The 61,549-nt window shown below is 41.9% G+C and overlaps 1 protein-coding gene and 1 long non-coding RNA gene across 3 annotated transcripts; one reads left to right on the top strand and one right to left on the bottom strand.

Annotated features, from left to right (window-relative positions):
• The first annotated feature begins 3,491 nt into the window (after positions 1–3,491).
• On the top strand, positions 3,492–13,619 carry LOC113980744. The gene is made up of 3 exons (XR_003538212.1): positions 3,492–3,505; positions 8,343–8,919; positions 9,378–13,619. It is a non-coding gene; the product is annotated as an uncharacterized LOC113980744 (long non-coding RNA).
• A 113-nt stretch (positions 13,620–13,732) lies between these two features.
• On the bottom strand, positions 13,733–42,891 carry PCSK1 (proprotein convertase subtilisin/kexin type 1). 2 transcript variants are annotated; one of them, XM_027707944.1, is made up of 14 exons: positions 42,571–42,891; positions 41,059–41,163; positions 37,554–37,664; positions 35,577–35,723; positions 35,060–35,136; positions 32,892–32,980; positions 28,738–28,910; positions 26,395–26,607; positions 25,160–25,260; positions 23,647–23,880; positions 22,114–22,271; positions 20,557–20,690; positions 18,593–18,754; positions 13,733–16,507 (listed from the first exon to the last, which is right to left on the bottom strand). In XM_027707944.1, the coding sequence occupies exons 1-14, from the start codon at positions 42,751–42,753 to the stop codon at positions 16,145–16,147; spliced, it is 2,250 nt and encodes a 749-aa protein (XP_027563745.1). In that variant the 5' UTR covers positions 42,754–42,891; the 3' UTR covers positions 13,733–16,144. The 2 variants fall into 2 exon arrangements, with proteins under 2 accessions (XP_027563745.1, XP_027563746.1); XM_027707945.1 differs by lacking the exon at positions 42,571–42,891 and adding an exon at positions 41,792–41,892.
• Between the last annotated feature and the right edge of the window lie 18,658 nt (positions 42,892–61,549).

Below are 61,549 nucleotides of genomic sequence, written 5' to 3'. Positions count from 1 at the left end.
TAAGGTGATTTGGTAAATAGAAAGAACAAGAGATTTTCATACTAGTGATACTTTATCATTGATTATTTGAAGCTTTTATCAAGTAGTGATAATCAACCTTTATTTGATTGATAAATTCTTACCCTGAAGTGTTGAGTTTATCAAAATTACCTTCTTGATAAAAGGTGTAATTTTCCGTTGGTAAAATGAAGGATGTTCTCAGTACCGGTAATTGTCAAATTATTTGGGTACAGTGTTTTTGTTTTAACAAGCTTAGTGAATTTCAAGGCAGCCTGAGTGCCCTGCATGGTATGTCAGCATGCTAAATAGGAAGGTACCTCTCAGTGTTTTAATTATACATGGTCTTCTTGCTAACTAGGAGAATAAGACCTGCCTTGCTGACTGTGAAAAACATATCACATTTTCTCACACCAGAACACAAACCAAACATTATTCAATTCTCTTTCCACTTCAAAACCCTTGTTATTTATTAATGCCTACCAGAGCAAAAATGATGCCCAGTTAAAAAAAGCTCTGCATCATTCAGCAGGGACAGCTATCACCAAAAATATGATGAGTCTGGATGCAACACTAAATCTGGTACCACTGATACAGATGTCTATCCACAAATACAGACTCTGCTGATGGAGACACCGACCCTTGGGAAGTAGTTTATGCTTAAGAAACAATACTCTGTACCTGATAATTGTACCAGATGAGCTTTGTCGCTGGAAAGATTGGCTGGGTCTTAGCACAGAAGTGCAAGACAGATTACAGAGCTGGCCAAAACCTCCAGAGCAGCAAGCAACAAGTGTTGCCTGATGATATTACTGGCATTCTCATTCTGAAAGAATCCAAACCAAAAAAGCACTGGAGGACAAAGTTGCAAGAGAGCAAAACCAACCAGATTTGGACTGCAGTGAAATACTTGACACAGTAATGGAATGTCTCTCTGATAAATTAATGTAAATCAGGCTTGGAAGGAACACTCTCATTTCAAAGTTGGCTGAAGGACTGGACCAAAATGATAGGTGACAATATAGCAAACTGAGGAGTGTTTGTATGATACGATGGCACAGGGATAGGTGTCAGGAGGTGTTCTCTTTAACATCCTCATTAATGATTCAGAAGAAGAAACAAGCAGAGTGTAATGAGATTTGATACTTGGGAGGATTAGTTAGGACTGGTGAGAGATGCAATTTAATGCAAAGCAACAGGCACCAGGATCAAGGGTAGAGAACAACAAAAGACACAAAGCACATGGGTGAAAAGCAAAGTTTAATAAAAAGAAACCTGAGGAAATTGCAACCAGAAGAAACATCAATTCAGCAAGAGGAGACCTAGGAAGTGGTGACATGGAAAGCAATTTCATCAGGAGAGCAGACAAGTTATGTGCTGGGTTGTGCTGAGAAGGTGCTCCAGCCTAAGCAGGGCACTTCACCACCTCTGGGTCTTGGCACTACACCGGAGAGCACACCTGTGCTCAGCTGCTCTGTCCTGTACATCTCTGCTGCTGACAGAATGCAGAAAAGAGCAATAAAAGTGGTGGGAAAGGACCTGGGTGGCTCAGTCTCCAGGAAAAGCCCGGAAGTGCTGGAGCTGTGCTGCAGTAGCACAGCTTGGCAAAGACATGGCTTAGGAAAAGCGGCAGGAAGGCACATCCATCACCTGCATTGGAGGGGGCGTAGGAAAGCAAAGGGCAGCTGAGAACACTGAAACCACAGCTTTGTCTCTCAAGCAAGGAAGATGGGATCCTTTCCAAAGTATTTGGGCCATAGTGTTTATGGAAATTCCCACAATTCAGAATATAAGAGCAATCTGAGTAAATTCTAAGAAAACTTACAAAATCTTACATAATTAGCAAGACTACAGTCATGTCATGGCTAGGCTTCGCGAACGAAGATTTGGGAAGGGCTCTACCCATTTTTCATGCAAGCGCGTTGGTGGCTAAAAAGGCCAATACGAGAAAGGCAAGTCCGGTTGCAAAAGACACAGCAGAAAGACTCCTTAGATGGTATATTCTGCAAGGTTCGATTCTTTCTGCGTTGTCTTTTCTCCTCAAGAGTGATCCTGCGTGCTTTCTCAAAAGCATCAGCAGCGTTATAAATGGTCTGTCTCCAGGCCTCCCGATTAGAGGCCAGAGTGGACCAGTTATGGTGATCAATATGCCCGAGGCTGAGTTGTTGCTTCAGGGAGTCCTTGTATCTTTTCTTTGGAGCTCCTCTCTTGCGGCAGCCAGTGGCAAGTTCACCATAGAGCAGGATCTTAGGGAGGCGGTGGTCCTTCATCCTAGAGACGTGCCCTGCCCAACGCAGTTGCGTTCTCAGTAACATGGCCTCAATACTCGTAATTGCTGCCTGTTCGAGAACAGATGTATTGGTCACATAGTCTGACCAATGGATGTTAAGGATTGTACGGAGGCAGCGTTGATGGAAGCGTTCTAGGAGACGCAGGTGGTGGCGGTAGATGACCCATGATTCGGAACCATATAAAAGAGTAGACAGCACTATGGCTCTGTAAACACTGATCTTGGTGCTTTTCTTCAAGTGTTTATTACGCCATACTCGTTTATGGAGTTTTCCAAAAGCACTGTATGCCTTCGCTAACCTATTGTCTATCTCCCCATCAATCTTACCATCTGAGGAGATGAGGCTGCCTAGGTAATTAAACTGTTGGACTGAATTGAGTTCTGACTGGCCGATGGTGATGTGGGGACGGTGGGGGACTTCCTGAGGTGCAGGCTGATGGAGAACTTCTGTCTTCTTTAAGCTGACTTCCAGCCCAAAGAGCTCAGCAGCCTCTGCAAAGCAGGATGTTAAATGCTGCAGAGCTGCTTCTGTGTGGGCAACAAGGGCGGCGTCATCAGCATAGAGCAGCTCCCGGACAAGATGGTTTAGGGTCTTAGTATGGGCCTTCAGTCGCCTTAGGTTGAATAGGCTTCCATCAGTACGGTATCGAATGTAGATACCGTCCTGATCATCGAGGTCTGCCGAGGCCCTTTGGAGCATCATACTGAAAAAGACTGTGAATAGGGTAGGAGCGAGAACGCAGCCTTGCTTCACACCATTCTTTATTAGAAAGGGCTCAGAAAGCGTGTTGCCATATCTGACTTGGCCGTGCTGGTCCTCATGAAGTGAGATGATCATTTTAAGGAACTTGGGGGGACAACCTAAACGTTCCAAAATCTGCCAAAGACCTTTTCTGCTCACAGTATCGAAAGCCTTGGTGAGGTCGACAAAGGTTACATAGAGACCTTTGTTCTGTTCCCTACACTTCTCTTGCAGTTGTCTGAGAACAAATATCATGTCTGTGGTGCTCCTGTTGGCTCTGAAGCCACGCTGACTTTCAGGTAGAATTTCTTCTGCTATAGCGGGTATTAGTCTGTTCAGGAGTATTCTTGCCAAGATTTTGCCAGCAATGGAGAGCAGAGTAATACCACGGTAATTTGAGCAGTCCGATTTAGTACCTTTCTTCTTATACAAAGTGATGATGACTGCATCAAGAAGGTCTGATGGTAGTTCGCCTAGTTCCCAACAGCGCACCACAAGCTCATGAAATTTAGCATGGAGTGCAAGGCCCCCATGTTTCCAGACTTCAGGTGGGATTCCATCAACCCCAGCTGCCTTGCCGATTTTCACCTGCTGTATGGCCTTAGGGGTTTCTCCTAGAGTGGGGGCAGTATCCAATTCGTATTTCACCGGTTGTTGTGTGATGGACTGAATTGCTGAGTCTTGTACTACACGGTTGGTACTGAAAAGAGTCTGAAAGTGTTCAGACCATCTATTCAGAATGGAGGTTTGATCTGTCAGAAGCGTTTGACCATCTGCACTGAGTAGTGGGCTTTGGACTTGGTATGTAGGCCCGTATGCTGTTTTCAGGGCCTCATAGAATCCTTTGTGATCCCCTGTATCTGCACATAGTTGAGTTTTTGCGGCTAGATCGGTCCACCATTTGTTCTGGATGTCACGGAGTTTCTGTTGGAGCTTGCTGCAAGCAAGACGAAAGGCTGTTTTTCTAGCGTGACAGGATGGCAGTGCAAGGTGTGCTTGGTGGGCGGTTCTCTTCTTCCTCAACAATTCCTGGATTTCTTGATTATTTTCATCAAACCAGTCCTTGTAGCAAGACTACAGTGATGCAACATTAATAGCTGCCTGAAAAAAAAAAAAAAAATCAGCCTTGTATTATTTGAGTTGCATTAGAAATATTGTTTCCATGCTGTTGCTTTTCCTTTCTGAGCTCAGAGATGTCAGAAGCCTTATTTCTAAGCAGTTAAAGGTCATGACAGACTCTTACAATACAGCTCAAATAATACAAGAGGCATAGCAAATACCTTTAGAAGTCTTGGAGGCAGACTGCAGTCCCCCACCACACCGGATAGGCATCTTTTCTTTAGCCAGCATATGCTGAATCCCCTGGAAAATGGCTGCCACAACACTGATGCTGTCCTTCAGCTTTCCTTCCACCACCTCTTGAAGGGTCAGACCATACCTATTGCAGATGATGGCATCCCTCTTACCCATTGCACATGTTGTCACATGGCTAGCACAGCAGCAGGGCTTTAACCAGCAGTAAAAGGAGGGGCATTAGGGGATCCAAAACCTCATGGACATTTTGATTTGAGCTGCAGTAGGAATTGAGTGTTCCTTTCCCATTTTATTAGCATCACTCCATTCTTAAAAACTTTAAAAAATATTCCTGGACTTCAATATCTTCTTCCTGACAGCACTGTCAGATAATTCAGATTGTACCACAAATTTATTTCCAGCATGCCCACCTCTACTTACCTTGTTTTGATCTTCAGCGATACAGCAGCATGAAGGAAGTGTCTCTCCCAGCACCTCACATGTCCATGCAGCTGCAACAAAACTTTCTAAATTCTTAAAAAGGCAGAAAAGATGACAAAAAGATCACCAGACTTTTTTTTTATCTCAGTGGACACATATATGATGGAAATTAAAGCCCACAAGGAGTAATCCATTCAAGTTCACAGGAAAAAACAGGTAGTAAAAAATACTTATTCCTCCACATAATATGGTCAAGGATAAATCCTCCATGCTATCATATTCTTTTTCCTCAGTTTGCTCTCTCTGCTAGACATCCTGGAATCCCTCTAACCACAGTGGGTGCTGCACAGTATTAGTAAGAAGGTCATCAGAAAACTGTAGCTGTTCTCACATGTCATTTTTTGGAAAATCTCTGGATAGAAAGAAGAGACTCAGGCAGACCTACCAGGGGAGGGACCTGTCTGTTCAAAACTGCAGATCCTTCCCTTTCAAAGGACTAGCAAAGGAAGTGAAGATTATTCTGTGTCTGGACAGCAGTGGGATGTGGGTTTCTCTACCTGGCCTGAGCAGAAAGCAGAGCTCTGTCAAGGAAGTTGCTGAGCAGCATCCTAGGAGCAGAAGCTCTGAAAGCTGAAAGCTCCCAGCAAAGCTTGTAGCCTTTCTGTTCACAGCAGAAGAAAGCAAGTCATTCACAGAATCACAGAATGTGTCAGGTTGAAAGGGACCACAGTGGGTTATCTTGTCCAACCTCTGTGCTCCAGTAGGGTCACCTCAGAGCACATGGTACAGGATTGTGTCCAGAGAGTTCTAGAATATCTACAGTGAGGGATATTCCACATCCTCTTTGGGCAATCTGTTCAGTGCTCCTCACCCTGACAGAAAAGAAGTTCTTCCTCATGTTCAGGTTGAACTTCCTGTGCATCTCTTTCTGCCTGTTGCCTCTTGTTCTGTTGCTCGGCACCACCAAAAAGATTCTGGTTCATCCTTCGATGCCCTCCCTTTAGATACTTTTGTACATTGATGAGGTCCTCTCTCAGTCATCTTTTCTTGAAGCTGAAGAGGCCCAGCTCCCTCAGCCTTTTCTCATAAGAGAGATGCTCCAGTCCATTAATTATCTTTGTTACCCTTTTCTGGGTCTGCTCCAGGAGCTCCATGTCTGTCCTGAGGAGCCCAGAACCGGACACAGCACTCCAGATGTGCCTTACCAGGGCTGAGTAGAGGGGTAGGATCCCCTCTCTGACCTGCTGGCAATGCTCTCCCTAATTCACCCCTGAATTCCACTGGCCTTCTTTGCCCCCAGGACACACTGCTGGCTCAGGGACAGCTTGTTGTCCACCAGGACATCCAGGTCCTTCTCCACAAACCTGCTTTCCAGAAGGTTGGCCCCCAGTCTGTCCTGTGCCCTGAGTTATTCCTCCCCACACGCAGGACCCTGTTGAATTTCAGACCCTTGTTGAATTTCAGACAGTTCTCAACATCCTTGGTCAGATTTAATTCAAGTCATGCCTTGGCCTTCCTTGTCTCATTTCTATTCACTCTAACAACCTCTTTATATTCATTCCAAGTGGCCTGACCATGTTTCCGTCTCCTCCATATTTCCTACTTATGCTTAAGTAATGGCAAGAGGACCAAACACAAATGCCATAACCACAGGTGTGGTCTTTGCCACTCCAAATTGTAAGAACAGCTGTTGGGTAACTGGACAGTGACAATGAGTGGTAATCACTGGACTGGCTGGATCTATATGCACAGAGAAATCTCTGACAAACACCCCTTTGTTGTCTTACACCCATACCCCACCTTCACCCTTCTTCTTTCTTCATTCTCCAGTCTGCTCAGAGGAAGAACTGTCCCACACATCCCATCTACCAGCACAGCTTCATCTTGCTCAGGCTATGTTTATCAGGATAAAGCCAGAGTACTATCAAACAGAGAAAAGCATATGTGGAATCATATATTACCTGAATCTAAAAATGTCATAAATAACATTTTAATCTGGCTGAGGGGCTTCCAAGCAACCTATTTGTCAGCAGTAGTACTTAGGGTGTGCCAAGAATAACCCTGGATCGAAAGGCTTTTGAGCAGCAGTCACATAGATGGCACAGCAAGCCATTAAACATGAGATGTATCTGAACATGACTCAGCCTTCCCTCCTCCAGGGTAAACAAAAGGTGATCTTACTCCTCCTATGTTACTTTTCCGGTGAGCTGAAGTGCTGATGTTCATCTAAAAAGAGATTTTCAAATATATTAATGGCAAAAGGCAATGTAGAAATAACATCAGCCCATTACAGGATGAAGATGGTCACCTCACAAACAGGGACAGAGACAAGACAGAGGTGTTTCATTCATTTGGACAACACTCTCAGGCACATGGTGTGACTCTTGGGGGGTCCTGTGCAAGGCCAAGAATTAGTCTTGATAATCCCTTCCAACTCACTATATTCTATGATTCTATGATCTTTATCCTGGCCACTTGTGGGCTGGGAAAAAACTGAAAACCAGGAGATGTGCTGGAACAAGGGGGCTGTGGCACCCTATTCTCAAGCTGTCTACAAACAAGTGTGAAGCATAGTCATTGCAGGAAAACTAATGCTACCCAAAGGAGGAGTTAGTGATGCTTACCTCTGTAAGGTTTACACTGATTTATATAGAGATACACCCATGTGTATATTATGTGTAATTCTAGAGGATAATGACCACGACCTTCAGTCTGGTTAGTTCTGTTTCACATCTCACAGCTATTGGCTGATTTACAGCTTTCTAGTCCTGAGGATGTCTTTTTTGTCCAGGTTGGTTACGGTCTGGAGTCTTCTTTGGTACCTATGGGAGAACCAGTATATTCCCACATGATACAGGACCTGCAAGGCTTACAAATATTGTGCAGATCCTAGTGATGGTAATGAGAATTAAATGCATGAGACACTGTGTTTTGTCATTAATTTCACTGCAACAAAAATGCACAGGGATACAAAACACAATGTGTCTACTTAAATGTAAAAGAGGTAAGAAATATTTGGATTGCTAGAACGTTTTGGTGAAAATGTATACCAGGAAAACAAGTGCTTTTCTGATATAATTTATGTTGGAGAATTAATGAGCTACATTGACAGCATCACTGTTTCATTGACAATAAGTGCACCTGCACAAGCCATACCAGAAAACACTTCTGAGCAGCCATGAAATCTTTGCTGACTGTAGGTAGGGTGGAGATCAGCAGGGAGAAATCACTTCTTGTTTGGGCATTTTGGCAGGACACTTTAGGCTGGGAAGAATAAAATACCACCCTGCTTCTGCCAATACTGCAAGAATTACTCAGTGTTTCACAGGTTATTTCAGCTTTCCCAGGTTAGGGAAAAAGAAACGCTTTTGCTAAGTTCTTGTACATCGTGTGATCACTTCCACAGGGGTAGTCTTTAAAGGAAACATGCCTTCAACCATTCACTGAGAGTTGAGGGCAAAGAGGATGCCTCCATGTAGCAAAAAGCTCATTCTTTTTACATGTATAATTCCTATGAGGTTGTTCACTGGTTATTTCTGAGTGACAGCAGTACTGATGGATGAAATAGAAGAGCCTAAGCAGATCAGCTCCACTGGTGTGACTCAGAAGAGGAGGCAATGATCAGGCCCTGCACGGAGCCAGGGTGATCTAGACATGAGGTGCAATGCTGCATGCAGTGCAGTAAATCAAATCTCTTCCTCTTCCACTGTTACTCACACACACACACACACACAGAAACTATGACTCCACACACTGCAGATGCAAACAGAAGGCATTTGGAGGCTGGGCCTCAGCTTTGAGCTGACAGAAGATGATGACACTCAGTTTAGTGCATAATCCCCTAATCACACTTGACAATCCACGCAGGGATATTTTGTTACAGAGATACAATATGGACTGGGTTTTGAAAAGAATCCAATGCCATTGAAAGGTCCTCAGATGCCATTGAAAGGTGAAGGAAGTTGGGCCCCTCCTTCTCTTTTTCCTTCAAAAGTTTCATCAAAGGCAGATTCTTCCATCAACCCACCTTCACAAGAATGTGTGCACCTATCATGCTTCTGATAGGTTTGTAGGGTTTTTGAACAGTGCAACAAGCTGAGCTGACATAATTACCATTAGCTTTTCTGAGAAAAGTAAATTCTAAGCATCTCTAAAGGTAAGTGCATGTTTATGACTGTTACTAAAAACGGATAATGGTTTAGGCTCCCAGTTAGTATAAAATTACAGGGGTGAAGTCAAGGAACTGAGATCATTAACACAAACTGCAGAGCTGATGAATCTTGAATAGCTGGAAATGCAGGGCTTTGGATTTTATAATTAGAATTCTGATAGGAAAGAGAGACATGAGAGATCAAGAAAGCAATTAATTCTGTCACAAAGCAAACCATATCTGACTCTTCATCATGAGCAGCAGAAAGATCTCTAAAATTTGTCCTTTGAAGCCAGGATACTGTACTGAGAACTACTTGAATAAAGAGAATGGAAAAGCACAAAATGCACTCTTTCTTGCCTGGGTCTGTTTCTAATCTGTCATTTTTTTTCTTTTCTCTTCCTTTCCTCTACCCCACGGAATAATACCCAACTCACATTACTTTTATTTATTTTTTTTCTGAGGTACATGAGGGCATTTGGAGTGAGCACGGAGGAGTTACTCAAAATTTATGACAAAGCACATGTCTTCAGACTGTTCTTCAATCCTGATGCATCTGTACAGCCCCATAATATGAAACTGAATTAATTATTATAATATACTAAGGTCTAGCTTCTTATAAATGGAGACCTATTCCCTGAACTTCATAAGAAGAGTAAGGTTACACGGGCTCAAAATGTCTGAACATCTGATGTGTAGTAAGAACATGTAAGGTCTCCAAATGCACGAGGCTTGCCTGGGGCTCTGCAAGTGTTGTTTCCCTGATAAAGAAGGTTTTGCATGCACTCCCTGGAGGGAACGTGATTCACCATACCAGGTTGAGACCCAGTACACTGCAGTGTAAGCTACTCATGAAACTTGGTGGCACACTGTATGCAAATCCAGGCATGACTCACGCACTTAATATAGAATTGCAAGTAGATATTTGCAATAACTGAGCAGAACTTTGACATCATATCCCCCTTTTCTGTGCAGAAGTACCACGCAGGAGCAATCCTTTGGTTTTCAGCCAAGTGCTCAGTCAGGTACTTCATCCCATACGCATGCTTAAAGCAGGACAGGAGAGTGATTTAAGCAAGCAAATAATTTTAAGCACAAGTTTAAGGTTTTACATAACCTGTAGTACATGCTTAGATGACTTGCTAAAGTGAAGAATGCCTTTTGTTTTCTGAGTTGGTTTTCCTCCAGCCTGGGGCATCACAGGTGGTCTTTGCAGAGAACAATCTTGGACAGAAACGGGAGAGCCCTGTAAATTTTCTGTAGCCACCACTAGACTAGAGAGCCCCATTGTCTGAACGCTTCAGGAGTGCTCAGCACGGCTCAGCACCAGTCTGGGAGCAAGAGAGGGGAAGAGACGAGGGCAACATTCTCACTCCCTAACTTTAGACACATAAATTCAGTGCCTGAATTAGGAGTGTGATTCCCAGCTGAGCAGCCATGTACACTGGGAGACAGACAGGCTCCTCCACAGTGTGACTCAGAATAACCTTTGAATCCTATAGGTGCTCTGAAGGAGACCACAGCTATTAATTTTAAGGGTAACATAAATAAATATTCAGAGTACTATAATTATCCTTCCTTGAAGAGTTCCAAATTTGATGCTCAAAGCCACAAAGGAATCTTTACCGTGGTGTTTTCACTAGAGACCCCAGATCCTGCATTTACCGAGCCCCATACACACTTTCCTGTTGTGTTACAAAGCCAGCATTACTTACCTGTCTAGACTGTTCTAAGCTCCCTACAGAGTTATGGCTATCTTTTGCATAATAAGAGTAGCGTTATTTTTCCATTATCGCAACTGCAGAAACATATAATTCTTTAGCAAAATGTACCCCAGCTGTTAAACGGATTAGCAAATCAACAAATCTCCCTTCCTCCTCTATCCCTCTCCAAAACAACCTGCAGTACCAATACTACTGTGATAAAAAATCCAAGCTGAAATTTAGCTTTAACGTCTCTTCTAGCAAATTAGTGCTGCAGCTTCTTCCTTCTTGATGCTCCTGCTAAGAGTTGCTATGTTCTGCCATCAAAGAGACTTTACATGGAGTCATGTAAACATGTATGCATATTTTTTCTATGTAAAAGTGAAAGCAATGAATTACACTATCTTCACACAGTCTGATGCCTGAAACTACTGCTTAAGCAGTGTTTTTAATATCTAGAGGTATTTTCAGAAAAGTTTCATTCAAGTATGGTGCACCACTTTGAGGCAGGGTAGAAGAAATACAGTGCAAAAGAGGAGAAACTCATAGCTACAACTTCTTCCCAAATCCTCAGTTTTCAGTATATAACTCACAAATTATCATGAAGGCAGCTGAGCTCCCTGTTGAACTGTGGAACTGAACTTCGCTTTGCCTTCCCAGGTGTTTGTGATGCTCTGCATCCCACCACCAACATTATGAAGTGGAGCAGTAATTTGCCAGGTCTGATGGAGCTGGCATATGGCTCTCCTCTTTGCCTAACCTTTATAGATCCGTTTCACATGAGAACTTTGTGCATCAGCATATGCAAAGCTGCCTGCCCTCAGTTCTAAGCACATTTCCTTATCAGAATATATGGCACTGCATTATGATGCATGTTTATGGTTTGAAACATTGACTTGATAATGTGGCTGCAGTCAAACAAAATGCTACATGTAACAGCAGCCAATTCATTTGTTTTAGGGAAAGAATATGACATCAGAAAGAAAGAGATATATGCTTAGCTACATTTGATTGGAGGTAGTCAAATGGCTGAAATGATATAACCATTAAGATATATTTTCCTGATAAACACCTATTTTCACATATTATCTATTTATTTTTGTCTGGTATCTTAATGGAACTTGGAACATGTTAGACCTGTCTTTTTTCCAGCAGGCATTTACTGCTTTACTGGAAGCAAAATTCCTGGTTCTTTCTGGTTACATTATCCTCACAAACTGCAATAAGAGAAGAGATATTTTTAATGAGCACTTGACTAATTAAATAGAACAATATTTACAAAAATTATCTCTATTAGTGCCTAGTGGGGTTGGAGTTTGAACTTTTTCTGTTTGCAGTTAGAAATGTTAGCTAGCCAAGCAATTGATTCAGAGCAAAATACACATTTCTAGAGTTTTCTCTTTCTAAAACGCTGTTGTGAATGGCATGTCTCCTTGGAGCACTGGAACTGGACTTCCTGAAAGGAAAGACTAGATCAAACAGAAAGGTTTTAGGCTCTGGAGGTATTCTGCATAAAAACTAAGGTGGTGTTGCATAAAAACAACTGGGTTTTTTCACTGTAATTTTTCAGCTATGACTATTTTCAGAGCTGAACTAACTCAGAAGACAACTTTTCTTAGGTTTGTAGTGTTTGGAAAATTGCAGTGGCAGAGTCTCTCAGGGACAGCACAGCTCCTCCTGTTGCTCTGATGCTCATGGATTTAGGTGTGGCTGTCACCTCCACAGAGTGCTCTGTACCAAGTTACAGAAGAGCTCAGAAGCTATAATCAGATGTTTCCCCTTCCCATGATTGCGCTCTTTTAATAAACAGACCGTGTCCTTTCCTAATTTCTGACACTAAGATAATGCTGTAATAAATACAATACTAGAGCCAGTATTTTATTTGTAAGTTCCCCTTTTCTCTCTTCAAATAGCTTTCTATTTACTGAAAACACTTGTGGTTGTTTTCAGAGTGAAATGTCTTTGAGAGAGGTAAGAAAACTAAATTTACAAGTTTGGAGCTACAAGACAGGACTTACTAGAAATTCTGCTTGGATAAGTCAAAGCAGGTAAAGCTAGAAAGTTTAAATGCAGCATACTACTTCAAAACCCAGCCAAACTGAAAGAAAAAACATTGTTTAGTGTGGAAGGTAATTTGCTCTAATGTAGATTTAGATTTCTTTTTTTTAATGCTACTTCAGAAATCCATTTTCTATGTACAATTACTAAAAGTATTTCTGTTATAGAAATGTATCTTACTGAAAGCACAGAAAGTGTTGTGATTATCTTTAGGGCATTTGACAAAGCAGATAATGTAATTGAGCAGTGGTTACTTGAGACTTGAGAAGCAAATAAATCTGGGTATGATCTGTAAGTCTCTAAGAAGTTAAAGCTTTAGAAAGCAGAGTCATTCATAGCTGTTTGCTCAAACATGATGTCCTTCCAGGGTAACAGTGTGAGAAGGGGGTTCCATGGAGGTGGCTGCATCTTCCTGATCATATCTGGACATCAGTGTAGGTTGGAGCAGCACAGGGAACACTCCAAATTGTGTGTATGGCTACACAGTGCCTACAGAGTCCATTCCTCAGTATAGACCAGCGAATAGCTCCCCTAAAAAGCAGTTCCCCACAACTATTTCCAGTATATAAGGGTGTGTAAGGTCTTGTTTCTCTACTGACTTGAAATGTGAGTAGTTGTGAAAGGGAACAACATATATTTCAACTGCTTCTGCTTTCATGCAAGGAAGTGGAAGACCTGTGTGTTTAATTTGACCTCCTGAGCCATTCTGCTGTATTGTTATAGTGCTTCTGACACACATCTGTATGTGAAATAGGCAGAATGTGGTAATTTAGAGCCACCAAGTGTGTATTACAGACAGTGCTGGTGTCACTGACGTCCACAGCAGATCTTACTTGGCTGCAGGTGTGAAAAGTAACCATGTGAGTGTTCCCAGTGAAGAAACCTCCTGAAAGTCTTAATCTTCTACACATCACACATTTTTTCCACCCAACCCCTGGCCTGGTTATTTCCTCAAGCCATTGTCTTTCATTCTAAACTCTACTTCCCGGTCCTTTTAAGTCAATAACTTGACTTCATCTTACTGTTTTCTTCACAAATGTTAAGACCACACACTGAGCTCTGCTAACACACTGTATTATGCTACTAGTAGACAAATTTTAACATCACATCACATACATGTTGCAGTTGCTGTTGTAACATGCCTTTTAAAAAATACCTTTATTGGATGAAATTGTCTCTTTCCCAAGAAAAAAATCTGGTTCTTCAATATAATTTATTATGCCTTTTAAAATTCTGTCTGTTCAATAAAATCTTTACTACATTATAAATACCTGTAACGAAAATATAATTTAAAATTCTGAGAGAAAACTTTTTTTTTACTTTTACATTTTTCACAAAACCCACAGAGGCACTAAGGAAAGACTAACAACAAAATTAATTTACTCCTGTACAAGCTGATCTGGGTTGGAAACATTCAACAGAGATTTTAAACGTGTCCTCTGGTGAAACTCTGGTTACAGCATAGGAACTGATCTTAAAACAAAGAAGCATCTTTTGTTTCCCACCCTTTTAAGCAGAAAATGTCTTTCAGGCCTGATGGACTGTTGCTAGTACTTTCCTCACTGAAACATACCTGAATGAGGATTGGCTAAATTAGTTGTTATCTGAGAGAACTAGCCTCTGAGCTCCATGGCACAGGACTAAAAATGGTCCTTACCTCACCACATTGTTATATTCTGAAAATTAAACATTAGTGAAAATAAGTGCTCTCCCTCTGTAATAGCAGCAATTAGAAATTTTCTTGTTTTGCTTGTTCATTATGTATGCATTGCCAGAAAGCTGTTGCATAAAGGACAGCAAAAGAAAGCTTTCTGATTTGGACCACTGCAGGGATTTACCTTTAAATTACAGAATTTATTCTGAAGTTTGAAAAATCTCCATCCAAATTGAATTATGAGCAAAATGTTAAATTCCTGTCTTGGAGACACATCATTTTAAGGAATAGACAGTGAAGAAGAATCAAATAATTCTAGGGAGTCTGTAGAACACACTTAAACAGTAGATGACAGAGGAAGAAAAGTAAAAAGCAGTCAGGACTTTTTTGGATTTTCTTTAGCACTGCAATGAGATAACTATCCCCTGGAAATCTTCATTTCCTTGTTCTAGATCCCCTACAATTTCTGAGCATCCAACATGGCTTTCTTTTTTTTTCTTTGTTTTTAAATTATGAAAAGAAAAAAATATGTCACTCTTGACTCTGGCTTCAAAGAGGTATCTGTGGAAAACTGCTTGTCTGGTGAAATTAGGGAATTAGTCACCCTAGTTGCTTTCTGACAACCACCTGCCTTATCCTCTTCCACTTCCTCCTTCTTTCTATTCCTCTCCCTCCCACTCCACATTCCATGCACACCCTTCACAGGGTATTTTTTTTAGTCTCACACCTCTCCCCATCCATTTTGCCTTGACTTCCTAGATTTTTGGATACAATCTACCACAGATACCCTTTCTGATCCACCTTGGTCGCAGTTCAAGGAAAGGACAAAGCGATCCCAGCTTTGCTGTTCTGAATACTGCAAGGTGTAGCCATCTCAGAAGACAGTTATGTTACTTCAGAAACCTAACTGATGACCCATAGATAGGAGGTTGGTCCCCAAAACTCATAAAATTGACACAAATATATCAGTACTCCATCAGGTAATTCATAACAGGTGTAAAGAAAGCCAAGTGCTCTGAAGTGCTATCTATATAGGAGACTCTGTCCTCATTAATTACACACTGCCTAGAAATTCTAGGCTCATGATTCAGGCACTTCACTTAGGTATTTAAAAGTTAGGTGGAGAAAATGACATCCCATGATCTGGGATGCCTCATTTGGGACTCTTTTATATTAGTGTATGTCTGTCTGTCTGTAGTCTAAATTGTGAATAACTTCATCAGTCTTCACTGATGCCCCAGTCCAACTCCAGCCTCCCAGATGTTCCTTTACAGGAGAACAGAAGGGCAAGTGAGCATTGTTGTTTGGAGGAGGAACAAAGCACCTATGACAGAAGCAGTGCTGTCTGCAAGTATTAAATAGGAATAAATGACAAATATAACAGAGACTGCAATATTCACGACAAATCCACAGATAAGAATATATCCCCATAGCTTTGGCAGTTTGGTTCAAAACTGCTTGGTAATTCAGGTTTTGAATCCTACTGCATGCTTCAGTGAAGAGGGTGGAAGAATAAGTAATGTGAAAACTGTTTAAAATAGAGCACTAGGGTTGTCAGGGGAATAATATTGCATTTCATGCCTGAGGGGGCAATTCTCCTTTGATGGTAATGAAAAAAGGCTTTGAAAAAAGATATTACTAAAAAGTGTCAGTTTCCTGCCTTATCCCCTCACACCTGTTTTTCCCTTCCTTAATATTGGTACTACATATGAAGCAATCAAAGCAGCAATCACAACTAGAGCATACATAGACTTTGGAAAAAAAAACTACAGGTGGGGAAAATGAATATTTCCAACTCAGTGCCATACCCTACAGTTTAGTTTCCTTCATTTATGATATCAACCAAGGCTTGCAGCAGTCTGTCATCTCTATGCTTGTAAGGTTTGGCATTGTAAAAAAGATCAACGTAGTCACTGTACAGACTTTCTTCTGAGCCTCTCAACTGGGAAGGCTTGTTCAATTTTTTGAGGGCTTGATAGAAGTGTTCATATGGAATATTTAACTTCTCACTTGCAGTCTTCTTTGGCAGTTGCTTCTGATTCATCTGTCTGCTAAAAGCACTTTGCAGTAAATGTAGCATAGCCTGTGATGGGATTTTATCTTCTGATTTGTCACTGCTGCTACTGGTATCTTCTGTGACTTCGGGTTTTTCACTCAGGTTCTCCAGTATGGTATGGTCCTAGAACACAGATTAGCATAAACAAAGGTTAGGTGTCGATGGAAAATTGACCAGATTTAGGTTAGGGATCTCCATTTACATGTGAGCAGATGTTATTTTTTCATTCAGGAATCACATGGCATATAGAAAACAACCAGACCATTGTGAACTAAAACAAACTATTGAAAGAACTGTATTGTTTAAAGTATCAAGTCCCACCACAAGATAGGTAGTTACAAATTCAGATTCCTCACTGGCAGGATACAACATGCCATTTTATACCAAAATTTGTCCCAGTCTTTAGAGATATATCTGGTTGTACCATGGGACACAACTCCTCAGCAGTCTAAATTAAGGAAATATATATGGAGTGCTGAGGGCAGCTCTGACTGTGCCACATATCCTTGTGAAAAGGATTGAAGCAGTGCTTCCATACAACCTTCTCTGTAGATTATCTCACTTGAGAAAAAGACAGTGAAGTACAGCTAATGCATGGCCATGACACCTTGGAAACTTTGGAAGACCAATCCCAAATTCAGATGCACAGAGCAGTTGGTGAGAGGCATGATCTTTTTCAACAGGAGTATGTGCCTGTATAGCTTCCTAGTTTACCCTAAGATTGTCTTTCTAACTGAACACTCATTTTAACCTCATTTGTTCTCTACCATGTCCACCCATCTTCTCCTATAGTACTTTCTGGATCCACTTTGAGGAAGTTTGAGCTGGCTTCCCGCCAAGTCTCCAAACGCTCAGTGAAAGCCTTTCTTCCACTTCCCACTTTAGGCAAACAAAAAAAAACTATAGAAACTGAGAGAAATTGAAATCAACCGAATTATACCAAAAATATATATTTACATATATTTACAATTATATATATTATTTGAATATATATATTGTACACACAATAGGGAGCTCCCGAGGGGGAAAAAGGGAAAAGGGAGGGGGAAACAGTGATAAAAACTAAAAACAAATATCCTCCAAATATACCTGTTAATAGAGAGCTAGCGGATAAGTACAAAAAACCCGAATTAAATACTTCCCTGAACGGGACAGTAGAACTGTGCGAGGCAGCAGCCAACTCCCCCACGCCTCTCGGAGAGACCGAAGATAATGGCAGGTCTGAGCAGCAGGCCCTGGCCTATACAAGCAAAGCCCATCTACGGAGAGACCTGTTGCCTTCAGCCACCAGAAGGGAGAAGAGTGAAGGCCTCTTATCTGCACCTTTTATATGTTGTGTTACAGAAAGGGATGATATGGAATACTTCCTTAGATTTCTGACCCTGTTGCTAAGGAAGGCCTAAAAAATCCAAGAAACCAACCCACTACAACTTTTACTTTCTTCCAGTTTATTTTCTTGCCTATGGGTGCCAGACCTGCTGACACTTATGTATTTAAAGACCATAATCATGTCTCCCTCAATCTTCTCTTTCATAACCTGTCTGAAGAAGAGAGTTTAACCAACTTTATGAATATCCTAATTACCTAATGGGGAGACAATCTGATGTGATGGGACTGATAAAGAATTCTGAAGCTCTTGACAAAATTAAGCACTGTGAAAATGTGCAATACTGCCATCCCGTGCATCCTGAAACTCATTGTCACTCTGCCCTCTATGTTTACAGCACTCTGCTGAAAGGGTAAAGAGGGGGTGATCAAGAAGCAGGCAGCAACAGATCCACTGAACCAAACCACCTGAATAAGTGAGTCCCTGACTTTTGACTTTTGTTACAAACTTCCTTCCAAACTCCCTGGAAACAGGCAAAGCTGCTTTTGGATGCAACACTTGTTCTCAGTAGAATTACATAAATTTAGTGTGTCTGTCAAAGGTCTTCCTCCCTCCTTTTACCACTCAACTGCACTAACTATAGATTTCCCTTCTTGAGCAGCAAAATCCTATTACGATCCTAAAACCCTTATGTTTTGGTATATGAAAACAGAGACTAATAAAAATATCAATTTTTAACATGGACAAAATTAAGATACACAACACAAAAGTGGTCAGGGGTTAGACGAAATGAATACAGAATGAATACGTCTTACTAGGAAAAAAAAACATTTTCTTATAAATTGAAAAATGCGTAAGGAAAAAAATTAATGTAACACTACCTCTACAAAGTCTGTCATCTTCTCCACTCCCCTTCTGTCATTTTGCACAGCATTGTAGGATGTATATAAACGTGGCTGCTTCATGTGTTCAGGCTGGGTAGCAGTGCCATGCAAAATCAGTTTCCAATTTACAATCCTTCCTTCGTTTTGTATTCGTCTGGACTAAAAAACAAGCACAGCATTAGAACAGGTTCTCAAGACATAAGAAGATGTAACAAGACACTTGATTTTAAAGTAGACAGAAATTACTAAAGCAAACTATAAGGCTTTCAATATCTAAATTTAGACAATGATTCATAGGCACAAAACCAAGGATATATTAGAGACTATAAATCAGAAAGTGGGATTTAATACAATGGCTTAACCACTCCACATATTCACATTTTGATGTAACATAATTATTAATTAATCATGTAAGCATCAATGGAATTCTGACATAACACACAATGCTAAAAATTACTTAACTGGTATCTTGCATTATTAAAATTTGCTCACTAAGACATTCCTTGGCAATTTCTTTATTAAAGTTACCATTGGAAATGGTAATGTGAAATAACATTCTCCAGTGGTGTGCAACAGCAATCTGAAACACAGTGTGTGGAAGTGAGCAACAAATGCTTATTCACAAATTTTGGCAGCAGTACTTCAAAAGTAGAAAGTGGAAGGGACAAGTACAGAGAACACTGAAAATTAATTTGACCAAAGCTTCTTTCAGAATTTTTGCTCATTCATTTTGTGACTGAAGATGGCTGCTGAAGCTCTTATTTTCTAAGAGAAGTCTAGACTAAAGTTTACCTACACAACCTACATGACAGTTAAAGCTACTCATAACTACAACTTATGAATAACTCTGCATGGGAATCTGTGATGTCAGTAAGGTCATTAACATGAAAGCTTTTTCAGGAATCACAAAATCCTAAAAGTTGAGCAAAGAGTATACTATGCATTGAGGACAAAAATCCTAGTTTATTGTAAGTTTCAGGAAGCTCTCACTTGAAAAGAAAAATAAGAAATATTTACAAATAAAATGCTCTTCTTAACATTTTTCCCCTAAAAAATGCGTTCAAAGAATAGGATATCTGTAACCATGGGGTTATCTATAACCCTGCAGCATTAACACTACACTATTGATAATATTTACTTCTACTTCCTTGTCCACCTGCTCAGCAATTGGCAATAGCCTCCTGTTTACAATTTGAGGCCAGTAGGGGCTGCAGGCTCAGAGTCTAACAAGTAGCATTCAGTTTCTGCTAAGATCCAACCCCTAATGACAAGCTTATGGACAGACAACCTCAGTGAAATGAATGTGTTTGATCACTCTCTCGGAAGGAAATGATTTTTCAGTTGCCTACCAAGCAGCTTTATTCTGGTGTCTCTCTGTTGTAATCCATATCCCCAGGTGGTTTTAATAAACTGATTTATTTCATATCTGTAGACTTCTTGGCTTTAACCCTTAAACATTGTTCAGCAGTAATTACTCTTAGAAAGAAATCAGGGAAAGGTATGCATCAGAATAGCTCACTGAGATCACCAGAAATTGAATCATTCAAAAGGGTTTGAGTTAATGAAAACTGTGCTCATGGATCAAGAGAAGACTAGATCCATGCTGTGTTCCTTTCTGCAGAAAAAAATTTGCAGTTAAACACATGTTAATTTGATTGCATATTTCACTCCATGAATCACAGAAAACTATATTAAGTGATTTCTTCCAGTGACGTATGTCTGAGAAAAACAGACGTGAAATTTTTTTTGACAGGTACATGTCAATGTCAATTGCATTTGAGTAAAGAACAAGAAAATGTGACTCTATTTTTTTACTTTAATCCATACAGATATTTTAAAGAAACTCTCATTAAGATCAGTTAATGAGAAGGCTCATAATTCAACATGCTTTGCAGCAGTTAGTGATGATTTTATTTGTGTTAGCTTCCAAACATAGCTAATTAACACACAGACACACTTACCATATCAGTAATTCTTAAAACCCAGGTTCCTGTTGGGTTTTCTCCCCATGTGTGAACAGACATGAAGTCCCAGTTCTTGAAGCCATTGGGAGATTTATCTCTTTCTCTCTCAGCCAGTAAGACAGTGCTGGTCCCTGTGTGAGTGCAAGATCAACAGTAGGGTTGTTCGTACACGTCTGCTTTTACTTTTCACATTGCTCAGCTTGCACTCTACCTGGAAATGCACTATTTAACAGTGGTTCCCTTAACAGTGGTTCCTTTAATTATTTTCACTGCAGTATTTAAGAGCACACAAACTACTAGGTCACACTAAAAAGGCACATCTTGATCAGTGTTCTATCTCAAACACAAAAAAAGCAGTGAATGCACACAAAGAAGCCTAAGAAGCAGAAGTCAGACACAATTGGTGTTTTCCACTGATGAACAGTTCAATAAACTTTTGAAATGGAAGTTTTGAAGGCAAACCAGCTCGTGTAGTACTGTGAAACAACAGCCTTATCCTGATTCCCTCACTGTATTTTTTTTTTTTGGTGACTGGATGTAAATTGTTACAGCCTGAAATGTTCCTCCAACAGGGTGAAATAGTTATTATTACAATAATGCTGCACTTCACAAAGTATTTCTGCAGAAAAAACGAGATTATACTGCATGGTAGGAAATTCGTTGGGCTTAGTTTGCTTCTAAGGAGAAAGCAAGGGAGCTCTATTTACATAATAAGGAGCAGAGAAGTCCCAAGGAGCCTTGTCATAATTTATAAATATATTTAAACATAACACCATAAATACAGAAAAGGAATGACATATATTTGCTAGTAGTGTTTTGCAGAAAAGTGAAAAACCAGCAAGAAACAAGGGAAAAACAGCTTAGCCATGAAAGCAAAATAATGCTAAAGTGGAGGCAGCAGTACTTGATTATTGCTACCTAGAAACAGAAAAATTAGATCAGCCTAATGTTTAAATTCATATCTGAAAGCTTCTCTTTTTTTTCCTAATAATACCAGTTAATCTAACAGACCTTACTGTCTACAAAGTTGTTTATACTAATTCTTTTTTTTTTTTTTTTCTCCTTATGGTGTTATTTCAGGGTATTGTCAGGACAGCTTGCCGTAGTCTAGCTCATTTAGCATATTTGTACTAAGGTGCCTAACAGAGGCACTGTGTTTTTAAATACACAAATGTGGAGATGCAGTTACATGAAATCTAAGGAGTTATATTTTCTCAGTTTTCCATTAGTCTACTAAATCACAGGAAGTCTGATAAGCATTATTGAACCATAATTTGTTGTCTGCCAGGAACCCTCAGTTTTCACAGGTCCTGTTGCCAGAATGAAAACATACCATGCCTTTATTTTCTAAAGTAGGATTTTCAAATGGGTGAAGGCTGAAGAGGGGTTTCTGTGGTTCCCAGGATGCTTTATCCTCACATTCTCCTCACTGGATTTGTCCAGTGATATATATAGCTCTTTTTAAAACCACCGAAGAACACAGAGGTGTTTTTTAATTAAATAAATGTTACACATTAGAGCAACACAAACAAGGTGTGTCTTTGCCTCCTGTACCTGATGGAGATACCAGTGTGACATGAAGATCACCTCTACGGGAATACTCGATCGTTGCCTCAAGCTGCACATGCTCCAGAGATACAATGGAGTTCTTTTGGCCCTCGCAGGCTTTTGTGGGAATTTCAATGATGACTTCTTCATTTGCTCTTAATAATCTGGTGAAAGTTACAGCAGTTCTTTAATTATTCAGAGGAACCTTTGATTGTGGATCGTGATGTGAGGTGTAAATGACAGATTTAAAATTTTAGAATGTTGAGGAAGAAAGAAGTAAAGACAAATTCTACATTTGATATTCTTTTGAATGCTTTAGTGATACCATGGGAAGTTTTGGAAGCACAGATAGTATTGAAGTAGACTGCAAAAAAAAAATCAGTCTTTGCAGGCAGCTACATCACACAACTGTATCAGACTTAGACTTTGTTGCCTTATTCAAATTTCCAGAAGAGCTGTTATCATGAAGCTAAAATATGACAGCAGCAACCTGTCGTGGTCCTTTGTAATCAATGCCACCTCAAGGAAAAAAAAAGCTAACATCTTCTGTTCGTGCTCTGCACAGACAGCTTCTCTGCACAATTCCCATTACTTCCAAAGAGAATGGGTATCTAAATCTCCACATAAATAATTCTGAACTCAGAATCATGGGATTTTTTTTTATAATGTAACACACAGGACTGCCATAATAATACATAAGCAGCAAGTATTACATACATCAGTACTGTGTCAACATCCTGTGGAAAAGAGAGACCTCATAAAAGCAAATTGATAATAAAATAGCATAAATAATAAGGCTACCGAGCAGTGACTCTCCAAAACACTGCAATATGTTTCTGCAGACAGACTTTTGGTGCATTGACATGGTATAATTTCAGCCTTTGAAATAGATAATTTTTTCTAGACAACAAGTACATAAATGAACAAGTGGAGACAAAACCAGTCCATATATCCTTAACCAACTCAGTGACTAATTATAATTTATTTGCATGTTCAGCTCAGTTTAGGCTCACTATGCTGTGAGCACATGTGAATGTGGCTGGTAAGACTTTTCATGAGACTTTGAGACACTTGTTTTTCATAAGAGAAATGCTACATATATGAGTGAAGCTGAATCTATCACCTTGATTTCAACATATCCCATGCCTGTCACAGGAGAAGAATTGCTAAGACCCATTACAGATATTTTTTTTAAAAATCCCTAGGAGACTTCACTATCTTTTTGTCTATCTTCTGATAGTAGTCTAAACATTCACACCTTAGCTGATTGGGTTCTGCCTTAAAGAATCCATATGCTGTCTGCACAAGCAGATATAACAGTCTTTGTTAAGGCTTCACTCCAGTAATTTCCATCAATCTTACACTAAAAAACCAATAATCAAATGCTCCTTGCCTACCTTCTGAGGAGTACAGTAAGGCAAAACTAAATGAATCAAAAGAAATCCCTTAGCCTGGTTGAGGGTGATCTATGAAGAATATGATCCTTCAGGCTTTACTAAGATAGACATAAGCTTGCTAACTGCTAATGCAAATTCTTACCTTGGTTCAAAGCTCTGATCTTTGACAATACACTCTCTCTTTTCTGGTACACCTTTCCATCTTTTGGGATCAGCTAAATCTACCAATGCATTGGCATTGAGTAGTCCAAACCCAAACCGACTGTTGACCATCAGTCCCGCTCCATTCTTTTTCCATCCTGGGTTTCCAGACAGTGGATCATATTCCGAGGTCCACACTACCAAGTGCTGCATATCTCTCCACGTTAGGTCTGGGCTGTTGAGAAAGTGATCCTGGTTAGTTGTTTTAGGGCACTTTTCTCTCAATTATTAGTCTGCCACAGAACATGGTTTGAAGGTATATGGCATCCCATCCCATTATTTTCAAATACACAGCATGTCACACGCTTATCCTCACAATACTTCTCCAGGTAAACAAGAAAAACAGGTATCTAGCAAGATTATAGTCCAATCTTTCAAAACCATCCTGGCATTTAAAGTTAGCTACCAATACTAGTATTCCCCAGCAGTCTTTATAGAATCTGGACTTTGAAATTTTGCTGGGTATTTGATTCTGTGATTAACTCCACCCTTTAAAACATCTAATAATGGCCAGTCTTCGCGAATGAAGATCTGGGGAAAGGTCTTTTTACCTTTCCAGCCTGCGCAATGGATTTTTTAGGTGAGACACAGCCTGCGCTGAACTGAGCCCACCCTTTAATCCTAAGGTTCATCTGCCGGGGCCAAGCAAGCTTGGACAATGGCAGTGAGGTCCTCAGGACGTAGGTTTGTTTAGAGTGACCTTCTCATAGATGGATGGCCTCACAGGGCTAATGGGTTCCATCTACCCGGGAGACCGAGGAATCGAACCCGGGTTGCAGCAGTGAGAGTCCTGCATGCTAACCACTAGGCCACCAGGGGTCTCAAAACATCTAAGTGTCTTGGCTTATGTCACCAAAGGGGTATGCAATAGAAAATGGAACTGAATCTACACCCTACAAGTACTAAGTCTATGAATTTCTACCTGAAGTATTTTCTGTGGAAAAGCCACTGTCCTATCCCTTCTTACCTTCCCCACATTCTACATCCCACCTGCCCTACAGGATCCAAATCTGGCTGCTCCCTGTGTGCTCTGACAGACCAGTTTGGGTACCTTCCATTTTATGCCTCATCATTGGCAGATAATCTTCTGCAAATTGAATGAAGACCTAATTTAAACTCTTGCAACCTATTGTCTTCAAATTATGTTCTCCTGATCCATGTGCAGCCTCACTTTTAAGTGCATTTGACCCAAAATCAGTAAAAACACTGTTGCCAAAACACAAAATGGACTAATATTCCTCAGTCATTAGGCTTCAATTCCATTGATTCTGCTTTTCTAGGAAGGTGTTGAGGCAGGTAGCTGCTTGTTTTTGTCATCAGGCTGAGCAAGTCTGACTGACAAAAAATGGAGCTATAGCATGAGGTGGTGCCACGTCAAACAGACAACATTTCAGGGAAGATGGTGGGATGGCTGAGGGACAGGGGTTTCAAAAGGTAGTTGTGTGACATCTTACTTTGCTTCCAGTGCTAGAGCAAAAATCCCTGCAGCCAGAGGTGCAGATGCAGAGGTCCCAGTGTGAGTTTCTGTACATTCATTGTGAAGATCAACACTTGTCTGACAGAAAAAAAACCAAACCAAAACAAAAAATTCCCAGATTGTGTGAATAAACAATTGCAAGTACAGTCGTATCCACACTCACAAACATAACTATGTATCCTTTACTTGGTGCGTATTAATACACACCTTAACAGAAGAAACAGTGATAGATGTCTAAATCTGTTCATATTTCAATCCACTCCTTTTACTTCAACTATAATTTTTGTATCAAAACGCTTTGTGTTGGAACAAAATACTCCCACACTGAATATCTTATTTTATTGTAAGATTTCACAATAAGTGTTTCATGGTTACTGGTGAATCATAAAAACAGATCATTGTGTTGGGCCTAGAACATTTAAAATTACTGCTTGCTAGAAAATTACTCATAGGGTTAGTACTGGTGTTCTGCTCCCTCTTCAGCAGAAGAACTATAATTTGCAATGAAATATGTGCTTTATTTGGAAATTAAATACCAAATTCATCATCCTATGTATCTACATCTCAACTATAAAGAGAAGCCACTTAGGAAAGACTAAGCTCCCGGCTAACTTAGAATGACATGGGTTTAATTGCCATCAGTGCAGTGTATTGTAAAATTAGCATCCACCAGGGATGAACAGAAATTACAGGTATTTCAACATTATTTTATCACAGCAATTTTCTTCAGCACAAGGAAGGCACACAAACTGATATGTTTGCTTGCCAAATACCTTTTATAGGTTTGGAAGTAATTATTGTTGCTGTTGCTCTTACACAAGGTGTATCAGAGACCCTTACATCACAGGTTCTTTTTCCTTTTACTCTAAATCTCTTTTCATTTGCCCTTTCTGAAGAATGGTACCATATCAAACCATGCAGAGACCTCTTTCATACACAAAAAGCATTCACAAACAGCAGACAAATTCAGCATGTTGACTTAACTGCATTGACACAACAATTTTCTCTAACCATTGCTTTACAGTAGAAGATGTTTCAGGGATACAATCACACTTTGGATTACAAATCCCTCAAAGTTTCAAGGCAAAAGCACTAAGCATGTCACATATTTCACAAAGCAGGCCCTCGAAGCCAAGCATTTAAGAGGTTTCATTTGTTATTTGCATATGCAATACATTTCTGTTTGTTCTGAAACTGGTAAAAACAACCTACAATTCTTTGGTCAGTATAATCCCCACTGCTGTATGCTGTGGCCAGAGTTGAAGAGCACTTCTCTGCATACCAGGGAGAAAGCCCTTGCTGAGAAGCACTACTAATGGAGATTGTGTAGATACTATCAGTGTAACCATCACAATCACAGTTGTCACCCTGGCGACCTCCATTCCCTGAAGCCCACACGAAAATGGAGCCTTTCCCATTTCGGCCCTAGGGAAAACAGAAGTGAGTGGTTATCAAAGGGATTTCAGACCCTGAGTGGTTATCCCAAAAAACCTAATACACCAAACATTCTCAGATAGAGAAGGACGAATTTCCATAAGCACTGTAGAAGACAGAGACAGAAGAAATCAGCTGTTTGACACATCCTACTTATCACCCTGCAGCACATCTCTTAGTTTGACTGGCCAAAGTTTAGTGTTCCAGGTGTAGCAACTTTCCTTAGAAGAGGTTTTTAGGTGAAAAAGAGCCTGTGTTCAACAGGTAAATTTTCCCTCATGCTGATGTTTTGATCCTGACCATTTCGAGGAAAAATACCCATTTATTTTTAAGACACAGCAAGTTCATCAGAGGTTACTTCATTTGCCTTTCCTGTAATCACAGAGGTACGGGTTAGCAGTACGAATGATGTCCACACTGAAAACCGTCCCTTCCCTCACAGATCTGTCATTCAGAATCACCAGTCTCCAGACACAACCACACTCATTCCCTGCTCTGGTGTCCACAGTGCAATGAGAGAGCAGCAGCCAACACTTGATGCTGGCACCTGACAGCATGTAAACCACCACAGCTATCACCCTAAGCACAAATCACCCTATCCAATCTTCAACTGTGCTAGGCCTCCAGAGGAAAAAAATCTGTTTCACATGACGAGCGAAAGTTCGTATGTTGTTCATTATTAATATATGTTCATTATTACTATATGTACATTCACCAGAAAAAAAAGTTGAAATACAGTTATTTATGCAAGTGCTAAGAAATTCACAGCACTTAAAACATTAAAAGCATGATACTTTTAAAGATATTGTAACTGCTGTCTTGGGATGGACAGGCCGCCTCAACTACTGAGAATGATATAGTATCTTTGAGAATAAAGGTTGCACTTGGAAAAGCACTGGTGTACCTAAACACCTGCTCTGATTTCACTTAGAGTGATACTAACACCTGTTAGATGCTTAAGGCTAAGTCTGTGCTCAGGTGCTTTACCAGCACAGCAATGAAGGATCCAGGGATTAGAGTTGTTGCCAGTCCCCACTTGACTGACTTTAAGCAGAATGGAGACAAGCCAGAGCCTTGCAAAAGGAAGTCTGACAAACAAATGAGTAAGTTTGCTCTCCATGAGAAATAGAACAAACTGTAAAAAAGGATACATTCTTTACCAAAGAAACCTGCTTCTCCAGAGTAAGAGCACTGAACAATTGTTGCCAATTATCACCTAACTATCACCTCCCTCTTCTCTTGCTGCCTACTTAAGGGCTTAGATCTCTGTTACCAGACCACTCTCCCTGGTTTCCGTTCTTCCCTCGGAGTATCTTTGTCAGCTGTCAGACTCTTCATTCTTCTCTCCTTCTCCCTTTCTGTTTGCTAATGTTAACTGCCCTTTATCCAAAATTCTCTCTTTGCTTCTGTCCTTCAAGCTTTTCTCCATTTCTCTCTTCTCCCACCTCTGATTCAGTCTTCCTCTCTATATTAGTACCTTTAGGTATCTTTTCACCTCACTGGTAAGACCAAGAGTAGTTTATTAATAAATACCTAGCAGCTCTCAGTTTGCACCCTGCTTATCATCCAACCAGATCCAAAGAGTGTAACATCAAAAAAAAAAAGTGTAAAAACATTGCTTCCAATACTCTTCATAATGTATTTTTACTATATTCATTTTAACTGGATCATGGTACAAACCAATTTATAAATTAATGCAATTAACACAATACAAGCTCTTCCACACGGTGCTAAAGTGCATCACTATTTCACATAACAGAATATTCACAAAGCAGAATTTTTGTATTAAATTTTATAGGCTTTCAGTGTAGAAATCCAACTACTGTTCAGTGCAAAACAAGTAGTAGAAAAGGGTGGGGGTAGGGTGAGACAAAGGCAGCAAAAGTAAGGATGGAAAAAGAAAGCTTATCTGTGGAGATCTGCAGTTTAAAATCACCTTAGAAAGCCCTAAAAGTTCTGGTCTGGCTGGAAATGTCTCTGACCTGTAATATTAAAATATATCTTGCCCATTTCAAATATGTTTGAGCAAAGACAGCACAAACTATTTCATTTCTTCCCTGCTATCAACCATTTTTAAATTCTGTTCTCTGCCACATTTTACTTTCTCTTTAAGTATCATACCTGGTTTATCCCATTCTCAAAAGCCTTCTGTGCCAGTCTCCCAGGTCCCTCCACAGTTTTGCCATCATCGTTGGGGCCCCAGCTTGCACTATAAATATCCACATGTTCTGGGTTGAAACCAATGGAACTGGCTTCAATAGCATCAGTGACTATTCCATCCAGCATTCGGATACCTTTAACAGAAAAAAAAAAATAGGTAACTTGGATTTACCTTCTGTTCCCTCCTCCTTGTCTTTGTTAACTGTTTTTAAAGTTTCCAGCAAAATTAATCTATAACGATTGTGGCCACAGCCTACTGCTGTTCATGTAAGTAATATTGAGGACAGTCCCTATCAGTGTGAAACAGCTTTATTTGCAAAGCTCAGTGTTCTCTACAAACATTAAAAAAAAAATTAAAACCTTTTTTGCCTCTTATTTATTTCTTTCTCTCCTTCTAGAGAGACCAAAAAAAGTCTTGCTTACTGTTCCTGCTTTTTCTTATTGCATTCTCTTTCCTCCTCCGGCCTCTCTGTTACATCTATAACAAAGACTTCTCAAACTGAAATGCTACTGAAATTAAATAGGTTTTACCAACATTACTTTTAAGAGTTCTAAGAGTTTTAGTTCAAAGATGTAGTTCTGAGTGTTCTGACTAAAACACTTTGCCCTCAAAGTCATTAATGTTCTGCTGTATTGTGATGTTGCTATCTCAGTAGCTCTTCAATCTCCACCACAGAAAAAAAAATCTCACTGTTGTTTTACTGCCATGTTTTTTTCTACTATGAGCAATCCAGAGATATCTAGCCATTAACAATTTATTAGGAATTGCATGACCTAATCTTCTTCAGAGCAAGCCTGATCTCAGTGGTACTTAAAATTCAGTTGCAGACAGCAGTTCATCTACACTTGATCCATCAATCCACACAAAACCACAGCTCTGCAGCAGGACTGCAACCTTTGTCCAGTGCTGGAAGAAGGTAGAAAAAGAAGAAGTTTGGCAAAATTCCCACTGTGGCATGGCTCTCACAGCAACAGCAGCAATCTGAGAGCAACAGCAGTCAGGATTCAGCCCATGTTTACAAGTAATAAAAATGTCTGGGTTCTCTTGAACCTGGCATTTAGTGCTACAGCAGCTGCACCATCACTGGCAGTTGGTGAATTATGAGTACTCATTTTCTGCTATTTTCCACAAAATGGGGATCTTGCCAAAGCACAGCAGGCAAAATGTGGTCATTTGATCAAAACAAACAAACAAACAAAACCGCAACAAAAAACCCCTAACATCACCCTTGCAGTTCAGTCTCTTGTTCTTTTTTTTTAATGCTATCAAGCAGGAAAAGAAAAGATTGCAAGCATAATTCTTTTCTCAAATGGCTAGCCTCTCCATACTCATAATACCCTTGAGATAAAGTTGAGCTTTATTATTTCATATTCACTAGTGGCAAAATCAGAAAAAGGAGTTAATCCGCTCAACTGCTCTGCTATCACTCATAAAGCTGGGAAAAGCATCGAGGTATATCCTGTGCCTCAGGTACAGGCTTAAGCTCATAATGCTTTGATTACTCTTTTTTTTCAGCTGGCTCAGAATTGTGAGATTCTCTCATACCAGCATGCTGTGAGCAAAGATCTGCCTGTGTGAAAGTGACTTCAAGCTCCAGGTGTGAGCTTGCAACATCTAATGAGATACCAGGAATGCAGAGTAGTGCACAGATACTTCACACAGAAAAAGACAAAGCCCACTCTGCAGATAATGTAAAAAAGAAAAAACCCACAAGAATACTGACCACACACTGACAAAAACAGTTCAAGGAAAAAAATTGCTGCCTTGTCTTTGTTATCATCAAAAATCCTGATTGTTCGAGTCAACTCAGGGATTTGACGACTGCAGTGATATTCCCCTAAGCAGATTCCAATTTTGTCCTCTTGCATAAACTCTCTTCTATTCTTGCTCCCATCATCAGTCTCACAAAATCAAAAGCAGACAAAGCCCAAGGTAATTTCAGACACATACATGTATGTGTCTGGCCGAAGGCTATTTTTAGCAACACATCACTGTGCCAGAACTCTCAGCCCAGTCCTTTGTAAAATGGAGCCATTTAATCATTTAATTTCCATGGCAGCACCATGGAAATATCATAGCCCGACACTATTAGGTATGCATGAAAATACACACATCCTGCTTTACTCCAAAGGTGATCGATGCACACAGGTTTCTTAGCTCTGCACAGAACAAGAGGTGAATGTTAAAGGTGTCACTTTTGAAAACCGGCATTAAGAAGTATTTTTTTCACTCAGTGCACTGAAAAGCCTATGGGATTCACAGCCATAAAGTACTGAAGGCACTAATCAAGGTTTCAGAATAGGGCCAGGCCTTGATGTGACTACAGAGAACACTCAGGATTATTAAAGTCATTACTTTAATGGAAAAAAAAAATTTGAATGGAATATTTTGATTTACCCCTCAAGGCAAAGCTAAACCAACCTCTGATGTTGAAGGCTGGAGAATAAGGTGTTCCAGATGTCAGGATTTCTTTCTGTAAAGCAGCTGATGCTGATTATCAGAGGGAAGGCACTGGCTGTACATAGCTGAATTTATTCAGTACGGCAACTGCTACAAGCAAACAGCCACTTAAAGAAGTCATCCAGTACTAATATCAAATAGAAGTGTGCAATGTGTCATTTCATGGATTTAAAAAGAAAAGAAGAAAAACAGCCTCTGAAAAAATTAATCTTATAGAGCTTGTATCATCAAAAAATTCTTCCAGTGTTTAGCCACTCCAAATTTATCTGAATCTTTTGAAGACTTCTCGTATCTTCCACTGTTCTTTGAATATATTTTTGTTACATCCCTATCTTAATCAGTCTGGTCACATCTAACAGCTTACAATTTCTTTCAACTTTTCCATTCTTCCTCCTCCCCCACCCAAGTATAAGCTGCTTTCTTGGTAATGTGGATTGCTGGACTGCTTTTCCTCCTGTTATTTTCTCTTTCTAGATAAATCACCCCACACAGATCTGCAGTTTGCATTTGCAAATGAGTGCAGAGCATATGCAAACAGCTGTGGAAGAACCTCCTCTGTAGATGCAAGAGCCTTAAAATATGGGCACAGCGGGTGTTCAGACGTCTCTGCAGCTTTATCCATTTTGCCCTGCTTTGAAAATTTGACATCTTTGTCTTATGAGTGAGATATTTTATTTAAACAGATCATGACAGCATAATGCATTATGGCAAAGGCAAACTGCAGGCTGACATCTATGACAGCTCAGCAGAGTAACTGGGAACCTACAAACATCAGTCTGAAATGGTGGGAATGACAGTTATGGGTGTCAATTGCCACTCTCATCCCATTATTTAAAAGGAAAAAAAAGGAGTAATGGAAAAATTAGGCCTGTACAAATATCTTCCCCTGAGCTAAATAACCATTTGCAACTGATACTTTTATCATGACTATTTCATAAACCTCTAATGGATTAAACTTTTAGTCACCACTTAAAAAAGCAATATTGATTGATGGGCAAGCAAGAATCTACTTGTTTTCAAATTTAACTTATGGTGACAATAGAGAAGTAAAGTGTTGAAACGAAAACCCACAGCAGTTTGAATATCCTGACTGATGTGACCTTTTGAATGCAATTGTGTAGGTGGAAACAATATGCTGCAAGCCAGGATGGGTATAAATCTATATATTCTTACTTTCAGTCTACTCAATCTCTCTCCTCCCCTATGTTTCCTCCTTCCAGAATAACCAGTTGTAAAAAGTGAGTCCCTTATTGCTTAAAAGATAGTCTTAAGTCTGAGTATAATATAGCTTGTTGCTATTATTATTATTATTATTATTATTAATTATTATTACTGTTAATATTATTATTACTAGTATTATTGCTATTATCATAATCATCACCACCACCTATATTGTCATCCCTGTTGCTAAATATTCTACCTGTATTCTACTCATAATCAAATTCCAGAGTTTGTTCAAGAAATGCTGTCACACAGATGTAACACTGCACTATGGCCAGACAGGATTTCTAGCTCATAACATTCCAAGATTCATGTTTTCTGAGAAAGACCAATCATTCATATTTCAGATTAATGGTATCTGAAAACACTCAGGATCTGTCTCGTTTCATATTTCATATTCATATTCAACATCCAATTATTTTCATTTTCTTACCTCCAACTCTGGAGTTGTAGGCTACTCCGACTCCACATTTTCTGTTGTTGGCTTGCATGGCAATTTCTCCTGCACACCGTGTCCCATGCCTGAGTAAATATAGCAAGAATAAACAACATCTCATAACATCTTTGGTGTAATGTACAGAAAGACTCATCATTGACCTTGATATGGTGGAAGTCCTCCTTTAAATTAATGCAGTGCAGCTGTTGAACAGCTTTTGAGTTGTATCTACATGATACAAAAATAATTGTTTCCCTTAAGCTTCAAGAAACATAATTTTTACCTACTTAATGATCAAAGGAACATTGTTATGAGATGATACTTTACCTAAGTCACACTGAAGTCTGTAGACACATTAGATACCAGTATGTTAGAAAACTGCAAAAGCAGTATAAAATTATGGGGCTAAGAAGCTGTCTGTAGACAGAAATAAGATAAAAGTAATTTTTAATCACACATTTAGATAACCTTTTTTTAACTACTACCTTTATTTAAGAATTCAGAAAATGAGCCTTTAAAGCATTCCCATTGCTAATTTTTTCTTGTAACCAACTATTTTCTAAGCAATTCTTTTTTTTAGCCATAGATGATTGTAATTCCACAATACAGAAAACCTTCATATAAGGATAACTGTAAGATTTGTACTATTATGTAATAGTACAAATTGTTATTCAATGACATGACTGAATGCTTCTGGGCTGAATTCCACTTATTTATTAATAAAGATTAGAGGCAATACAGGTAGATTTAAGAGATACTGTCATTGTAACAAGAGGATAACGGCTTCTTGCCCTTAAATAATGCTGTAACAAAGCAGAAATGCCATTTTTCAAATGTCTTATTCATGGGGCGTTTACCTTTTGATTGATTTTTTTTTTCACCCCATAAACTGATTTATGTAGTGGATGCTGCAGCACTGTCTGATACTCAACAGGGAACCAGTGCATCAGTTTCTTACTATCTGTATTGAGTAGTGGCATCTTAATTTGTCAAAGAAATTGACTTTGCAATTCCAACACACCAGGTTGTAACGAGGTCTGTTCTGTTCTCTTCTTTGTGGAAAAAATCCATTCCTGAACCACAATGGATAGGCCTTGGTGTGACAGACCCACCAAGAGGCTCCACTGAGTATCAAAGAGTTGGCTCCAGAGAGGGCATTAGAGAAAACTCCTCTCTCCTCTGAGATGCACAAGTCCACTACGTGAACTGGTTGGTTGTCTTGTGACCAAGCTTTTTGATACTTTCTCAGTTATTACCTTAAGGACATTTAGGCCAAATCTGGTCTAAATAAATTAGCTCCCACATGCTTCGTAAGAGACAGAAGAACTGTCACAGTAGTGAATGAAACCTCCTCCAGTATTTGCCCATGTGCCACACCCATACGAGGTCACCTGTGGTTGCATGCACTGAAACAGAAGTTCAGTGTTCCAGCTCAGCTCTGTTGATCCAAAAGCTACTGCCACAACTGAAAATGAGTGTCCTTAGCTGCAAGAGCTGACCTGAAGAGATGGGTTTCTTGGTAGGTTCCTCTAAGACACAGCCTCTTCTAGGGGCTTCATAGGAGACTTTTTAGTTTTTTTAAATTCCCAGTGCAAAGCAGAGGACTGAAGTAAAAATCTGCTTATGGAGGTAACGTTCCAGAAACACACATGGTCACATGCACAGATTGTTCCCTTCAGCTTACAGAAACACAACAATACCACACACAATCAAATCCAAGACATCACAGGGAGATTATAGCTATGAAGCTCTTCATTTGCAATTTAATTCTAATGTTTATGCCAATGTTACATGAGAAGGTTTGTGCACAGGAACACAGGACATTCCTTCTGAACATTCAAGAACACTTCTTTACTCTGAGGGTGACCAAGTGCTGGCACAGGTTTCCCAGAGAGGTTGCGGAGTCTCCCTCCTTGGAAATATTCAAAGGCCATCTGGATGCGGTACTGAGCAACCGGCTCTAGGTCTCCCTGCTTGAGCAGGGGGTCAGATCAGATGACCTTCAAAGGTCCCTTCCATGCTCAACCACCATGTGATTCTGTTACACAAATTATTCCTCTTATTGCAAAATTGCCACAGGAGACATACACAGATATTTCTGCATCTAACACACAAATTAATATCATACTGTTTTGCTCTCTTCAAGCAATTGGAAAGCTACTCACTTGTTTTCATTTGTTGGGTCATATCTAGGAAAAGGATCATGATCATTGTCATTGAAATCATAACTTGCATTTGGGTCCTACATGTAAAAAAATAAAAACAGAAAGTCCATTTTTAGAATGTGTAACAAAATGGGTTCTAGAGTCTGTATTCATCTACTTGGTGAGCCTCACACTGGCAGCAATCCAGTGGGGAGAACTTGATGGCGATTAAAAATTTCATAATTTCTTCATGGAGCTTTAATAATTCACTGTAAACCACTGTATACAAACATGCCTCAGAATTAAATCCACTGAAGGAAAAATAAAACAACAAAATACCCACCCCACTACCATTGCTAAGTAACATTCAGCTTCCTGTGGCACAGACCAGGTTCCAAATCATGCCTAAGACAAATATTCCAGTCTCTGTACTGTAGAACCTGACTTACAGAACAGACAGTGAGCTGCAGAAGAGTGTCTGTACATCGAATTTACAACTGGTTAATTTATTCCATAGCATTCTAGTCCTCAAACTTACATAGTTGGCATAGATGTCAGTGTGATTCCACTCCAAGCCATCGTCCAGTACTGTGATAACAACTCCCTTGCCTGTAATCCCTTTTTGCCACACAGGAATAACATGAAGATCCAGCTTGGGCAGGGATGGAGTTATTCTTGTATCTTGCTGGGGGACAGAAAAGATTAAAATATGTCACCATTTTATCCATTTGTAATAAACAGGTCTAAAGTCATATTTTAAAGACACTGTAAACTATCTCATCCTCAACTTGTATATTTTGATCGAATTTTTCAAAGATAAAACAAAAATTAGTTTAATCAAACACTTGTAGCACTGAAGGGTTTACCCCACTACTTGAAGATCCCTGAAGGCCACCTCTGAACAAAGAGCATCTTGTATTTACTGGAGGCAGGCAGCAGAAGAGTGGGAATGGTAGGGATGCGCTGATGGACCTTGGAACGCTAAGTTAATAATCAGACCTGCTAATGCTTGTTCTTCTTATTTGATGAGGAGCCAAGACAGTACCCACAGTACAGTGAGCTGGATTTCCTCCAAATGTGTTTTCTCCTCTGACGTTAAAGTTAGCCAGAGCAAAATAATTAATGGATAAAACAATTAAAGTAGTCATTTGGTTGGGAGCAACTGTGTTGAATCACAACTTTCAGTTTACTACCCTCATTACTGTTCCAGTGGTAAAGCAACTGGAACTATGAATCATATATAGCCTTCTCTTCCACAGCAAGTTCTCTTTTTTTGAAGAGTAGCTCCTACATGGGTCATTTTTTCTCTCTAATACTAAATGTGCAACACATACATCTAATTCAGAAAACTTGCTTACAACCCCTGTAAAAGCAGAGATGCAAAAAGAAGAATTTTCTGTTTCTCTGTGCCTAATTACATTAGTTGATTGCAGGGTTTTTTATGTATTTGTTTACAGAGGAATGTTGCATAAAATAGGAGGCTCAGAAAATGAAATTTTTCATGGGAATGACATTTCTTTCACTTTATGCTGTCTTTTCTGACTGCTGCCATTCAGGAAATTATTTGAGGTTTCATATTTTGTTCTCTCAAATCCATCAAATAAGATTTTCTTCTGGTGATGTGTGAAGGTACAATGAAGGAGGGAGGGAGGAAAGAAGGAAGGGAGGGAGGGAGGAAGGAAAGGAAGGAGGAAGGAAGGAAGGAATTATAGAAGAAAATTAATATATAAGAAATTATACAAGCAGCCTAGAGTTTGGCCTTTTTTCTCTAACCTGAACTGAAAAAAAGTATTTCCAGCCACTCAGGCAACATTTGTGCTTGACCTTTCTTCTTGATTTGTTATACCCACATATAATCGCATTCCTATTCTGAGTGAAAGCAATGAAGCCTAGACTGAAGGAAGAGGTAGAAGCACAAGGGAAACACAGGCTCTTGAAAGAAACTATATAAAACATAAATGATCAACTGTGTTTCTGAGTTGTCACATGCAAGCAGAAACTACAGAGCTCAGGAAATTTATTTTCCCTGAGGTTTTTGAATATGTGAGCTGTAGAGACCCTCTTACACATAAATCCTAGTCCAAGAGGCTCAAGGTGCTTGTCACATGCATGAATATGCTTTTGGTTTAATCTGAACTATGCATTCTGCACTACCAATTTTAATGAAGAAATACATGGCCAGCTTCAGACATGATAATGGATGTCTTACACACCAACAGCAAACATTTTAAAATTATCCTAAATGTAGCTTTCCACTGTTAAAATTTCTTGTATCAACCGTCATCCTAACCAGCAGCCTAAATTGTTTTTTAGAATTTTTGTACAAACAACACTAGAAAGAAAATAGAAGGTTGCCTGAAAATATTATGCACAGAGATCTCTCATTTTTACAGCGTATGCTAATGAAAGGGACTCTTCATTTACTCCCTTCAGTGCAATCGCTTCGTTACCAGCAAAATAATGCAGCACAACCAAAATCCATCATCCTCAGTTCCACAATGCAACAAATTCTTACCAGATACCACTGCTGATTCCACATAGGATCATTGAAAAGACTTTCTGCAGTGTGTCTCACAGTGGCACGCTTAGTTCGCTTCTTTTCATATTGTTGCTCTGCCCATGACACCTACAATTATTTGTAAAAATATGATAAGTGAACCTCCTTGGTTTAGGACTCAAGAGCATAAGGGTTTTTCTCACATGGAGAAATTTTGATGCCTAAAGCAAAATGAGCAATACTTGATACAAAGAGAAGGATTGTTTATGCTGTGGTACAGCATGATTTGGGGAAGAGGGCTTGGTGAGATCATGATCCTGTAGAATCAATTCATAGAAAAACATGAAGTACAAGTTAACAGTAGAACTCCTGTGAGTGACATAATGCAGGCTTTTATGTCAAATAAAACCATGTGGTATGGCTAGAAGGTCATCTAAGCACTGGTGGTTATCAAAACAAGGAAAACCATGGCCTGCTTCTTTCCCCTATCTACCTTTTATTCACACTCTATTTCTATGGGGAGTTAGAAGGAAAGAAGAAGGATTATCTCTGGCTTTAGTCTAGCAATCATAATGATGCTGTTACTCATAGACCAGCTAGACCTTCAAGTATCCTTCTGAGTGGTGTTTTGAACTGTGATCAATTAGTAAGATATGAATATTGGACTACCTTCATCACCAGCTTGATTCCACTTAAGGCAACTTAAAGCCAAAATGCTTCCACATGTTTTTCTAAAGTACCAATACAATGAATTTCATAGCATTTGTGCACAGAAACAGCAACCTCTAAGTCACTTGGTGGTATTTTAAACGTATATCCCACTCAGCTCCCTTGAAAGTATTACTGAGCCCAGTTCAAATTAAATCCTGACTATGATACCTCTCTCTGTGCTGTATGCTACTTTTGGAAATGGGAATAAAACATTATTCATAGTTTGTACCTGTACAGTCACTCTGACACAGATAAGGTTGGTACTTTTCATCCCAATTTCTGAATAACCAAGGCAAACTCAGGTTCAGTGGATTGCCAGGATCCTGTGACAAGCCTCACATGCTGAGTGCCTTGGATCTAACCTTTTGCTTTCAACCTCTGAATAGATTTCATTCCTTTTATGTGCTGTGATAGAACGGCTTTATGATCCTTACATTTATCGCCATACATGAAACAACAATGACTCAGAAATTATAATGACAAAAAAAGTATTCATTAGATTAGAATACAATTTTGTAGTGAAAGCCTAATGAAAATTCACTACCAGGACACAAATCCTTTAAAATGGTAGCTACACTAGGCATGTTTACTATTCTTTCTGCTATATATTTAGTCCTAAAACCCGTACAAACCTTAGTCAGTTATAGAAGATGAATATACCCATGCAAGTGTATTTTAAACTGCCCTGTTGATATCTAACACTATACATACTTGTGCACGCGTTAGAGCAATTACATTTGTCTCTCTTCTCTGCCCACAGCAAAGCCTGACCTCTTCATCACCCAACAGTAATTAACAATTGACGACTTCCATGTTTGGGGTTTTTTTTCACTGTGGACAAGTGCAGCAAGGAAATGAGCTGAAACTCCCGAGCGCATATGTCAGACAAACAAGCCAAGTGTTTGTCACTCAGCAGCTGGGTGAGGTTCTAACCATCCACCTACAGCAAAAGGTGAAGGCTCTGTGCCAAATCTCCAGCCCCTGATATATCAATTAGTAAAAACAATCTCGATTCAAATCTACTTGCAAGAAAAGCAGATTTGGAAAGTAGTGCAAACACCAGAAGAAGTTATGGAACTGGATAATTATATCCCTTCAATGTATTCACAGCCTTTATCAGTTTTACAACAAACATCATAGGAAGCAGATAAATATTCAGATTAGAGCCAAGTTTTACCACAGCTTTCACACTTAAAATACCGTAAAATTCATGGAGGCGTTACACAAACAAAAAACAGGATTCTTTTTTCTTTCCCTTTTTAAAGGCTGAATTTAAATTTTTTTTAAATAGGCTGTTGCTGAACAAGAACAGCTCTTTAGAGCAAAGGTCTGCGTGTAACTACACATTACATGATTGCTTTGTGTTTATACACTTACATAATGCATAATTACATCTCATTCATTCACAGAGTTAATTTGGATACTAGATGGTAAATAAAAGGGAAATTGGAGTAAATTTAGCAAATCACCTGCAGCACTTTGAAGCCCTGTTTCTGGATCTAAGTATGCAAGTGTGCAGTAATGTCTGGTGGCAATGTGAGTAACACAACCACTTCTATCTTGCTGCAATTTTAGAATATGATGTATTGAGCACTGTCATTCTTCCCTGTGTAAGAGATGTATTCGATGTATTAAGTCCAAAAAAGGGGGAAACTGCAACAAAAATTCTGTTCCTGAACATGATGATGACATTGGTAATCTGATCATATGTATCGGCATAAATTAGAACACTAGTTTACACTGAAGCTGTGGGTTTGAAGTTAGAATTATTTCAACTTTAACTGTTAAATCAATGTTTGCAAGGACACAGATTGAGAGTATATGGTTTTAAAAGACAATAGGCAAAACAAACGCCCTGTCTCACCACATATAGAATATTTCCTCCTAGTTGACATTTGTATCTAAAACCTCCAGATAGGAAATTACTCATTCTCAAATGATTTGTTCTTATATTGTAAATTGTCTGTTGACAATGATTAGGTTACTTCATGTTTTGGACTGCTTATATTGTCATAATGATTGCTGCAATAATGCTAACCTGTAAATCAAATTTTCTTGTTCTGAAATTTGACAGAAAACAGTTTTTGAGAGAGGCTGACAGCATTCTGGTCTGCTCCTCAAATTTGTCATGAACCTCAGTTTTTCAGTATGCTACCAAACAGAAATGCTTCTCTCTTAAATAGAGGTCAGATAAATTGGGAGTCTTATTCACCAGTGGATCATGCTTGAGATCCCTGGCTCTCCAGTGTGGCTGTTCTCTGACTGCAGTGGGATCCCAGTGTAAGAAAAGACTGCAAGCCTGGAATGTGTGATGGATCCTTTGAGAAGGGGCTTTAGTTTGCCATGGAAGCCAATCAGGCAAAATCTCAGCCCTTTTTCCCTACTTTGTTTTTTTACTTAATATTCAGCCACTTTAAATCAAACCTAATTCACATAGTAATTGCACAGACATGGCCTAATTAAACTTAGTGCATGTATGGATTTTTACTTTGAATCGAGCCCTGTGGATCCCCGTTCACATTTTTATCAGTGACACATCAATATCTGAAATTAAGAGTGCTGCATATCTTAGATCTTAATTTGGAAAGTTCTTGTAAAATATATGGTAAGGGAGGGTCAGATTCTGCCTGTTAATGACAGAATAGTTAAGTATTATTCACCATGAGTACAGTTGGCTGAATATATTAGACTTGCAAAACGAGGAAAGCCTGTCTGTGACCTCATTATGAATCCAGCAATAAGGCAACAGAAAAAAACCCAGACAAAAACAGAAAAAAAAAAGAGATAAAAAAAGATTAAATTTAACACTCACCCGCTTATCATCAGAAAGTCTCTTAGTTATATGAATGGCACTTCTTCGGGATCGTCTGGGATGGCTTTTATGTCTGAATAGGTAGTGGTTTTTAAGTGATCCAATCTGTAAGACACAGGCATACTTTAACTGCCGAGAGGAATTTCCCCACAGCCAGCAAGTAACAACAATCAGAACCTGACCAAATTCATTCCGCTCAAAAGACAAAGGAGCAAGAAACTCGCTTTTAGATATTTTAATCTGAACTAGAAAAGACTCTTCAAGGAAGGAGTGCTCATCACTGTGGTAAGTAACAAGTGCTTATCACAGAGTGCTGTTGGAAGAAACTGGGGGAATATCTTCATTTAGGCTAGTCAAGTGCAGTCATGACTACTACAGTACTCGGTAAGGTATCACCTTTAGCAGTGACCTTTACACTCATGGACACACCTTGATAGGGCCACATTTCAAAGGGCAAGTGGTGTGGTCACACCCCAGTTTTATTTGCTCTTCCTGGGGTTCAGCTGGACAGGTGTAAAAAGCTTTGGGAGGCTGCAAAGCTTTGTGGGGCTGGTCTGTAAGGGCACCCACTGCAGTGGCATTTTCCCTTGCACAGTAGCTGGTCACTGGGAGAGCTGGGGTGGCTTTAAACACCCGCCTTCCCCACGGACGGGCTGTTGAAAATCGGTGGTGGCAAAATGCACCGACTACAAAGGCAGAACGAGCAAAGCCACGAAGCTGGGGTCACACGTACGTGTGAGGGTTGAGAGTCCGGAGAAAATGACCGTGCCCGGACGTGGGGCTGGAGAGGGAGCTAGAAGGGGCTCGGATTAGGGCTGACCCCCACCCCGGCCACCCACTGCTCCGGACGGGGCGCGGACGGACGCGGTGCCCGGCACAGGACCCTCGCCAGGAGGTGAGACAAGACTGTTTCCTCACGGCGGTTACTCATCCCTGACAACGCTGACGTCACGGCATCCCAAAAAAGCGCCCGAGGGATGGCTGGAGGAGAAGCCCCGCGATGGCGATGGAGCCGCCGGGGCGGGGGCGGCGCGGGGCTGGAGGAGGGACTGCCCGCGCCCTCCTCCTGCCCAGACTGCTCGGGGAGAGCCAGGGAGCCCTGGGACGCTCTGGGACAGCGGGGCGCCCGGTCAGTCTCCTCAGGAGAGAGAGGGGTGCCCTTCCTGACTCTGTCCGGTCTCCTCGGGCAGAGCCAAGTGCTCTGCCTGGAGCCCTTCAGGGAGAACTGTACCCTCCACCCGAGCCTGCCCAGTCCTCTCAAGGAGAGCGGGAGGTCCCCGCCCGGTCCCTGACTGGTCCCCTGAGGAAGGGCCGAATCACGCTGCTCCGTCCCCTCTGGAAGCGCCGTCCCCGTCCAGGCGCCAGATGCGGACCCGGACCCAGACCCGGGCCCGCTGGGGGAGAGGGCGCTCCAAACTCCCCGAAGACCCGCGAGCGGCAGTTGGGCACAAGTTTGAGGGAGGGGAGAAGGCAAGGAGCTCCGTGGTGGAGCCGCCCCCTGCCCGGCCGTACCTGCCCCACGAGGTCGTAGTCCAGCTCCTCCGCGATGGCTCTGGCCGCGTCGGGGCCGGCAGGGATCTCCGCCGCCCACTCATTGAGGAAGAGCCTCTCGGCGCTGCCTCCTCGGGGCAGGCTCCAGGCTGCCAAAAGCACGGCCAGGGCCGCGCACGGGCCGGCCCAGCGCCGCCCGGCCATGGCCGCGGGGCGCGGGAGGGATGAGGGATGCGGGATGCGGGCGGGCTGCGGCGCCGCGTTGCTACGCGATGGCGGGGAGCGGATCCCTGTCTGCCTGCCTGCCTGCCTGCCTGCCGGCGCGGCTGCCTGAGGCTCCCAGACCCTCCGGAGCCGGAATGGAAATGAGTGTTTACACGTCAAAACGACGACAGCCATCCTGACGTCAAGTGTACCTGGCCCCCAAGCCGGGGGGGTGATTCCCCGGGGGGGGGCGCGGAAACCAGCGGGAGGGGGCGGGAGGGACGGGGGCGAAGCCTGGCGAGTCCCGGGGGACGGGGGCGGAGGAGGATGAAGGGGGCGGGGGCGGAGGAGGATGGAGGGGGCGGGGGCGGAGGAGGATGGAGGGGGCGGCGGCGGTTCGGCTGGACGGGCGTCTGGTCTCCGCGGGGAGGAGGGCGGCTTCCCGAAGGCAGGGGCTGGGGCTCGGTGCCGGTGTAGGATCGTTTCCATTACTGTTAGGTAATGGGTAGGACCGACCACCAGCCGAAGGTGAGGCAGAAGCGCGGCCCCTGCCCGCCTCTCGCACCCATCCCGTCGCGGGTTGGTGTTCTCCCCTCAGCCCCGCGTCGCCTCTCGCCTGGGTGCGAGGACAAGGCAGGGGGAAATACAGCATTCTGTATTCAGTAAAGCTCATAACCAGGCACAGCCCGATTAACACGCCTGACACCTCTGGCACACCACAGATACGCTGCCTTAATGGGCCCCGCTGCCCACCCTGATGATGTAGCAAATACAGTTCTCCTGAAGTACACTTACTCATTTTGTACAATTACTCATTTAAAAATAATTTCAAACTATATATATATTTTTGATCACATCACGTTGCATTTTTCTCAGCAAATACTTCAGTTTCTCAAATACTTATTTCCATTTGCATGTGCATTTCCCCAGCTCCTTCAGTTTTATTTAACCTTCCATCTACCGTTTCACTGTTTATCTCTGCATGTTAGAAAATGCCTCTAAAAGTTTTCTAATGTTTTCTAAATGCTCTTTCCTTTGCTTCCGAAAATGAACTTTTTAGTAGCTTCAGTTTATAGTTCACTATATTTCATTGCTTGACTCTTCCAACTTTTAAACCCTAAATTTTAATAAGCTGCTTTTAGATCTGTGCTTCAATACTTTTTTCCTCCTGTTTATTACAGAGTGACAGATATGCCTGCCCTACTCCTCACTGGCTTCTAAAAATGGGAAGATAACTAAAAACATAAATATGAGACAATGAGGAGAGGAAAATATTGTGCAAGACCAGTGCTTCAGTGTCTGACATCTCAGCCTCAGACATCATTGTGCCAGGGTTCTGAGAATCTCCAGGGCCCTTAGGGATGTGTTCCCAGAAGGACTGGGGGATTGTAACCACTTCTGCTGCTGAGTAGGAGCCTAAAACAATAGGAATCTGAATGGATCTAAAAGGGAAAAAAGGATAAGTGTGTAGTAAGCATATCACAAACCCCAGAGAATATCAATAAATATTGATATAGAATAGAACACTGATAATATGGCACTACACAGCATCCTGGTGTTCACCCAAACTCACTTTCTGCAACATGGTAAAACACACAGGTCAAGGTTTGTCAAAACCAAGCCAGCAACCAGGGCATGTGGTTTCTGTTCATTTAAATTTATTTTATTCTCCGCATGATTTTCTCAGTGTTCACTGCCAAAATGCATTTTCTTCACTTTCCTGCCTTAAAGATCCCTCTGTTCCATTCTTACTACTGTTTCTGAGGCTTTCTTTAAATGTAGTCATGGCACCAAGCACTTTCTGATTCCATGGAATTTTTTCCTATGAAGTTATAGCACTGCTGTTCTACTCAAAACACAAAGGAATTTTTACCTCTCATTTCTAATCACTGAGACTACGACTTGGCTTGACTTTTACATTTGGTATTAAGGAACAGTGCAGAAACATTATCTCTGTACAGAAATGAAATAAGGGTCACATGTATGTATAATGACAATATATATCCTCACGTCTTTAAACATGGGTTAGAACATCTGCATCCCTAATAGTGTTTTAAAAATCTAGGTACTCTTTTCTAAATTATTAATTCATTCACATGTGTTTGTTCATTGGGATATCCTTCTGTGCAGGAAGCTGGACTGGGTATAGAGTTCTGAGCTGTGCTAGAGAATGAGCTCTGTGCTACATGGACTTGGTTATCCCATCCATTCAGGAAGGATGCTGCCCAACCCACTACATTCCCATCTAATAATAGCACAATAAATAATAGCACAAAAAAATAGCTCAGCAGCATCAGGTGGAGTCAAAGATAATTGTTTCACGCTTCATAAAAAATTTAGGTTTGTTGTTTATCACTGAAAGATTTATTTATTTAGCCCCCTAATGTGCCCAGTGGTATTCTGCCTGAGTGTAAAATCAGAAGCAAACACAAGACCAACTACAAAAATATTATTTCTCCTTTATAACTTCAGTTTAACATGATATCAAGAGAGTTCCACATTCTGATAAGGACCTCTTTGTATCTGGTGCAGAACTGCTGGTAAAGCAGCTCTTTAGGTTTTTTCAGTATATCTCAGTGGGAATCATTGCGATTCCCAAGTTAAAATGTCTCCTTGTAGACCAAGTGCAAAATGTTCCCTTGCACATAGGTAAGATATCCATCAATACAGAGTATAATACTGAAGATGAAATCCTAAATCACAAGGGCTAGGAGTTTAACCAAGGGGATTTTTCTTCCTTGTTGTCAAAAGGCATGTGAAGGTTTCAGGCTGTAGGTGTGTTTTTGTACCTGCATTTCTGATCCTTCAAAGACTTGTCCATGAAAAAGGGAGACAGGCTGGTTTTGAAAAGCCAAGCACTTACACATAACACCCTATCTCCTTCCTCATTAGTAGAGATAACACATTTGAAACTAATGATCCTTATTTAAGGCTCAAGTCCATAATCTTGAGCCCAGTTCTGCTTGACTGCTGTGGCATCTCTCCAGATGCCTGTTCCTGACTGCTGAGGCTGACACTGGCGTGAGGATCACTCCTGCACCTTGTACTATGTGACTTCACCAGTTTCACTCTGACCACAAATCTGTCCCATCAGCCAGAACCGTGCGGGGGGCAAAACCTGCAGGGGAATATGCAGGGGAAGGATGGGGAGTTCAGAAGCTTCATCACCTCTGAATGGTAGCCAGAACCCTGAGAAATGTGTTGATTACAGAGTGAGAAGCACAGGCACAAACTTCTGAAACTCATGAAGCAAGAAAGCTGTCACTGAAATGAAAGCACCGCAGGAAGTTATAAAGTGAGAACATTACCTTTCTTCTTCTTTTTAAGTCTTGTAGAAGAGAAACCATTGTCTTTCCTGCTGAGGCAAATAAGGAAAGAGCATAGATAAAATGGAACAGGGCATAAAGAAAACCAAAAAAACACTACTTTTACCAGCAGAAAATTCAGAAGTTTTCAGGGGAATGCCATCATTTTATCCTTTTATTATGTTGCAGGTATATTTTTGATGAAGAAAGAAAGAGTTATGTAGAGGCAGAGACAGAGACATGCTTGAGGGAACAGATCAATGCACAGGGATCAGCCATCAACCCAGTCCTCCACTAAGTGTTTTGGCTACCATGTGTCACCAGCCTTCACCACTTGAGGGTGGCTCTCAGGCTGCTCTGACACTTTCCTTTTCTTTCTCCAAATGCACTGACCTAGGAGAACAAGACATTGCTGAAAATCTGGTGAATAAAGTGACCACTGATATTTCTTCCTGCATATCATTACAAAATCTTCCTGTTATTGACACTGCAAGACCAGTAGATCTTACACAGCTGTCAGCAGCTAAATGCTTGTGCAGGACAAAACTTCAGGCCGCAAAGTATAAAACCAACCAGCTACACAGGTGTCAATATTATCTTATTGATTCTGTCTGGAAGGTCCAATTTGAGAATGTTAACATCATTCAAGTGGGAATTTGTTTTATATGTAGCTTTAATTTGCTAAGTCAGGCACCATGTTTTAAAATGAGAGTTGCTGGAAAAGCAGTTCAATGCCGAAAGTGGATGTGGTCGTTGCTGTAGTTTAATTACTTAAGTACTAAAAAAGGCTGTGCTGTTTTTATTTAATCTGGCTGTGGACCAAAGAACACTCTTGAAACCCACTCTTTTTCAGTAACATTATTTCTTTTTCTGCAGGAGCCAACACTACAAAGTGACCAAAGAATGGTATAAAAGAAGCCATATGTGTAGATAATCACAGAGAATAGGGGAAACACCTGTTTTTCCATCAATTACTGCCTGCAAACTTGTGAGGCATATTTACTTTGGGGACATTACATTTGCTTGGGTAATGGCGCATGTCACATCTTTACAACAGGCAAACGCTGAGAACAGCTGATCATGTCTGTACAAATGAAAGGCAAACAAGCCCTCTAGCCACAGGTGAAGTTAAACAGAGGCCTAATGACACCAGGCATGGCTGTCTGCAGGCTCCAAAGCCAGCAGGACGCAGTTGGTGATCAACCATCCATTTCTATTTCATTTCCATTTAACCTGGTTTGTTCTGGGTTATCCTTCAGCTACTCTACCACTATTTGTAGAGCTCTTTCTCTTCCAATCAAATCACAGCAACTTTTGCTGAAATGCTCAATTGTGAAAAATTCCTTATGTCCACTTGCAAGAACCACTTCAAAGCTTGCTTTACTTGTAAAGAACAATTGATTTATTTAGTAGGAGGCACTTGGTGAACAACAATATCTCCTGTCTTGTAGCTGCAAGAGACCGTGTTGGGCTCACCATGCCTTGCACAAGTCTGGGAAGGGTTGTGGAGGTGAGTGGGGCTCTTCCTCAGGAACTCATCCTATCACTATTTGGAAAAGACAAATTGCACCTGAAGAGTTTTACTGATGGCAATAGAAAGATGCGCTATTGCAATTCATAGCCTGCTTTTTCATAACCCTGAGAGCAGAGGTGATCAAGAAATGGGAATATTTTAAGGGAACACTTTATCACCTTTATCTGCATAGATATAAAACCTGACATTTTAAAATCCTCCATATTTGGGTTTTGCCTCTAGTACTATTTTACTTCCAGTAAGGACTTTATTGTCCTCACTAACAAGCTTTTCAATAAATCCCTACAGGACAACCAATAAATTTATAAACTCATGACTTATTTTAAGAACAGCTGTACTGGGTTGATGAAAACATTTCTGAGAATTCAAAATTACCATTTTGGTTACACATTTATTTTAAAGGCAGTGTTTTTGTAGAAGTCTTTTTAGAAGACTAAATACGTGGATTAATTATTTTAAATGGCTCTTGTACAGAGTTCTTCCTCTTCATCTTTCATTTCAAGTAGGATGAAACAGAGGAGAGACTGGAACAAACTAGGAGCATGAATACATGAGAGGAGAGGAGACATACATGGGAAAACAGATTAAAGCCCTCTCAGACCTACATAAAAACCTATATTTAAAAATGTCTAGTTGTTCTCCCTTATTTTTTGAACTGATGGATGAGTACCAAGAAATTACAATAAATGATGAATTTAGGTTAAAATTCCAGAAAAGTTTTCTTGTGTGACTAAAGGGTAGTCTTGCTGGAGAAAACTCAGAGAAAGTACATTACCAATGCTTCTTACCAAAGCCACTGTTGGGCCCATAATGTGCACACGAGGGAAAATAATCCTAGAACAGAATAGGATCATAGGACGATTGAGGTTGGAAAGGACCCTTAAGATTGTTAAGTCCCACCCAGCCACTGCCAAGCCCACCACTAAACCATGTCCCTAAACACCCTGTCAACATGCCTACTGCACCATTTAAATCCCTCCGGGGTGGTGGCTCCAACACTGCCCAGGATAACCGGTTCCAGTGCTTGACAAACCTTTCTAGGCAAGTAACGGCTGACAACAGATAGTCAGAGAGGGAGTTGGTGTCTGTCCCCTGTCTAGTTCCTTCAAGTCATTGCTGCAAGAACCATGGGGTGTGTGGAAGCCTGTGGCTTTCACCGCCACCTTCCCAGGGCAATTCTTTGTGTTCCACCTGACTGTGCGGGATGGTGCACTTCTGAGGCTGTGTCAGAGTCAGAGGTCACCTCACCAGGAGATGCACTGGCCCTCTGCAAAACTTGCCTAAAATTGGGCTGATTTGTTCAAACAGCAGAAAATTCCTTTCCTTGTTTCACTGAACATTGGCTTGTATTAGGTAAATGAAGAATAAGTTTAACCATTCTTAAACTGAAATTAAAATGTCACCATGTTGGTTTGGCCAATATAGCAATAGGCTGTGGAGAAGCAAGGCTTGTGCCTGCATTTTGCTGCTCCTTGGGGCAGAATTTCAAGTGTCCATGCTATACATCCTGCCCTGCTGAGTGACACTTGGCCACACATCATGCTTTTGGAGGCTTTCAAGGGCTATCTCTGTACTTTCATTTCATAATTCAAATGCTGGTTTATATCAAATTATTCAAATCTAGCTTGAAAGGTGCAAGTGTTTGAGCTACTGGAGCACCACTGACAGTTGGAAAAGGTTTTTTTGACTACTCTTTCAGTCGAGGTTCAGCTATGACAAAACAATAGAATTTTAAAGTGAATCACTCAGCCCTGTCCACAGCTGATAAATACACAAAGCCATCCCTTCTGGACCTGTGTCATGAATGTTGTTGGAGGCATTTTTATGAGTGCTAAGCAGTGTGGCAGCCAAAGCAAACATAGTTTTGAGGGGCAGGATATGCATTTTAGAAAATGCTTTAAAAATGCAGCAGAAAACTCAGAGATTTTCCACAGCAGATCCTCACAGACGCACATCCCTCCATCTAACACTGTCCCATACCAGGTCCATCTGCCTCCCCCCTGGATGGGACTGCACAGTCTCCTCATCAGAGACTGCTCCTGAACAAGAAAGGAAGCCAAGGAATATGTTTCTCTTATCTCATATACACATCCTAAAGATGTCTGGATTTTGCTCTGCTGGGCTCTGCATCTGTTCTACTGCTGCATACTTTCTCCAGAGGATTTTTAGTGAGGTTTTCAGCAACCTTCTGCACTTCGGGAAATATAAGTCCAAAATAACAAAAAACAATATGTCACCCTAAATCAAAAGTGTATTAATTGTTAAGGGTGCAAAGTTATTAAATATCTTCCTACATGTGGTGAGTTGCCCTGGGCTGGCTGAACAGCACCTTGCTGCTCTCTCACTCATCCACCTCAACAGGGTGGTGGGGAAGAAAAGAGTTCATGGCTTGAGATAAGGACAGGAAAATCACTTGCCAATTACTGTGGAGATGCTGCAAGCTTAAAACAGGCAGGAAAACTATCCCTAGGCACACACACTGGCATTACTGAATTTAGGGTGGAACCTGAGCCCACCTGAAGAACTATTTCCTTTGTCATTTACCAAAGCAGCAGCTTCACATGTCTCTAGGTGCTTCATTCTCAAAAAGCCACAAAAGAAAGAGAAAAGTGTATGTCTTCAAAGCACTCCGCCAATCACTTTTCTTAGATCAAACAATCACAGAAATTTATTCCTCCTGCCTCGATCAGACATGTTGGGATTTGCCCAGCTACCACTGCTGGGTCCAGGCAAGAGCAATCTTCCAGCCTTTCCTCTAAGAAAAGACAAGTCAGGAAGGGCCCAGTGCCATGGGACTGGGGAGACAGGAGAGAGGACCTTGCAGGGCAAACAAAGCTGGCTGTGTGGGCAAAGAAAATTCAGCTCCCAACAAGACAAATTAATTCCAGAGACAGCGGGAAACATTCAGCATCTTCCAGGACGAGGGTGTCTCACCACAGGCAAATATGTGCTTTCTGGGGAATCCAGTCAATTGAGTATCATTAGAAAAGAGCTGTAGAAGGTCAGCAGAATCAAAGCCCATGCATCTGAAACTGCAGGCCAGTCGTCTCAAATAAGTGTTTCAGTAGTCCTGCAACAGCAATCAGATTGGGTATAGACCCACAGGTATGCTACCATAACATTGCTGGGAAGTTGAATGGAACTACATAAACAGAAATACTTGTTTTGTCTTGGAATTTTACATAATGCTTAACAAACCCTGTTCTCTGAAACATGCCATTACGGACACCCTGCTTTTCTAAGCTGCTTTCCTAAGCTGCTTTCCATCAACCCATCTCCTTTGTCCTGCCTCTTCTGTTTGTGATATGCTTGAACAGATTCCATGTAAAGATATATTTAATCAAACTAAAGCCAAAGCCTTTTTTTAGATAGAAGCAAGCGCTTCCACTTAGTTCCGCACAGATCTATTTCACCATGGTCTAGAAACTATCACATAAGATGTTGTGGTACTTGGTCGAAAGGTACCATTTTCATGAAACTGCTGACAGCCTTCACTATTAAATGACCATCTCTGAAGAAGGAGTGAAAGGGGATACATTTTAATTCAAGAATACTTCAGTTACTCTACCACTATTTGTAGAGCTCTTTCTCTTCCAATCAAATCACAGCAACTTTTGCTGAAATGCTCAATTGTGAAAAATTCCTTATGTCCACTTGCAAGAACCACTTCAAAGCTTTCTTTACTTGTAAAGAACAATTGATTTATTTAGTAGGAGGCACTTGGTGAACAACATATCTCCTGTCTTGTAGCTGCAAGAGACCGTGTTGGGCTCACCATGCCTTGCACAAGTCTGGGAAGGGTTGTGGAGGTGAGTGGGGCTCTTCCTCAGGAACTCATCCTTCCTTCCTGGGTGACTCTGGCAGAGTTGTCCTGTTCAGGTCAGCACAGTAGGCACGTCAGGTGTGTGTTTATAGTCTCAGTAGGTTTAGCCAAGTGTCAACTCCATTCTTCATGAGTCATGTATTGGGAACTCTTAAAAATTACATTTCTTGTCAGAGGAGCAAACAGTGGGGGAGACATCTTCCTATATCTTTCTTCTTTCCCTTCTTCCTTCTATCCTTCCATCCTGGAATATCATTAATAATCCTTAAGAACTCCTACAACCAAAACAATTCTATGCTTCTATGGTTCTACTCTTGTACTCCTCTATTCTCCTACTCCTCTATGGTCCTATGGTTCTATTCTTCTCTGCTGCTATCACATCTATTTTTCTATGGTCCTATGGGTCTACTCTTCTGTGCCTCTAGGCTTCTACTCTTCTATTCTTCTATTCCCCTACACTTCTATTCTCCTCCACTTCTATCTTTCTATACTTCTACTACACTTCTACACGGTTCAGCTGGGCCAGCAGAGATTGCCCAAGCTCTGGTTGTGCTGAGCTCCTCGTGAACCGTGTCATCAGTCTCTGATGCTGCTCTCCAGCCATGCTGTGCTGCTGGCAACACTGGCTGCTGCCTACTCAAGGCTCAGGGAGGCACCTGAGCTGCCCTGCTGCACTGCAAACACCATCTCCATGGTGATCTGCATCCCTGGGGTGTCTGTCAGCTGGAACCTGCAGGACTGGTAGGAGGGCAGCACCGTAAGCTGGCAGTGCTGCAACTGAGGCAAAAGCAGCCAGGCTGATGTCACCAACATTTGGACCCAGCACGCGACTTTCTCCACATCCAGGTGGTCGCCTGTGCACAGGGTGTCCAGGAGGTTCAAGCTGCGATCCTTGCCAGTGGGGTAGAGTTGCCCCAGCAGCTGCTCCCTCGAGCACATGTACCCCAGCACCACATGGATGCAGGAGCAACTCGCTGGCAGCTGCTCTGTGGTGCCCAGGATGAACAAGTGCCCACGGGGTGGCCGCAGGATCATGAGCAGGAGGTAGTTGATTCTGTTCTTGTGGATGGTCCAGGTTTCAGAGGAGCTGTCTGTCCTAGTGGCTGGGTGCAGCTCTGGTGTGAAGTTCCTCTTGGAAAGCACTCAGCAGACATCCAGGAGGTCACCCACCAGCTCCTTCAGGAGCTTGCACTTGCTGGGCAGGTTTTGCTGTAGAATCACAGAACAGTTGGGGTTGGAAGGGGACCTTTAAAAGCCATCTAGTCTGACCCCATTCTTCCACGATGAGAAGGGACATTCTCAACTAGATCAGGTTGCTCACAGTCCCGTCCAGCCTTACTTTGACTGTGTCCACTGGTGATGGGGTCGGCACAGCCAAGGAGCTGACACTGGCAGAGGCACATTTCCTTCTCTTGGCCAGCCAGTTGAGTTTCTTCTGCTACTTTTTGCCTTTCTTCTGGATGCTGGAACTCTCCTGCTCCCTGCAGCTAGCAGAGGCACGCTTCCTTCTCCTGGCCAGCCAGCAGCCCCCAGTGAGCAGGACCAAGGTTGCTGCAGCAGGGTTCCAAAACAGCCAATCCTGCAGGGCAGAAAGGAGCAGGCCTTCCACTGTGTCCCTGCTCCCCTCAATCTCCTCCAGCATCTGAGCCATCTCATTTCTCAGGAATTCCTCACGCTCCAGTGTCCGTTTCTCCATGTCCATGTCATGGCAAAATATCGCAGGCCTGATGGCCAGCAGAGCCAGGACAAACACAAGTGTCGAAGACATGGCCTGGTGGGATGAAAGGGGGCTCAGCAGGTCTGAGGAGGAGGGAACAGGGGCTTGGAGGTATCTGGCATGTCCCCAAAGCCTCTCTGAGCACCTGGCACCACTTAGGAGAGCCCTAAGCCCCTCCTCCCCAAGCCCAAGGGCATTACAATGCCCTGCCCTCAGAGCTTTAGGTCTGGCTCTGGCTTAGAAACCTCCTGGGCGCTTGTCCCGCCCCCATCCAGCCCAGCATTCTTCCTGCATGTGCACTCACTGGTCACCAGAATCCGACTGGCCTAGGGCTGGGGCTGCCTCGGGATGTGACCCATCCTCTGTGATGTCACAGCCCCCAGAGCCACATCCCCCAGCTGCCAAGCCCCAGACTTTCCTTAGTACTCACTAGAAAGTGTCTCCAGTGCAGTTTATAAACTTGTATAAACCTGTGGCCATTTCCTCTTTAGTGGCAAAGTTGTGTTTCTTACAAGTAAGAAATACAAAATTTTATTTCTTACAATAGACTTCTGGAATTGGATTTTTTTTTTTTGCCTTTTGTCTCTCACTCAAGGCAGAGCAGCCACTGCATGTGAACCTGTGTCCCTGGTTCCAATGGTGGGCTTGCAGGTACTTGGACATTTGTGCATTGTTCAGATGGCAACACTGACTTCCCTCTGATGATTTGGCTGCTGCCTGGGCACTGTTCCCTAACAACCACATGCAACCAAAAGGGAGCATTCCCCCAGAATGCTCAGAAACCCTGTTGAGAAGGTGTAGAGCAACTGCTTATCATTCTGTTGGCACTGTCTGTGCGACATGGACCTGTCTGGCAAATAAACAAATAAACAAACAAAATCTCAAAATGAAACAAAACCAAAGCATTTTTATCCACTGAAAGTGTTCAGAGATGATTTAATTTGCAGAAGTTACACCATTTGTTATGATACATGGAAAGCTTTGATATAACCTGAATGACAGACTACATTTACATGGGCAAGGAGATTTGCTGCTGACAGAGTTCACTGCTACAGCTCCTTGACAAGGGAGAGAAAGTCAGAGATCTGAGTCAGCTCAGGCCTGAGACGACCCCAGTCTCCCAGGCCACTCTCACAGGCTCCTCCCTTTGCCACAGTGAGCAGAGGGACACAGGAACCATGGACACGGCCTGGCTAGTGACAGACATAGGGGTAAGAATGTGGGCTTTCCTTTGCTGAACATAAATCTAGCTTGGATTATTATTTAGGTACCTTTGCATCCCAATTTCTAGGATTTCCTTCAAAATCTTCTTTAAGCTTTGTTAAGGACAGGAAATAAAATAATGTCGATATCACATGCAGAATCAGACAGAATATGCTGAGTTAGAAGGGACCCACAAGGATCATTGAGTCCAACTCTTAGCCCTGCACAGGACCATCCCCAAGAGTAACACCATGTGCTATATGTTAAGTTCCATCTCTCTCTGTAGTTGTGTTGACACCATTTTGGGTAAAACTTTGCTCTAGATTTGATTTCCCCTCCAAAATCATAGAATCATGGAATTGTAGTAGCACAGAAGCATCAAGTAATAGAACCACTGGATGGTTTGGGTTGGAAGGGACCTTAAAGATCATCCAGTTCCCCTCTGCCTGCTACTGGCAGCTACACCTTCTACTAGAGCAGGTTGGTCAAAGCCCTGTCCAACCTGACCTCCAGTGTTTTTCAGAGGGGGGTTATCCATAGCTTCTCTAGACAACCTGTGCCAGTCACTCACTAGCCTCACAATGAAGAATTTCTTTAAATGTGTATTTCTCTTGAAGCAAGTGTTCATCTAAAACAGCGAAAATCTGTGGCGTGCCACTTGGACTACAATCCTTCCTGCTTTTTATCTTGTGTGGCCCAAGAGACTGCCCACATGCACAGGTCTGGGGCCTAAGGGAAGGACAGAAACCCCCATCCACATTGTCTGGGAATACAGCAGCAAGGTGCTGGCAGGTTTTCTGGATTGTGTGGCCCCTCCCCTGCTGCTGGTACCCCAACACATCCAGCAGTGTTACCCCAACATCATCCACAGGATTTACTGCTGCGTCCAGCAAAGGGTCAGGCTAGTGCTGGGCTTAAGGTCTCTGCTCAAGGCCATTGAGTCATTGTGAATTCAGTTTCGTCTGCTGCACTCCTGTAACATAAAGAAGCACTCGATCCTGGCCCTTTTTTTTTTCCTTTTAAGGACTCATTGTGCTCTGTCAGGGCAATGATGGTTCTGTCCTCTTTTTCTCTTCCCTTTGATCCAAGCTAGATGAGAATCAAGGCCGCTCACTTGCTGTATTAATAAGGGGGCTGGAAAACAAGGCACAAGTAGGAAGGATGAAAAAAAAAATTGCATGTGAGAAAGCAGATGCCCTGAAGGCAAGTTTTTTCATGTCAGAACACTTGTTGGCTGCTTGAGTGTTTCAATTTAAACAATATACAAAAGGCAGTGGCCTGAATCCTCCCAGTTTGAGCCTTGGGGAGATCAAGGGAGGTGCCACAGCTACTGCTGCACTCTGCTACTAAGCATATCTCAAGATGCTCTTGTTTGAATATATTTTTAGAGATGGAAACCTCTGCTTTTCTATAATACTCACAATTGCTTCACTGGGAAGGCTGTCAGAAGAAATTCAGTTTCTGTAGTACCTTTTTCTATGACCTTATCATCTACAGCTCTGAGCTCTGATCAACATTTCCAGCAAAACCTTATTCTCCGGATTGTCTTGATGTTTTTTTAAGCACTGATGCTGCTCATGAAATTTCAGAAAAATAAGATAATTAGTACTGCTCGTAAGTAACTTTTAAGGAAATGTCAGCTGCTTTGCATTCAGCATATGCTCAAGCAGCGTTCTTCAAGTGCTTGAAATTTCATCTCCAGATTCCTGTGGATGAACAGGTCACATGCAAGCTGTGTCATGACTGAAGTGGCACCAGAAAATTATAGGTATCAGAAACCTGCAGTCTGTGTTAAATATGGAAGACTAAAATTACCACTGAAGAAAATAAAGTGAAGTGAGATTTCTGGGAAGAGCTTTGTGCTAGTGGAGGATACTCATGTCACTGATTTCAGGAAGTGTGTTTATCAGAAATTTTGATAATAGCTCAGATCTCAGTTGTCATCTACCGTTACAAAGTAATTAGAAATTTTCCTCCTCCCATTCCTAGGGGTAAACAGCACCTCTGAGCCCTTTTGTTTATGCAAGCTGGTTGACTTCTTTTTGAGAGGAAAGGTATGAGTGAAGGAATTAGGGCAGTGTTGGCCAACCATCCATAGGACATGGGGTCACTGCCAACATCTCCGCTGCCCTATTGGGACCACTGGCCTGGAAGAGCAGCTGCCTGGCAGACTATCAACTTCCACTGGTGAATTCATAAATGCTGTCTCATTCTTCTCAAATATTGCAGTGGCCCTGTGCTACTCCATGTGCGTTTGAAAATTATAGAAGTAGTCAAAAATAATGATCCCAACATGAAGGGAAAAGAAAAATAACTAAGCTAAACAAGGTGCCAGATTAATAATAATAATTTATATATGAGCCAAGATTCCTCTGAAATCAGTTGCATGCTTCAAGGGAGAGACATCTGACTGTATACTTTCTGCCTAATTGATGCAGCTAGCCCATTTCAGGCAGGCTACCTTTGTGCTGCTTGTTCCCCCTTGAGAGAAGCAACAGCTTGTTCTTACTGCGAAGCATTTCTCTTGATCGCTGTAGTGCTTCTCATGCTAATTGCAGCTATCTCATTTCAAATGTCTTCTTGTCTCACCAATTAGAAATCAGCCCAGGGTTAGATTCCTGTCCTCTTTGCTCCCCGGTAGGGAGCTAGTGACTTGCAATCACAGCTTGAGCCTTGTTCCCTGTCTCCTGAGCTGACAGGCTGGTTCAGAGGGATTGATGAAGGCGGGAGATATTCTTTGTGCGAGGTCCCTATCAGCAAACCCAAGACACAGCCCGCAGATACCCACCTGCCATTGCTACAGCTGACAAGCTGTGCCTTAATAGCTGCTCAGTGTTACAGAGCTCTCCAGCTCTCTAATTAAAAAAGGGGGGGGAAAAAAGAAAGAAAAAAAAAAGAAATGAAGCTTTCTGCATACTAAACACCCTCCAGTTCTCTCAGCGCAGATGCAGACGTGTTTCTAGCTGTTCCCTAGGGACAGAGAGCAGAAGTGTTGCCAGACATGGCCATGGGAGCAGATCTTTCCTGAAGTCGCTGGGAGGTCACGCCTTGGTGGATGTGTTTGCCCGTGGGCTTCATCCCACAAAGCTGCTGGTACCCACAGCAAGGGGCCTCTCTGAGCAGATGTGCTGGGCTGCATCCTCGAGGGGGCTCAGCCACTATATGAATCCAAGGGGAATGATCCCAGAATGAAATTAGAGACAGAGTAAGCCAACATAAAAATCAAGGTTCCCATATAAACTATGTTGTCTTGATTCTTGTACTCATTCCTCACTCCCCACTCATTCCGTGAATTTGCTCCTGATTTACAGTGGTGTAAAGAAAAGGAGCCCTGGGCACTCCCACATTGGTGGCAACGCCACTGATGGTTCACAGAATCGGACATGAGTGACAGATACGGGGCACGGCCTCCCAGGGTCTGAAAAAAGCTTGAATACCCTGCCTCCAAAGGCTGGTAGGACAGAGCACACTTTAGCAAAGGGATTACACATCCATTTCAGTCCAGAGCTACATTTTTATTTCCTCCCATATTTCCCCTTGGAGTCTGACTCGACAGGCCAGTTGTCTCACTGCAAGTCTGGATCATTTCTTTTTCTAAAAAAAAACCCAGAACAATTTATTTGAATACATACATGCAAGTGCAAGATTTACATAAAACCCCCACTGCCAAGGAAAAGAAAAAAAACCCCAACATTTAAAATGAGTCCTTTTCATTGGTGAGAGAACTGTGCTTAGTATTCAGGACGCTACACCTAAATACACTGAGTAAATTATATGTGCCAAAGTATTCAGGCATCACCTGACTACAAGATTTACTCACACAAACAGCCACAGAAACTACATAATATGGAACCTTTAGTGTCCTTCCAGAATACAGATATCCTAGCTGGGGAGCCAGCCTGACAAGACAGCTAGTGCTCCAAGAGAGGAGGGATCCACTTCTCCTTTAGTTACTCAAGGGGACTCCAAAGTCTGGCATCCAAGGCAAATCTGGTGTTTCCTGCCTATATGAAGCAGGCAACCCACCTCTTTTCCTTTGTCACTTCATTTTTTTCCTTTATCCCACCCTTTTTTTTTCTGCTAAAACAGGCTGCAGATGATTAAGCTGGATCTATCAGGAGGTCTGAGTGTGTGTACCTTTCCCACAGAGCTGGTATAGGGAAGCTGGACCAGTTGGATGCATGTACAAACCCCCATGGGGGCGCTTCAGGTCCACACTCATGAAAATAAAATACACCATGCAGTGGCTACCAAAGGGACGAAAGAAAAAACAGTGTTTTCAAGCCGTTTTCACAAAAAATATCCAGCAAAACCCTACCTGAAAGGTTTTGGTTGCATTTCTGATTAGAGCTGATAATCTTCCCTGAAGTCTTTTTCTAGCTCCCAGGTGTGCGGGAGCACTGACAGATTTCCCGTCTCTGGTAAGCGTCCAACAGAAGTCACCCCAAACAGAGACTGAGGCTTGCTTTGAAGTGTCAAGTCTCTTTAAACTGAAATCAAACTGAATGAGGGACTGGATCTTTTTCTTGATGATGGTCCGAAGCAGCCACTACACACATGTTGCCTACCAGAGGCGATGTGGGAAGGGTGAGGGTACCAGAAATTCCACAGGGATGGCAGCTGTTTTCATAACCTGTGTTGCACATGCTCTATTAAACCACATTTTCCCTTCTGTAATGTTGCACCTGCATGTAGCTTTGAAGAAGGCTGAAAACCTGGACATGAAGACAAATTGAGCTAGAAGCAGCCAAGTCCCTGCCTGTGTCTGCCACTTGAGCTTGTTGCCTCCAGCTGGTCCCAGGGTGCTTAAGAGAAGCCCATCATCAGCAGTCAGTTGGGAGATGGATGCCAAGGAGATCAAAAGAGCAAGTAGGCAGGGTATCCAGTGTGCTCTGATTCAGAGAGAAGGTCCAGGCACAGACAGCTGGTCACGACCAAAGGTGGGTGAAGCACCACATCTTTGCTATAAAGAGCAGCACAATGGAGAGGACTCAAAAGGAAAGCACTAGGTGATGAGTCCTTTGTATGGTGTGGCCCACAGTGTCCAGGAACCATCATTTCACCCATATGAAACATGTGCAAGGGACAGTGATAAAGAGCAGGTGAAGGCAGCTTGGAAACAGGGATAAATAACCCTGGAGTGGGGAGAGCACAGCAGGGTTTGTGCTGCAGGTGATGGCAAGTCTGGTGATGGCTAAGAGAGCTGGGGATGTTGTCTGGAGAAGAGAAGGCTCCAGGGAGACCTTAGAACCACTTCCAGCACCTAAAGAGGTTCCAGGAGAGCTGGAGAGGGACTTAGGACAAGGGCATGGAGTGAAAGGACCAGAAGGAATGGCTTCGAACTGACAGAGGGCAGGGTTAGATGAGATAGTAGGAGGAAATTTTTTGCTCTGAGGGTGGTGAGTCCCTGGTTCAGGTTGCCCAGAGAAGCTGAGGCTGCCCCATCCCTGGAAGTGTTCAAGGTCAGGTTGGATGAGGCTTTGAGCAACCTGGTCTAGTGAAAGGTGTCCCTGCCCATGGTGGGGGTTTGGAACTAGATGGTCTTTAAGGTCCGTTCCAATCCAAACCATGCTGTGATTCCACGACTCTATAAGTTTGCATCTTTGTTTTGCCTCAGGCAACAGAAGCTACAGAGCATTAGGTCTGGTCCCAGATGATGGGTGAAGAGAGTAGGAACCTTGTTTATATATAAACACTCTGCCAAGGCTGTGTATGACACTTTTTGTATTTACTGAAGCATGATTTTGGTGAGATTTGCCACCCTGCAGGGAAGAAAAGACTAAAGCTGAGATCATTAATCCTTAATACTAAATAGATGCAGCTTGTTAGTTTGCATTTCACCATGTAATTATCACTGCCATGAAACATTCTCAGAAATGCTGGGCTGCAATTCTCCTGCACATCCAACCTGAAAAGTCTGCAGGAGAAGATGTCTAGAGGGGACAGAGGCCAATGACATGATTCTGGGAGTGATGCTTCCTCATTTGTGGGGTGAAAGCTCAGCCACAGACATTTTCTTCAGAAACCTCCTGCATGTCTGTGTCAGTGAGGAAACACTGTCAGCAGCTTTGAAATTATTTGCAGATTGGGGCAATTAATCTGAATTTAAACATAATGTGTTCAAGGGTTTCATAAGCAATTAATGATCCTAAATCTAATCTTCCCAAATGAAGTCCCAGTCAATCCCTGTGGGAATCCCAGCTATAACCTCCCATTCCTCAGTCCATGACTGTAGCACCCGGTTTGATTCTGTTGATTTCCTTGTACAGACTCATTTGCTCATGGATTCATCACACCCACCTTGGGAAGCGTACGACAACAGGATACACAGGCTACCCTCTCCCCTCTCCTTTACCTTCTTAATTGCTCTGTTCAAAGCAGTCATTCAGTTCAGAACTAAAATGCTTTGTGCAGGTTTGTATTAAAATCTGTGTCTTGAAAGATGGTGACAGTTTCACCCCTCAGGATGGATCCCCCACTGAACAGACACAACCCAGGCAACTTGCACTGTCTGCTCATGGAAGCGTGAAGATGGCTTCACACTTGCTGGGAAGTGACAGTTTGTTGACTGGAAGGGGAAACAGCCCCTGTGCCGTCAACTGGTAACCAGCCAAAATTGTCTTCAGCCACAAAGGTTTTGCTAAACTACCACAGGGCTCTGCAGGGGATCAGTGAACATGTTCAGAAAAATATGCCTCTGCTCGTCCCTGGCCAGGAGTAATGAAGAGAGCTGTGCTGGCCACAGCAGGACCACAAGATGGATGTGGCAGCAGTCACCAGTGGGTGCAAGGGTGGCAGGGTGTCTGGGTGAAGTTTTGAGATGTGACAGGGGTACAGACACGAAAAGCCTGGCATGATTAGTCAGGTTGCGGGTGACTGAGCCTCAGTGCTGGTGACTGTGGAGCTGCTGGCTTTGCTGTGCACCTGCTCCTCTCAGTCTCCTGCAGCAGACAGATCATCTCCTGATGCAGATACTCTGGGCATTACCTTGTCTCATCCAGGCAGTGTGTTAACAGAGCAAATCCAGAGTAGTTTTCATTGCTAATATTCTTTAGAAGTTCGTTTTCAAGCATTGAAACACCTTACTTAGCATGTTCTCAATTTTTCCACTTGGACAAAGTTATCTTTGCCCTCCAAAGGAAGGAGTAGGTGGCTATTTACTGACAAACAACAATCTACCATTGCTCAGAGCTTTAACACCCTATGCTCTACAG

Source organism: Neopelma chrysocephalum, unplaced genomic scaffold (assembly GCF_003984885.1).
Source record: "Neopelma chrysocephalum unplaced genomic scaffold, ASM398488v2 Primary Assembly neopelma1_95109, whole genome shotgun sequence".
Lineage (NCBI taxonomy): Eukaryota > Metazoa > Chordata > Aves > Passeriformes > Pipridae > Neopelma > Neopelma chrysocephalum.
The sequence above is the reverse complement of the archived record's forward strand: the minus strand, read 5'-3'. Positions and strand labels throughout refer to the sequence as shown.

Bases quoted from the DNA above. Each gene is read 5' to 3' on its own strand.
- PCSK1 (XM_027707944.1), bottom strand. From the start codon at position 42,753: ATGGCCGGGCGGCGCTGGGCCGGCCCGTGCGCGGCCCTGGCCGTGCTT. The intron at 26,608-28,737 runs GTATGATACTTA...TGTTTTCCCTAG, and splicing joins TTGAGAATGGGATAAACCAG to GGCCGAAATGGGAAAGGCTC. The intron at 25,261-26,394 runs GTAGGTTGTTTT...TTTTTCTGTCAG, and splicing joins ATTATACTGACCAAAGAATT to ACAAGTGTTGATCTTCACAA.